Source organism: Thamnophis elegans, chromosome 2, assembly GCF_009769535.1.
Source record: "Thamnophis elegans isolate rThaEle1 chromosome 2, rThaEle1.pri, whole genome shotgun sequence".
NCBI classification, from domain to species: Eukaryota; Metazoa; Chordata; class Lepidosauria; order Squamata; family Colubridae; genus Thamnophis; species Thamnophis elegans.
In genome coordinates, this window is record NC_045542.1 from 97,700,869 (window position 1) to 97,766,366 (window position 65,498).

The window sequence follows — 65,498 nt, forward strand, 5'->3', positions numbered from 1 at the left end:
CTCTCTGTGGGCACGCGCACCGTGGCCAGCTGGTCTTCTGGTTTACAGTGCTCTGGCACACATGTGCGTTCCAATTCGGGCACTAGGTGCCGAAAAGGTTTGCCCTCACTGGCTTATGGGACTGAAGCTGCTTTATGGCTTAATGGTATCTATTGATATTTCAATGAATTTGTGTTAAAAAGTAGTCTAAACTACTCTCACTGTGTCTTGTGATAGCAAATTTTATAAATTATTGTATGTTGTTCCTATCTTCAATTTCCCGCAAATCAGCTTCAATGGAAGTGCCTAGGTTCTAGTTTTATAAGAGAAGGAGAACAAAAAAAATCACTTTCTCTGTACCATGCACAATTATATTCCTTACTTTCTTTCTATCAGGTTCTAAGCCCTAAATGTTATCATCTTTCAGAAAAGGTATTTCTGTCCTTTGACTATTTTCTCTACATGTTTTCTACTGTTAGCAGGTTTTTTTTTAAAATCATGTGCAGAATAGAGTTCCGGTTCAAGTACGACTGCACAATAGAGATGGATATAATATTGGCAGTTCAATTTTAAGACCTCTAGCTTATTCATCTAGGATGAAAACAATATACCTGCTGAAGGGGCTTGTTCAGCACTTCCAATGGATGTCCCATTTTAGTTACTGATTGCTTATACTTTAATTTTGAAAAAAAAATCACTGAAGTTATATTATTGTTTGTAAGAAGCAACATTAGCCACTTCCCTTAGACATTACAGTTATGCTCTTCTCAAAGCCTTGAAAGGTCACCAATGTGGACACTTGGCCCATTGAAAACTACCTTGTTCTCAGAAAAGCACTGGACAACTGCTTCCCCTCTTGACCTATGAACTACGTGGAAGCAGAAAAACAGCTACCGTCAAGAATTGGCTTTATTCATGGAGATGGGTAGCCGCATCACTGGCAGCAACCCAGGATTGCACACACAGCGACAGTGGGAGGTATATATATCCATGCCACAGTCAAAATATACAGAGCGGGGGGGGGCAGGAAAGGAAAGATGCTCCTTTTGTTTAGGATACATAGACACAACTTCTGCACCTTTAAAATCAGGAAGTCTCTTTTACATGACCAGGACAGAAATATTTTTTTTTAAAAGTTCCAATGATAATGGAACGGAGTTGGCATGATTCACGTGCAAGCAAATGTACAGTGGGCCTAGTGCAAGGTCCCAGTCAAGGACATGGAATGCTCTGTTTAAAAACAGAGAAGATACAACATGCTGCTTACAGACAGATGAAGTCTGGCCTTACTGCACTGAGAGGGAGACAGGCAGCAAGGCTGGGCTTTGAAATGTACACATGTACACAAACCACTGCGGTCAGGGTTTGTCTTCAGTATTCTTTCTCTTTAACGCTAAAGACCACAATACATAAAACACTGATCCTGATGAGGTCTCTTGGAGCAGAATTGGAGGAAGAACTCATGACAGGATGGGGTATGGGGGGTTCTCTCCATTACCATCTGCATCAAGGCCTTCTTTTGGAGAGATGGATGTGGATAGGGAAGAAGAAATTATTGTTATTGTGCTGCTGGTGGAAGTGTCGGGAACAGCTGTGGCCATTATGCTTCTGGCTCATATTCCTGATATTCCTCCTGGAAAGAAAGGGAAAACATTAATTGTATTAGATGACAGAAGGGCATAAGGCAAAATAACCCAGCTCTAGATCAGATAGCAGAAAAGCTTGCCCTACAGATCCACTCTTCTATTTTTTACTTGCAGTCTTTATCCTATCAACTATAATTGTTTACTAAACAAAACTGCCTACTTACAAAAGCCTCTGCATTTAAACATGGCGGGTAAAGTGACCGGTTATTTGTATTTCTCAAAAGTAATTTTTATTGAAAAAATTAATTACAATAGAATAAGCCAATACAAACTAAAAGAGAAAAAAGAGAGATGGAAGGAGAGATTCAAGAGAAGGAAAAGGAAAATGTAAGAAAAAAAGATTAAAAATATATTTAAAGAAATTACTTTTTTCTTTAATCTCTACCACAAGTATAAACAAACATAATAATTTTTCATTTGTTTGTTGGAACACTGACATCTCATAAGGTTAGAAATAAATATCTATTTTTCCCAACCCGTCTTTATCTATATGCTAACGCATAAATTGTCTTGCTTATCATTTGTGTTTCCATTTCAGTTTCTTCTCTGTTTTATAATCCATGCTTTTTGGGGTGGGGTTTGTTTTTTATTTTTCAGTATTTCTAGTTCTAATACTTCTACATCAGGCAAATTTTCCCAACCTCTTTATCCTATACATATCTCAGCACTGGTTTCTCTTTTACCTCTGCCATTCCTTTATTAACATCTTTGAGACACCGTCTGTCCCTAGAAGCAGATACCTTTGCTGACATTGTAGGTGCTAATATCTGACCCCACTCTTCAAAAATCTGGATTATTTCAAATGTCATTTCATAAATTCCGGTACTAACCAACATTAAAAGCAAACCTTCACTTTTTCCCCCCTCTTCCTTTTATGCCTGGAAACTCTAGTGTCTCAATTTCTGGAATTGTAGCGTCTCAAATTTCTATTACAACTCAGGAAAGACAAAACAATTTTCTCCACAATTATTTATATAATGATTCCCAAAACCTTATTATAAAAGTCTTAATATTCCAATTTTCTCTCATCCCTTAATTTGTTTATAACTTTCTTGGCTTAAAGTTTTATTTAGCTTTTTGCCTTTTATAGCAATTCCTAATGTTCTTGAAAATGGTGAGCTGAAAATCATATTGTTGAAGCTGGTTGGCTTTGCTCTTCCCTGTGGAATTTGCACAAGAGCAGTTTATGATCTGTTCCATGCATTTAGGTATCAATATGTTTAAACAATGTGTTACCAATAAAGACATTATTGGATTGCCAGAAATTGGTAAATCAATCTCCTTAATTTCTATTTTCTAACTCCAGCCACATTTTCCTTACTGATTCAAATTTTGGCATTTCAGTCTCCCGTCAAACAAGCACATCTTGTTTACATGTTCAATCGATTTCAAATTCAACTTGACCATAAAACTCATCAGTCTTCTCTTTTTCTGCCTCAATCGTTGGAACATAAACTTGGAGAATCATCACATTGAAGAGTTGTTCATAAAGTCTACTTTATATTATTTGATCATTTACTCATTATACCTCAATACTGTCTCTGCTATATCCTTCATAATTATGAAAGCAATACCTTTTTTTCATGTCCCAAATAGTAAACATGATGTACTGATTGAAAGTTCCCAATTCCACTCTGTTTCAGTTTTGTGATATCTAAGATGTCACTGTTAATTAATTTCATCTTTCATTGTTCAACTTTTCCATGTTTATGTTTCATATATGCCATGTTCCCACTGTAATTCTGTCTTTATAGCTTTGGGTTCCTCTCACCCCTCTCTTTATGGCTGTATCAGCAACTAAATGCCTGGAAATCTTTAATCCACATCAAAAACATTGTTAGTACTCCAAAAAGAGCTTCATCCCTTCTTCAGTAATGAGTTGAGTACATCTAATCAGTCTGGTATATCATCAGTCATTTTATCTTGTCAACACATGTGATTTTCTTGGTAAAACACAGGAGTGGTTTACCAGTGCCTTCTCTTGCACTTTATGAAATTATTATTATTACTGCTTCCAGTAACTTCCTATATTGCTTCTGCCCGACATAGGTGCCCGCTTGCTTTAGCTTTAGGATGATCTTCATACTCTATTTGGATGATATGCTCTTAGCATACACACCCAGCATTCCTGATTCAAATCTCCCAGGAAGTCCCACTGCCATGATGAAGTAGACAGCAGGACTCAGGGAGTGGGGACATAGAATGCTAAACTCCTTTATTCCCCAGAATTTCTCATTCCCATTTTGTAATCAGTTTGCCCTAATTCTGCTTCACTCACCTGCGGTGGCTCTTCATAATTCTCACTCTCGGGTTCTAACAGTGGCTCTATCAGTGGCTCCTCCACTGCTTCCTGACCAACCTCTTCAGGCTACAAATGAAAAATGACAGCCAATATTACTTATTTCTGCCAGAGCATTTCCAATACGTCCTCTGAAGGTTTCTATAAAAAATAAACTTATCAAGTCTAAATAATTGGCAAATTATTTAGGAACAAGCATCATGTGGATTTCAGAAAGGTATTTTTCATTGCTACATTGGGGCAAAAACATAATCTTTAAAACCATAAGAGTAAATACCCAGGCAAAGTTATAATCAGTCTTTTTGAAACTCTTGCTTCTCACAGTACCCACTCCTGGATTGCCTCTTTTCCCATAAGCTACACTCTCATGAAAATTTCATAGACAACATATATTTTACAGGAATGTTTTAAAAATACTTAGCCACTAAAAGACTAGGTAATGAGGAATAATGACACCGGGAAAGTAATGGCTGTATTTGCACAACATACCAAATATGGTTAACAATGGTTTGCTGGAAATGTTTAGATTCCTACATGAATTATACATTAACATCCCTGGTTGGACTTACAGTATCTAATTCACAAGTTAGCCGATCACACAGCTTAACAAGTTATGCAAACCCAGCCATTGTTTGATAGATGTACTCTGTAGTTCTATATGTTATTGTATGATGGAAGATCATTTAGAGCAGAGTTAATAGTAATCAGCAGGTATTCCACTTATCTTATGAATTGGCATTGTTAGCCAGTCACATCCTTCTTTTCACTGGGATGTTCAAGGAAGATATAAGATTGCATGAATCTGGAATGAATGAATGAATGCTTTGCATTTGTTTTTGCTAAAAAAAAAAGTTATAGAACTGATATCTTTATTATGCAATTAAGCTTTATTAATTTCCTGAACCATGGGCAGGAAGGGTAATAAAAGAAAAAAACAACTGAGCCCTGCTGAAAAAAAATTAGCATGGATTCTACACAGGTAAATTGTGCTTCATTGATGTTTTAGAGTTTTGTTTAAAGTGCCAGTGGGTACATGGAAGTAATCCTATCAACACTATAGTTCCTCATCAAAGGGTGCATTTAATGGGATTGGGGTGAGTGTAGGAATAAATGATCATTTTTTTTCAACTGGAGTCCTTCAAGGATCTGAATTAAAATCAATGCTGATTTAACTTGTTCCTAAATTATCTTTATTTAGTAGTAGAGCAGGGAACAGACTAAATTTTCAGATACGTGGTGGATAAAAACAAAAAATGACTTGAAAACAGTTCCTGAAGGATCTTTTTAAACTATGCGAGCGGTTAACCAAGTAGTAAATACTGTTAGATATAAAGTGATGTACATGGACAAGCCATTGCAAATTTCACATAACCTATGTGAACTAAACAAAAAAACAAAACAGTATGGGCTCTAGTTCAAGGAAGATGTGCAGGAGCTGTGAAAAGGGCAAATTCTATGGTAGGGATCAGTGGGAAATGAACTGAAAATATATTTCAACATTTTAATAATCTTATATGGTTCAGTCACATATTGAATATTATAGACCATTCTAGTTGCACTTTTAAAACACAGAGAGAAAGCTTAAAAAACACTGAAGATGTCAACCACAATGATCAGGGGACTCAAATGCTCTCTTTGTGATGAAAGGCTAGAATATTTAGGATTATTTAGAGAAATAGCAGTGACAAAACACATGACCAAAGTATATAAAATCATGCTTGGCATATGGGCCAGAGGTCCCCCCCCCCCCCGCTTTCAAACATTAGTTCTATGGGTTCGTCTATACTGCATATGAATTCCCAACAATTTGTTGTGAGGGGAAGTTTTCCACTCTCTCTTATAGAGAGACAAGCTGCTCCAGCTCGTTAGGAGTGTTTTCCAATTAACATGGTAAAAGACTTCTATGCAGAGATTCCCATTGCACAGAAGGAATTCATTAGAAATAAACAATCTGCTGAGCTCCAGTTGGATTATTGCAGGGTCACCCTCTCTGGCTACTGTGCTTCATGCCTTCAAGGCCATTTCTCTTATATTGTAGCAGCCAACGAGATAGCTCTTGTTGTGTACATGTGCAATTCAGATCAAGAAAATATTGGTCTTGTGAATGATCAAGTGCAGTTCTTCTATGAAGCCAGTATTCCCATTTGTAAGCTCTTTGCATATGTAAAGCACCAGTTATAGGAGAAAAAGTCAATTGTTTTTGACTTTTCCAGACAATCCCTGGTTTTATTGAATGGCACAATTTTTTGTTTGTTTACAAATCTATAAAAAGCTGCATTAATTTCTGTGTTACCTCAAGTGTTCATAGATGATCTGGAAAGCTACAGCCCTCACCTTGCCACTGTCTGTTCAATAAGGTAACTTAAAAACAGCTGCTGCACCTCCCACGCACTGTTTTCAGCCTCTCTTGCCCTCTCCACGTCATCCTCCTTTGCCTGCCAGCTTCTCTATCCCTCACGGCTAAGCAATTGTTATCCTGAAAGTAACCCTCATTGCTTCCTGTGAAAGCAGAAATAACAGTCTCATTCCAGAGCTGTGGTAACAGGTAGGCTTGTGGGTCCACAATTTTTTTAATGACATTGTTTCTTCCCATCTCAAAGATGGAAGGAAAGCATCAACATGACTGTTGGGAAGAGCCCTGTGATTGGCAGACTGGCATCACTCTTCATAGGCTCCTTCCCCTCTTGCTGAGTAGAGCAGCGTGCCTCTTCCTGCCTGAATGCACTGGCCTCATTTCATCTTCAGCTGTTGCTATTTTAAGCTAAGCTGGAAGCAAATGGTTCACTGGCAGCTCAGCTGCAAGATTTGAGAGTTTTTTCTCAGATTGGCAGTCCTGCAGCAGCCAGACAATTTCTGTAATACGGTTTGGTTTTCTCAGCCTCAAGATGCACGAAGTTGTGCTTCTGAGCACATGCCAGCCCAAATGTATGCATTCATCAAATAAGTTATAAAAATGAAGCATAAAAAACCCCATCATCAGCATGTGATGCTGAGATAAGCTAATATCACCACCTTTAACAATATGCACAAATGATGGGATACAGATTTTCACACATATTGTGTTAATATGTTACTGCACAACTGATATATGCAAAAACACTTGTTCTTGTACACATGCATTCCCATTGCTGCATACCATGGTTATAGGTCCTCATCCAAAGCATGAGATACCCTGTCATGAAAAATTATTGGAATGCCATTGCATTTTTTTCCTGCTCATCCTAACAGGTCCTCATCCCAAAATAAGAATGCAGCCTAAAATCATAACCTAGCAAACCTTCAATTTTGGGGAATTAAATTAACAAAAGATCTTACATCAATATCAAATATCACTCAGATCTATTGGAGATCAGCTATGCTTTTTTTCTATGGTAGTTTTGAAATTTATCTGCCCTAGATTGATTCTTAACAGCTCTTATAGCCACCCGAAGGGTACAGGATACCTACTTTCACATCAGTGGGAAAGTCTTCTTTCTTGACCAGTCCTGTGGCAGCTGCAATATTGCCAGCTCCTGAGAAGACAGCTCCACCCAGCTGTGATGCCTGCTCCTTTGTCTTCTCAGCAACTACGAAAACCAAAAGACAGAAAGAAAAAAGCTCTAAGTCTTACGAGACCATACAATTAGCTCATTATACTGGATGCACAATGTGTGGCCTTTCACAACTTGGCTAAAGAAAGATGTTGACTTGTAATATAATTTGGCAGTACTGTAGAAATGTACAATTACAAAACAATGATACAGTCTATTCATCATAGATGGATAGAAGCAGAAGCATATGTATAAAACCATGGAAGAAAAGCTATCAGTATTAAGTCCTTCCTGCAGCACATATGTCTTTTCTGGACTATGCTGTTTCAGCGTACACTCTGCCTCGTTTTAAGCAAGCCATTTATTTTGCTCTCCAGTTCAAGTCCACTTGGCCTGTTAGCAGGAAGGCAGGATGTTTCAAGTGAAAACTTTGCCCCAAGTGAGTGAAACTTGGGGTGGTGGCGTAGTTTTGGGTTAGGTTCAAAAGGTTTGGATGGGTTTGTTGGTTTTTTTTGCATTTTTGGAATTATAAATGTGCTATAAAATGAGTATCTGAAGATTTGGTGTAATTTAAAGCAGCTATTCCATCTCTTAAAATTCCTGAAATTTCCCCTCAAAAATGTGTCCTAATTCTGCCCAGTTTGAAATTAATCCTTTGACAAGAGATATTAAGCCTGGGGTGTCTGCCAAGCTGAATCAAGTTGCACACTCACTGTATCTTAGCCAGTCTTTTTAGCCAGTTCTGCCAACAGGTGAGAAGTAGATGGAACACTTTGTCCAGCTTTAGTTATGGGAAAGATTTTAACAATATACTATTTTATTGGCTTGTCATTTTTTTAATACAACTGCCCACTCAGGATTAAGGTTGAGGGAGAAGAGAAATAGCAATAAACATTACCTGAGGTCACACCTTGCACCACACCTTCCCGAGTTTTATTTCCTAAAGAGACAGAAAGGATGAACAGTTAAAATTAGACAAGTGTATGCCATTTCACTGGAAATAATGATAAGCAATTCATTTTATTTACTATCTTCAGGGGATAGTTTTCCTTTAAAAAAAGTATAAGATATCACATCTATCCAGTTCCCGGAAGGGTAGCCGTATTAGTTTCTTACAGAGAAACACAAATCTTGTAGCATTTACAGGCAAATATATTAAATCCAGTTTGTATTTCATCCATTCTATGCACATTAGCATGCCTATTCAAGTTGCCTTCGCAAGGAAACTTGGAAAGGAATTTGGTATCCCAGTCCTTCAGGCAGAGACCCATTTCAGAGGGAAGAGATTTCAGATTAAATATGCCTGGCCAACCCCACACATTTTATAAATTGGATAACTAGTATCTGTCAATCTCTGGTCTAAATTCTATTTCTTGTTATAACATTTTCTTTAACCATACTCTTATTTTAGTCCAATATTTCCTTGCTTCTGCACATGTCCACTATAATGATAGTACGAACCTATTGCTTGTTGACATTTCCAACATTTCGCTCACTTGTCTTTAAAGATCTTTGCTAATTTTCCCGGTGTCATGTGCCATCTGTAAAACATTTTGTATAAGTTTTCTTTGTAAGCTCTTGACATGGTTAATTTATAATTCCTTTCCCATAGTTTTTGCAACTTTTCTAGTTCAATTGTGTAGCCAAAATTCTTTGCCCAAGTTAACATTGTATCTTTAACCACTTCTTCTAGAATAGTTCTTAATAGGTAGCTATATAGTTTCTTGATTATTCTTTCTTCCATTCTCATAAGTATCTTATCCAACTCCGAACTTCCTAAGTTAAAATACTCATACTCCCTTTCATCTTTTTCATATCTTGATTGTATTTGCAATTTTGAAAACCATCCTATATCAATCCCTTGTTTTTCTAATTCTTGTTTTTGTTTTAGTTCCCCCCTTTCTGTTAAGATATCTTTATATCTAATAATATTTTTCATACTACTAATATTTGGATGTGTCAATGCTTCCATTATTGAAAGCCACATTGGTATTCTAAATAATGTTTCCCTTTCACTCTTTCCCATATTGTTAATAATCCAGTCTTTACATAATGTCTTTGAAAATAGCCATGTTCCCTACTTTTTTCATACCACAAAAAAGTATGCCAACCCAGTTGCAGATCATGACCCTCCAATATCAATAATCTTGTATTTCTCAGCAAAATCCATTCTTTCATCCAAGCTAGTCCCGCTGCTTGATAGTACAATTCCCAGTTTGGTAATCCAAATCCACTTCGAATCCTTGCATCTTGAAACATTTTTATATTAATTCTTGATTTTCTCCCCTGCCATATATATTTCCCCACTATTTTATTCATACTTTCAAAGAATTTTTTCTCTAATGTTATCGGTATTGTTTGGAACATGTATAGCAATCTTGGAAATATATTCATTTTTACTACTGCTATTCTTCCCATCAATGATAATTGTAGGTTTTTCCATCTTTCCAGATCTATTTCTATTTGTTTTTCTCACCTTATAATAGTTGTCCTCCTTTAGTATTACACACCCTTGATGTCAATTGAATACCCAAATATTTCACTTTTCTCACCACCTGTATGTCCAGTTTCCCCATCAACTCTTTTCTGTTTTTCTGTTATATTTTCCACCAGAATTTTTGTTTTATCTTTATTAATCTTCAAGCCTTATATTTCTCCATATTCTTCTATTATTTTAACTAGTTTTGGCCCTGTTTCTATTGGATTCTCCATAATAAACACCAAATCATCCGCAAACGCTTGTAATTTATATTCTTCTTTCTTGACCCTCATACCTTTTACCTCTTTATTTTGTGGTATTCCTCTATTCAAAATCTCTACTGTCAGTATAAATAAAAATGGCGATAGTGGACATCCTTGTCTAGTTCCCTTCGTAATTGCTATCTTTTCTGTCATATCATCATTTAACACTACCTTTGCCAATTGGTTATTATATATTGTTTTAATCATATTTATAAATCCCTCACCAAATCCCTTCAGCCCTCAGGCTGCCATTCAGGGAGGAGCCAATCCATCGCCACACCCGCTCAGCCATGCTTACACGCCACCAACGCTGCCACGTTGATGTTGATGTTGATGTTGATATTGTTGCCTCCTCAGAAGTAAGTGGGTGAGGTCATCTGAGGTGCATGCACCATTCCTGATCACCTGGTTCCACCATCGATACCCTGATAAACCTATAGAGGATACCACTAATAGTGCTTTTTGTCTTCCAGAGTCCTCTCCAGTGGTAGGGGGGTGGCATGTTAGCCCTCAGGCTGCCATTTAGGGGGGAGCCAGTCCATCGCCACACCCATTCAGCCATGCTTACATGCCACCAACGCTGCCACGTTGATGTTGACTCTCTGATGTTGGCGGAGCCTGTAGCTGCATGTAGCTCTGCAGAGTAACTCTTCTACTTGGGTGCAACTGCCTACTCTGACGTAACTCTTCTGCTCAGATGCAGCTAACCAGAAAGGAGGCTATGATGACACTGAGTGGGGTGTGTGGCTGAGGGTATGAGTCATGGTGATTGGTGATAGTAGGTGGGTGTCATCTGGGTGGAGTTGTGGGTGGAGCTGGGTGGGGTAATGGTATATATATATATGGGTGATGGTGTTAACTTGGTTAGAACTGACTTGGATTTGATTACCTTTGTATTCTGTGCTGGTTATCACGTAATATTAGATAGAGATAAAGTTTTTCACCAAACAAACTGACCCTCTGTCTGTATTCAATGTGAACGCCGGAACGTGACAGAATATCAGTTCTCTACCATCAATACTTCACTTCGCATAGTTCCTGTTTGGTCTGAATGATGTCTGAAGGAGCCGAGGCAGCAGCAGTGGTCCTACCTGAGGCCACTCCTTTGGTTGTTCCAACACAGGAGGAGGAAATAGAGGTAGATGTTTCACTAAGTTAGATCTGAAGGAGGCTTATTACGGTGTCAGGATCCGAGAAGGGGATGAGTGGAAGACAGCCTTTAACTGTCCCCTGGGGAGCTATCAATATCAAGTGATGCCATTCAGGTTACAGGGGGCACCGGCGGTGTTCATGCAGTTAATAAATGAGGTACTGCATGAACATCTCTATAAAGATGTACTTGTTTACCTGGACAATATTTTAATTTACACGAAGACCATGGATCAGCACATAAGATTGGTAAGGCACGTTCTGACCACATTGTTAAAAGCCCAGTTGTATGTCAAAGTATCTAAATGTGAGTTTCACCAGACCTGTTTGGACTACTTAGGCTATAGAGTTTCCCAGGTGGGAGTAGAAATGGATCCGGAAAAGGTACAGGCGGTAATGGACTGGCAGGCTCCAAGAACTCAGAACAATTACAGAGCTTCTTGGGGTTTGTCAACTTCTACCAAAAGTTCATACCATCATTTACCAAGGTGGCTTTACCCCTTACTGATTTATTAAAAACAAGACACCTTACACGCCTGATCGCCCGGTTCCACTGATAAACCTATAGAGGATGCCACTAATAGTGCTTTTTGTCTTCCAGAGTCCTCTCCAGTGGTAGGGGGTGGCATGTCAGCCCTCGGGCTGCCATTCAATATATATATATTGGTGTAAACTTGGTTAGAACTGACTTGGATTTGCTTATCTTTGTATCATTGTCATATAGTGCTGGTTATCACGTAATATTAGATAAAGGTAAAGTTTTTCACCAAACAAACTGACTCTCTGTTTGTATTCCATGTGAATGCCAGAACGTGACAATCCCATCATTTGAAGTTGCATTATCATAAATTGCCAGTTTAGCAATAGCAATAGCAGTTAGACTTATATACCGCTTCATAGGGCTTTCAGCCCTCTCTAAGCGGTTTACAGAGTCAGCATATTGCCCCCAACAACAATCCGGGTCCTCATTTTACCCACCTCGGAAGGATGGAAGGCTGAGTCAACCCTGAACCGGTGGGATTTGAACAGCCGAACTGCCGAACTGCAGTCAGCTGTAGTAGCCTGCAGTGCTGCATTTAACCACTGTGCCACCTCGGCTCTGTTTGCATTATCAAAAGGCCTTTTGAGCATCCAGAAACAACAACGCCATTTGCTTTTCTGGGTGGGCTTCATAGTACTCTACTGTATTCAATACAATTCGCATATTGTCTCTGATCTGTGTCTTGGGGAGAAATTCATTTTGACCTATGTGCATAAATTTATTTAAAAGTCTCTCCATTCTTTCTGCCATTATTGATGCAAAAATTTTATAATCCGCATTTAATAGTGAAATAGGTCTATAGTTCTTTACATGTTGTGAATCTAACTCTTCTTTTAGTATAAGCGTTACATATGCCTCCATCCATGTTTCTGGCATCTTTGCTTCCCTTAGTAAGTGGTTGAATAGTTCCAACATTACATTGCTTAATACTTCTTGTAACGTTTTGATACAGTTCTGCCGGTAAGCTATCTGGTCCTGGTGTTTTCCCCTTTTTTTGCCTTTTGATGCCTTCTGTTACCTCCATCATTGTAATTCTTTCTTCTAGTGCCTTCTTAATTTTTTCTGGGATTTTGGTTATTGAAAGTTGGTCTTAAACAGGGTAATTTGTGTAGATAGACATTACAGCTAACTCAGAGACAAGATAAAATACAACTGAACTGACAGGAAATCAGAACTCCAAGTAGGAACACTATTGACTTATTAAATAAGATGCTAGAATAGTGATCTAGACAGACTACCAGAAAAGGAAGACCTAGCTTGTGTCACTAGTTCAATATATTCAGTACATTGTGCAAACTCAAAAAATTAATTCCATATTAAGCAATCTAGTCTAGCAATTAAGATATAGATTAGAAGCAAGGAAATCTGAGTTTTAATCTTGCCTTAGGCATGAAAGCCAGATAGGTAATTTTGGTCCACTCCCACCCTCTGAGCTTGGTTGTTTTCTTGCAGATGTTTGATTATCCAAACTAGATAACACCATCAGGGCGCTGACGATATTAGCTAGTTTGGTAACGAAACTTCTTCAAGAAAACAACCAAGCTCAGAGAACACCAAGGACTCCTCATTTCAACCTTGAGCTACAAATATTCTCCTCTGTCATCATTCCTACGCACTCAGCCTTAGAAAGAAGGCAATGACAAAGCACTTCTGAATATGCCACCTAGGAAACTGCATGAACTTCCCATGCAGGCAGCAGTTGTCAAATCTGACTCAAAGCTATCATTATATATGGCCATGATTTACTACAGTTGTGCACAGAAGATATTCAACAATGAACCTCTTTAGTGTGTATCAGTTTCTGTGGTCTTGAAATTGTCAAGTATTATATAACAAAGACATCCTAATGACTTTATTTGGGTTAGCTATTCCTAGAACCTCATGGATGAAATTAAGAATATTCCAGACATCTTTGTGTCTGTACCCATGTATCACAAATGTGCATAAACATGAATCATTTTGGGCTGGAATCCCTGTTGTCTGTCTTCAGATAATATGCCTCTTAATTACTGAATGCCACCTAGAAATATTGTCTCTGAGGGATGGCATCTAAATATTTAAAAATGAAGAAATGCATTGCATTTTTCTTACTCATAGATTGTAATATTTTATCTCTGGATCACTATTTCATCCCCCATAGCTAGAACAGCCAGTAGCACTATGAGTGCTTATGCAAGCACGCTAAACCCTGTGGCATTATTAGGAATCAATGACAAAATCTTCCTAACCATAAATTAATTTCCAAAACTCAAGGCACGGACTATGGACATAACACAGCCATTCTGCTTTTGAGCTAAAAGCAAAGCACAGATATCCCGAGTAACTAACTTTCCACCACCCTTCTTTAGTTCTCCATTCTTGAGACATGAGGCCCTTCTATAGTTACTTTAGGACTCTTTGAAAAATCAGCAAAAGCCAAGAACGTTTCTCTAATATTCCAAAGAGAATATCATTTGAAGTTTGTGTGCTTTGCCTTTCCAATAATATAGCACACATCCTTCATGATTTTTGAAATGCTGAACAGGGATTCTGCTTTTCTATTCTCAAACAAGATTTGTCCATTTCAAATCTATTAAGGAAGGGATACTGTGCTCTGGCATTAAATCAGTGTTAGTGTTGAATAATAGCAAAACACAGATTCTGTTATTTTTCTGGAAGGTTTAGCTGCAAATTACCCATGATGCTGAGGAGAGGAGAGAAGCAATGCCCTGTTAATATGCCTTTCATAGCATACAGCTTTTTCTATAGTATTAAAAGCTTCCATAGAATGCTTGTCAAGAGTCTTCCAAAGTTGTGTGGCATAAAAATTGTCACTTGCACCATCCAAGTATCCAAAAGAGTTAAATGGAACTTATTTTATGTCACAGTTCCAAGATGAGTCAGAGGTTCCTCACTGTGAGATGTTAACAAATGCCAGGTGAAAGATAAAAATGGCAAAATATGTGATTCTATCAGGACTGACAATCTCAGTCAGAATCTGTATTGAGGGTTGGTATCTTATACTGAAGGTGAGTCATGAGTAATAACAATGACAATAACAATTTGTCCCGTGTCCCCGGGCGTTTTTAAAAAGTCCCGATTTTCTGGCTACATGTTGAAAGCCCAGTGGATTTGTTTAAAAAATCCTAACCGGGGCAAGACAAAAGACACCATGTCTAATACCTCTCTCTGTCTCAGTACTTTCATTGAAGATATTATTAAAACGTTAAAGCAAGAAAACGGACCCCCCCGCGCCCCTTTTACCTCATTTTATAAGAAAAAATGACCTAGTAACCCTAGAGCTCCAGGAAATACTTGGCTAGAGAAGTCACGAGTGTTCCTTCCTGGATTTTCCGGAGGGGAGGGGCACGGAGGTTGGAGGTCGGCTTGTGTGCGAAAAATGGTGGCAAAGTTTCTTTGAAAAATATTTCCCTGACTAATTTCACCATTTTAATTTGGTCAGTTCTTTGTATTAACATCTACATCATTCTGGATTGACTTGGAGTGCAAGCCTGCTGGTAAGTGAGCTGGGTTTTTTTCTTTTATTTTTTAAATGTATTTTAAAATAATATTTTATTTATAGTGCATAGGATTTTTTAAAATAGTTTTATTCTGTGTGGATTCTTTTTTTAAATTGTCTTAGACTATTTAAAAAAAGATTCTATCCAAAATAAATTGAAGTGAAACCATTTTTAAAAATTCTATGCACAATACTTTGAAATATATTGTGCATAGAATTTTTAAAAATAGTTTTGCTTCAATTTATTCTGTGTTGAATAGTTTGAAATGTTTTACTTCAATTTATTCTGTGTGGATTCTTTTTTTAAATTGTCTTAGACTATTTAAAAAAAGATTCTATCCAAAATACAAAATACCAGCTGCAGTTATTCACTTAAGAACTGTGGTAAGAAAGGTGGTATAATGGGCTTAGTGACCAAAGTTACAGTGGCATTGAAAAAAGTGACTGCTGACAATTTTTCACACTTAGCGACCATTTTCACACTTAGCGACTGTTGCAGCATCCTCATGGTCACGCAGTCAAAATTTTGATGTTTGGCAACAGATTCGTATTTATGATAGTTTCAGTGTCCTGGGGTCATGTAATCACCTTTTGACAAAGTCAAATGGGGAAACCAGATTCACTTATGTTACTAACTTATCAGCTGCAGTTATTCACTTAAGAACTGTGGCAAGAAAGGTGGTATAGTGATCAAAGTTACAATGGCATTGAAAAAAGTGACTGACAATTTTTCACACTTAGCGACCATTTTCACACTTAGCGACCATTGCAGCATCCTCATGGTTACGTGATCAAAAGTTTGATGTTTGGCAACAGTTACAATTTATATTTGTAAATTGTAGTTATGTTGAAATAAAAAAAATATTACAATACTATTTTTGCATTGTATGAACATTTTTGTTGCTCCGTATAAAATTTTTAATCAAGCCCCCCCCCCCCCGGGTCAAAGGTGTCCCTCTTTACCAATCTGAAAATCTGGTCACCTTAGTCATGAGGGTGTGCAGAATTGAGGTAGGAACCAAACAATGGGCAACATTGGGCTAGCTGATGAGAGCTGATAAAGAGTCGAACTCTGTGGCTTAGTGGTTAACACATCTGCCTAAGATGCAATACAGCACAGGTTCGAATCCCAGTAAGGGTATGGCTAGCTGATGAGAGCTAAATAGCTTGAAATAGATCTATACTAGTCTCCTTTTATTTATTTATCAGCACAAATACACAAATGTAACAAAGGCAACAGTAAAAATATTGGGTTTCTGTCTGGATGGTCTCTTGTGACGAGCCGATGGACAGAGAATGGAAGTAGTGATCTTCCTCCCATATTTGGGCATACCGGGGGTTGTAACTCTAAATATATATATATATATTTATCAGCACAAATACAACATCTATACTAGTCTCCCTTTATTTATTTATCAGCACAAATACAACATATATATGTTGTATTTGTGCTGATAAATAAATAAAGGGAGACTAGTATAGATCTATTTCAAGCTATTTAGCTCTCATCAGCTAGCCATACCCTTACTGGGATTCGAACCTGGGCTATATTACATATTAGGCAGATGTGTTAACCACTAAGCCACAAGGTTCTCCTACTGTTATCAGCTGAGCCAGGGAAATAGGTATGTAATTAGTGTCACAACCCCTGGTATGCCCAAATATGGGAGGAAGCTTACTGCTTCCATTCTCTGTCTATCGGCTCGTCACAAGAGACCATCCAGACAGAAACCCAATATTTTTTACTGTTGCCTTTGTTACATTTGTGTTATATTTGTGCTGATAAATAAATAAAGGGACACTAGTATAGATCTATTTCAAGCTATTTAACTCTCATCAGCTAGCCATACCCTTACTGGGATTCGAACCTGAGCTGTATTACATATTAGGCAGATGTGTTAACCATTAAGCCACTTGAAATAGATCTATACTAGTCTCCCTTTATTTATTTATCAGCACAAATACAACACAAATGTAACAAAGGCAACAGTAAAAAATATTGGGTTTCTGTCTGGATGGTCTCTTGTGATGAGCTGATAGACAGAGAATGGAAGCAGTAAGCTTCCTCCCATATTTGGGCATACCAGGGGTTGTGACACAAATACACACACACACACACACATGTTGTATTTGTGCTGATAAATAAATAAAGGGAGACTAGTATAGATCTATTTCAAGCTATTTAGCTCTCATCAGCTAGCCATACCCTTACTGGGATTTGAACCTGGGTTTCTGCCTGGATGGTCTCTTGTGACGAGCCGAAGGACAGAGAGTGGAAGTAGTGATCTTCCTCCCATATTTGGGCATACTGGGGGTTGTAAAATCTAATAGATACCTTTCACCCTGGCTTGGCTGATAACGGATCAGATCCTGTGGCCTAATGGCTAAGACGTCTGCCTAATATGTAATATAGCCCAGGTTCAAATCCCAGTAAGGGTATGGCTAGCTGATGAGAGCTAAATAGCTCATACATACATACATACATACACATATACATATATACATACATATATATACATACATATATATACATACATATATATACATATATACATACATATATATATATATACATACATATCTATTAGATTTTTTACAACCCCTGGTAAGCCCCAATTATGGGAGGAAGCTAACTGCTTCCATCATCTGTCCTTCGGCTCGTCACAAGAGTCCATCACGACAGAAACCCAATATTTTTACTGTTGCCTTTGTTATATTTGTTTTTTTTTTATTTATTTGTGCTGATAAATAAATAAAGGGAGACTAGTATAGATCTATTTCAAGCTATTTAGCTCTCATCAGCTAGCCATACCCTTACTGGGATTTGAACCTGGGCTATATTGCACACTAGGCATACTAGGCAGAGATCTCTGCCTAGTATGCCTAGTGTGCAATATAGCCCAGGTTCAAATCCCAGTAAGGGTATGGCTAGCTGATGAGAGCTAAATAGCTTGAAATAGATCTATACTAGTCTCCCTTTATTTATTTATCAGCACAAATTTAAAAAAAATACATACATATATATATATATATATATATATATACATATATATACATATATACATACATACATACATACATACATACATATATATATACATACACACACACACACACACACACACACATATACATACATACCCACACAATGAGGAAAGCTGTGGAAAGATGCTCCTACTTTAAAACCATATGAAACATCTCATTCATGTATTAAGAGTTTTAATCATTAACTGCTATGAGGGGCAACCATTTTGTGCACAACTTCTTGATGTTCAATCATCTACTAATCTACAGTAGCATTTAAACATAGATCTTTTTAACGTTTACATTTTATTGTGTTTTATTCATCTAGATGAAATATTTATATTGCTTATGTATGACATGACATACCCTAAATTAATAAATAATTTCATAGGGACTAATAATAATATACACACACCAAACTGAGGCCCTGTTCCAAAGGTGTGTTTGAGATACTTCAATTGTGCAAATATTATCTCTGCGGTCCCTAATTCCACACTGTAACAGTTTGAACTTCAAGACTGAAGTGGGTGGGGGACAATAGGCTTTGTACAGGAGTCCCCATTTTAATGTTCTTTGCTAAAATACCCTGTTTGGACAATTCTGAGGCTGCAACTAGCTAGAATAAGCTTATCTAGCTAGTTTTAGGAGCAGATCTTACAAGGAGTGGACTTTAGACCACCCATAAATGCTCCAGACAGTTCTTCTTTCGATATTAAATTTATGTATTTTAAATAGTTATAATACTTTCAATCATTCTTTTTAGATTTTTTTTTATAATGATTGTTCTTATCTGTGATTTTGTTCAATGCTCATACACTATTCAGAGTCACTTTTAGTGAGATTGGCAGCTATTTAAATGTGTAAAATAAATGAACTCACATCAACACTTTTGAGAGGACACTAAGTTCACATACTTCTTTTTCTATTCATTTTTTGGAAATTGCTTGTTAACTGCTTTTCAACAATTGGGAACTTTTGGATCAACAAGGTGGACAGCCCTGGGTGAGTTTCCTAAATCCTTAGTGAAATAATGTTTTAAGTACAACTTTAAGAATGAAATAATAATAATTTGGAATAATCAGCCAAAGATTAAAACTTTGATTTTAGAATGTTGCAAATGGACTAGGGTCCCAGATAAATTTGACATACATTTTTAAAATTAATTATCAAGAATTCTCCCCATAGGAAAGTGCTTTTATTTTATTTTTTAAATGTTAAGGTAAGACTTTAAAACTTAAACACCAGAGGGAACTGGAGGAACTAAATATTGTAATTAAAGAAGAACACTCAAATTCAACTTACAATTATAGAATGAAGCAAGATAAATATATTTTTGGATATTGGAATAATATTGAAAATAGTCAATGATATTTTTAAACAACGAATCCATAAATTAAAGAGTGGTTGCTTATATGGACAGATTGTTGAAAAGATGTTATGAAAGAGGAACAAGTTTTATCTGACAAGATTGAAACTGATTTGAAACAATAACAGGCTATGAGAATGACACAGGAAAACATGTTGCATTGAACATACAAATAAACCAGCTGATGTCTTCAAGATTAGAACAGAGATACAGCTAACAAACCAAGAGAATGGCACGGATATTTTTTCTAGTATATTGGTTTTACAAAAGAAGCTTGTTAAAGTTTTGAATTTTTAGAAAAGACCAACAAATAATGAAAAGAACTCAACTTCTAGGATATTATTTGAACTAAATAATGTCTAAATCAAGATTATTAGAAGTAAAAGGAAGGAATATAAAGTTGATTTATTTGATCAAGCAAATAATATGTTGTTTTCTCTATAACTCCCCCAATGGACAACAGGACAGAACTGACTAGGTTTTATGGATACAAATAAAAGATGGGATGGGAAGAAAAAAATGTTTGTTGTATTTTAACAGGTGATGAGTTACTAAAATTGATTATATTTGTGATACAGGTCAGAAGTCATTTATATATTTCTTTTTTTTCTATTTCTCTAATTTTCTTTTTTTTACTATACCTTCTATTTTTTTCTTTTTCAGTTTGCATTGGTTTCTGCCATTGTATTTGCAATCTTTAACAAAATTATTATTTTTAAAAAGGAATAAAGATAGGCGCTGCTATCTCAACAGTATAATAAACGGCATAATGCTGCCTGTTGAAAATCAATACTGACTTTCAACAGACAGCAAAATGTCTTGAGCTGCTGTGGGTTTCCACTAGCCTTCTTCAAAGCAGTTGATGTTTTCTTCCAATATGATCATATTTCACTGGTCAGTGAGCCATCCAAAAATTGAAGCTCTCCTCCATCAGTTTTCTTGCCGCATGTGGCAGCAAACTGTGATATACACAAAATCACCCATAGTTCTTTCCCTCTTGCCAAGCTCCCTTGAATTTACATGGACTACAAGAAATGTGTGCCAGTTTTATGAAGTCATTTTTATTTTGCTGGCAGCACAGCTTTCCAATTGGCCCTTGAAAATTCAGTTAACACCAAAAGGATAGGGGTGTTAATTACATGCATAGTCTGTGATGATCAAAACCATTCCAGGAAGCCGTATTTTTGGCAGACTAAACAACTAAGAATTCACTCAACACACCCTATGGGGGAAAGCCTGGATGCAGGGATGCTCCAAAGTATCACTGACTTAAGCAGTTTTTTCCATCTCTTGTTTTAAAGGGAGGGGGAGATTAGATTCTAGAGATTTTATCTACTAGCAGTGCTTCCATTCAATGATATAATTAGTGAAAAAAATGTCTTTTGGAAGCTTTCTTTTCTTTTTGCTTTGGAAACTTGCCAGTGATCCCCCGGAGAAGCAGAAACTATTTTTGGCACAGAACAAACATGCAAGTGCTCAGAGGCCAAGCAATCGGCATGGAATTCATACACCTTCTCTGCGTGCCAAAAGAGGTGAGCTGGGAAAAGGTAAACAACCTCCATTCCAAAGAGATTCTCCTGGGGCCTGTCTCATTTATGCAGATTTTACTCCTCAAGATCAGTAGATATTTTTCCTGTTGCATAGCTGAGCAAAATGCTATGCTCAGAATAAAGTGCCATAGCGTTCTGACACTTGATTCTGAAAAGAAGAAAAGTGGTCCTCTTTGGACCTTCACCTCTGAACACGTTAGCACAGGGCTAACTTTGCTAAGTTGCTCCACATCCAGGCAACCTCTGAGTAAAGATGTAACTCACCTACATTCAAAGGGGCCTGTCTTCCAATATAATTGGCAATTCCATCCCCATGGTATAAAGGTATGAATTGAAGATGCTTTCTTGGGAACTACAGTATGAAGTATGAACTTTGAAGTATACAACAAATACCTGATTCAGAAAAAGAACTTTTCTCACAAAGAAAGACATTACATTCTCCTTTGATCCTATTCATTATAAGCTCTCCCTCAGTCTGCAAAGACATGTTTAAATAAAATATAAGTTATTCCTCAATAAGCACTTAATGAGAAATTTAAAAGCCTGCTGATACATGGACCACGGAATTCAACTGCCTAACATTTGTGGTTATGTAGATATTAAAATTGTATAGGCACTGCTAGATGAAATTATAGAATCACAGAGTTGTAAGTGACCTAAGAGATCATCAAGTCCAACCACCTGCAACTGCAGGATTCACGACTACACGGTGCCTGATAGATAACTATCCAGCCTCTGTTTGAAATCCTGGAAGTCAGAACTGAATAAGAAAACATTCTCGAACACTTTACACTGTGTGATAAACTACAATTCCTACCACCCCCAGCCAACCTATTTTTGGCTAAGCAGGCCAAGGGATGGTTAAGTTACAATTTAACACATCCATAATCAGTGGGGAAAGCAATAGTATCCAGTGTTTAAAATGTTCCTTGTAACCTCTACCCAGGTATAAAATAATATATCAGTTAAAACACATGATGCTAGGACAATTATTCCCAAACCCAGACTTAGAGGGTTCCCACAACCCGGCTTGGATGAAATCTCTCAGGCTAAAAATATCCCACCCTAATAATGGATTTGCCAAAGAGGAAAGTGAGGATGCAGAATATATAAGCAAGCATCAATCATCAATGGACACTGTGAGGGCTAGAGAGGGGATCTACTGTAAGAGAATATGGAGATTTTCAAGCCTGGCTTGGTACAAATTCTGAACGGTTTCTTTTTTGCTCAAAAATTGGCAACTATCTTATATAGCCCGTTTTGTTTCTTGGAATACAATATAGATATAGTTCCTAATGGTCTTCAGCCTTGTCTCTATGGGAGCCCAACAAAACCTCTTGGCCAGAGGTTTTGTTTTGGAATGCAATGGTCATTATTAGTATGTTGGTAACACTCAGCGGTTGTTGCTTATTATGCTTGATCATTGGCTAAGTTTGATAAATGTTCAATGAGCACAAACAATCTGAGATAAATCCAAAGCAAGATCCAAGGGGCACCATTAATTTATAAGAAACAGATTGGGGAATGACATTGCAGCTGATCTGGATAAGGTTACATTCTTCTGGAAAGAATACACATTTACAGCCTTGGGCTACTCCTTTAACTTCAGCTGACTTTGAAGTCAACTTATGTATAACCTTAAAGGTATCCAGCAATTGCAACTGATGCTCAACGCAGCAGCTAAGCTGCTAAGAATACAGTGCAAGGCATGGGGAATGGAGATTGTATAATGCAGGCACTAAACAATATCCATTGTTTGCCAGTTGCTGGCCAGCACAATTTAAGCTTTAAAGCCCTAAATGTCTTAGCAGTTGACTGAAGAATCATCTTTTTAATTATGAATCTGTTTGGGTATTAAGATCTGTGGGAGAGGTTCTTCTGAAGAGATCCCCATTGTCAGAGACATGTATTTCTGGCATGGAGAGAGGGTTTCCTCCTGCAGGTTTACCAGGTTAGGAAAATCACTCAGTCAGACTTGCAGCTAAACCCCACTATCTCATCATTAAAAAAAAAACAACTATAAACAGGCATTCTATTTGATAAATGATTGAATATGACAAATTATATTTAAACTATGGATATTTTATTCATCTCCCCCACCCCCAATTATGCTAGTTGCCTTAAGTATTCCCAGAGAAAGATAAAGAAGAATATTTGTAGCTCAGGGTTGAAATGAGGGGTTCTTGGTGCTCTCTGATCTTGGTTGTTTTCTTGCAGACGTTTCATTACCCAAACTAGGTAACATCATCAGTGCTAATAAGGAAGCCCCAGTCCCTGGTTGTACTGATGACATTACCTAGTTTGGATAATGAAATATCTCCAGGTGAAACTCAAAAAATTAGAATATCATGCAAAAGTTCATTTATTTCAGTAATGCAACTTAAAAGGTGAAACTAATACAGTATATGAGATAGACTCATTACATGCAAAGCAAGATAGTTCAAGCTGTGATTTGTCATAATTGTGATGATTATGGCTTACAGCTCATGAAAACTCCAAATCCACAATCTCAGAAAATTAGAATATTACATGCAATCAATAAAACAAGGATTGTACATAGAATAATATCGGACCTCTGAAAAGTATAAGCATGCATATGTACTCATTACTTGGTTTGGGCCCCTTTTGCAGCAATTACTGCCTCAGTGTGGCGTGGCATGGAAGCTATCAGCCTGTGGCACTGCTGAGGTGTTATGGAAGACCAGGATGCTTCAATAGCGGTCTTCAGCTCTTCTGCATTGTTCGGTCTCATGTCTCTCATCTTTCTCTTGGCAATGCCCCATAGATTCTCTATGGAGTTCAGGTCAGGCGGGTTTGCTGGCCAATCAAGCACAGTAATCCCACAGTCATTGAACCAGGTTTTGGTGCTTTTGGCAGTGTGGGCAGGTGCCACATCCTGCTGGAAAATGAAGTCAGCATCCTCATAAAGCTCATCTGCGGAAGGAAGCATGAAGTGCTCCAAAATCTCCTGGTAGATGGCTGCATTGACCTTGGACTTAATGAAGCACAGTAGATCAACACTAGCAGATGACATGGCTCCCCAAATCAACACAGACTGTGGAAACTTCACACTGGACTTCAAGCATCTTGCAGTGTGTGCCTCTCCATTCTTCCTCCATACTCTGGGTCCTTGGTTTCCAAATGAGATGCAAAAGTTGTTCTCATCAGAAAAGAGGACTTTGGACCACTGAGCAACAGACCAGATCTGTTTTTCTTTAGCCCAGGTAAGACACTTCTGACATTGTTGTTCAGGAACGGCTTGACAAGAGGAATACGACTTTTGAAGCCCATGTTCAGAATCCGTCTGTGTGTGGCGGCTCTTGATGCACTGACTCCAGCCTCAGTCCACTCCTTGTGAAAGTCGCCAACACTTTTTTAAATATTTTTTTTATTTTTGAATAAACAAACAAACAAGACACAACAAACATCATAAAAATATCTTCCATTACAAATTGTCAATTGGTTACAAAGAACTTTCGTGCATCCCTTCCACTGTCATCACCTATGATTCATATCAAGTTATATATTTTACATCAGATATATTTATATATATTACTATCATCATACCTCATCCTTCATATGACTATAGTTGTTTTAACGTCCCTTTATAACAAATATTTCAAAGTTTAAAACAAAACCACATAATGGCATTCCATTATCTATTTTCAATATCATCCAACAACATTATATCTTTATAACACATTCAAAATAAAGATTAATTATGTTTGATAACAAAATTTTTGCACTTCTTTTCTTAATCACTGTTTACAATTTATATCCAATTTCCCTTTTATCATGTCAATACAAATATTACATTATTATCATTATCAGTCATTTATTTAACAATAGTTTGACTAAGTTTATTTTACTTTTCCCCCTTTTTTCACCATTTAAAATTTATACCAAATTTCCTCTTATCAAACCAACACATATGTATACATTGTTATCATTATCAATTATTTATCTAACTTTATCCATTATCACTTCATTTTTAGCATAATGCTCTAATTTTAACTAAGTTTAACTAGTGTTTTTTTATTAGTTTTCATATCTCAACCAGTGTCTTTGCAGTAATAGTAGTCCTATTTCTTTTGCCATTTGTAGAATTAGTCTTCTGGTTATTTCCTTAATCAAATTTGTGTGGACTTCTCTTCACAACTTGTTGCTTGTTACATATCTTATAAAATCTCGAGATCCTCCATCAGTTTCTTTAGTCAATTTATCTTTGGTTATCAGTAGTGCATTTGTCAAAGTTTCTCTCCTTAAGTCCATCAATTCTTCTCTTTTTTCTTCTTCTATACCTTGAAATCTGGAGTAGAGCGCCTTTCGATCTATCTTCCCTTTCCGTGTTCCACTCTTTCCATCTCCAACCACACCCAGTTCACTGTCAATATCCACAATTATCTTGCCTCTTTGTTCATTTTTCCCTTGGGTTTTTAGAACTCTAACCTCCACTTTTTCCATTTGCTGGATATCTTCCATTTTTCCATCAGGTTTTACCACATTACAACTTATATTTTCAATATTTTCCAATCTCTTCTTAACTCTCTCTGTTGTTTCTAATAATTTTTGAATTTCAAACATAATCTGTTGTAATGTTATAATTTCTTTTTGGTGTCGTGCCATCTTTCCAGTTAGTAAACACTGCCACTCTAGTTTAAAAACAAGGTTTTGTTTTCACTTCTTTCCAGCTACCAAAGAGCATCCAAAGAGCACCTGTGTAAACAACCCATGCTCTTCTCCTTATCCCTTCTATAAACAAGCTGAAGCCTTTGAAGTGCAAGGTCAAAATGATCAAAGAGAAAAAATAAAAAGGAATGTTTCCAGGACTCACCTTCAACCTCCAAGTGGCAGTGTAACTTCTTTTCCCTCTGAGGTTACTACCCTCTTTAAATTCCTTTTATATCTTTATATCTATGTTTCAGGCTTAGAAGAAACAAAATTCTTAAATGAAACAAAATAGAAAGAAAAAATCCATCCCAACCAGTATTATAGAAATAAAGAACAAGATTTAATCCATATGTAAAAAAAGAAATAGAAGAACTGATACTTTCACTTTAAAAAGTAGAAAATGTTTACAAAGTTTCCAAGTGTCCCCAACACTTTTGAATGGCCTTTTCCTGACAATCCTCTCCAGACTGTGGTCATCCCTGCTGCTTGTGCACTTTTTTCTTCCACACTTTTCCCTTCACATAACTTTCTATTAATGTGCTTTGATACAGTGCTTTGGGAACATCCAACTTCTTTTGCAATTAACCTTTTGAGGCTTTCCTTCCTTATGGAGGGTGTCAATGATGGTTTTCTGCACAACTGTCAGGTCAGCAATCTTTCCCATGATTGTGATTCCTACTGAACCAGACTGAGAGACCATTTAAAGGCTCAGGAACCCTTTGCAGGTGTTATGGCTTAATTAGCTGATTAGAGTGGGACACTTTGAGCCTAGAATATTGCACCTTTTCACAATATTCTAATTTTCTGAGATTGTGGATTTGGGGTTTTCATGAGCTGTAAGCCATAATCATCACAATTATGACAAATCACGGCTTGAACTATCTAGTTTTGCATGTAATGAGTCTATCTCATATATTAGTTTCACCTTTTAAGTTGCATTACTGAAATAAATGAACTTTTGCAAGATATTCTAATTTTTTGAGTTTCACCTGTACATAAAAACTACCAAGCTCAGAAAGCATTAAGGATCCCTTATTCCCAGAGAAGAAAGGCAACATACAAATCAAATATCCATAAATCCTCCAATTGGCTCAGAATAGCACAACCACAGGGTTTCAGTGGAATTGCCAAATACTGCAGAGCTTGGCTCCCCCAGCTTTTTGGAAATGTGAGGAAAATGGGACTACAGCAGCAGCCAGGGTTTGCTGGCCTATCTACATAATGAATACTGCCTTCCACTCCCTAGCTCCTGCTATTGTAGGACACACCGTGTTCATGCTTTTGGATTTTTGTTGTTAGCAATAGCACTTCTATATTGCTTCACGGTGCTTTACAGCCCTCTCTAAACAGTTCATAGAGTCAGCATATTGCTCTCAAACAACAATCTAGGTCCTCATTTTACCCACCTTGGAAGGATGGAAGGCTGAGTTAATATTGAGCCTGGTGAGATTCGATCTGCCAAACTGCTGGCAGTCGGTGATCAGCAAAAGCAGCCTGCAGTGCTGCACTCTAACCACTGGGGCACCGCGGCTCAGTGTTTGTTGCCTGTTGTTGTTATATGGCACACATCTAAACTAGGTGTAAGACTGCAGATGCCCATTACTTCTTATTTTCTAAGAAAACCAATAAACATCCCTAGAAATCAAGGTGATCCAAGGGATTAGTACTTTACTGCATAGAATGTCAGCTTCCCCATTCTATTAATTTAAACTTTTTTTTATAAATGGTAGAGATATGAAGGTCTAATGAGGTCAAGACTGTTATCTATATCCTATGATGGAGCTCTGAAAACAAAGCTGGTGAACTATTTAGCAGACTAAGCCAATAGAAATCCATTCCCATATCCTTTTGTTTGAGATTACAGCAGGAACAAGCTGCTATTCCATCGTGTTTGTCCCTGTTCTCCATAGCAGAGCTATGTGCGATTGCGAAAATTATCTGACTATTCAGTACAGAAAAACCTCTGTGTTTTGTTTTTCTGTTCTGTCTACTTGGCACAAGAGGAGAAATTTGTTAGACATCTCATCTCCTAATACTGATGCTTCCCTACCTGTTCATCTGCCAGCTGTTCTTTGAACTCACAGATAAGTTCAGAAGGGTAATGTAATTATTATAACTGAGTGCTTTAAGAGATCCCACTTGCTTTCTTGGAGCATTCCAGTTAAGGAAATAGCACTATCATGATCAATAAACTACAGTACAGTTATTAAGCATGCAGAAAGCAGAAGTACTTATATTAAAATCCCAGAGTGATACGTTGCAGGCCCAGTGGCCTTCAGTGTTTTTCTTTAATTAGTGATCTGGAAAAAGATATAAAGATTCTTGCCAATAAAATATGCCAAAACTACAAAACAGCCATAGTGATAATTAATGAAAACGGCCCAAGACTTCCAGCATTGTGGATTGCTGGCTCTGCTGGACCTGTTCCAAGAAACATGTTGATGCAGCCAATTGCAAGGTCAAACATCCAGGAAAAAAATGTAAAGCAGATCTAAGCGATGGGAAACTGTCCTCAAAAGCAATAGAGTGCAGTTTTTGTTTCCCTATTTTTCATGGCATCCACCAGCCTCCCGGTTAAATCTTGGACTCACCATGTTTGTTACCCATCCAGTCAAGCACACTTTCACAGTCTACATGGATTAATTAAACCCCAAGTCTATTTAAGCAACCTTTTCTTCATACAGTCAGCAAAATAAAGGTGTGGCAAAATGTTTTGTCTCTACTATTCTGCTTGCATGCAGAAGTTAATTACAATAATTAATTACTGGCAAGCAGGATAGATTTTCTGCTGTAAACCAACAAAAGATTCTCTTGTTAATCAGAGTCTTTAAACAACTTAATTCCACCCTTTAACCCATTTTCCATGTCTCACTATGCCACGTGCTGGAGGACAAACATCTGCAGTATATTATCTCCACGTGCAACTCAGAACCCGGCATTCTCTTATACAGCTTTCCTGTACTGTAGAAAGAACACCTACAGTGAGGAATGTTCAAATAGTACAAGGCATTAGAAAAAGCAGAGAGCAAGCATACCTTTGCTCTCTAGCCAAGGTCTAGGGCAACTCACTACAGCCAACTCACCACAGCTAACTTGCTGTGGCCAACTTACCGTGATCAACTTCCCACGGCCAACTCACCATGGCCAACTCGCAGTGGGACAAGAGTTACACTAACATCAATGAAATTGTGGGAAAGAATCATTAAAGAAAAAATGCAAAATGAAATGTGAATGACAAAAATTAAAATATTTTTTACATTATTTTAAATAATTAAATTGAATTGTTCAGTTATCCGGCAGCGAGTTGTCTCCTGGCAAGCCTGCAGTAGCAAATTGTCCCATTCCACTCTAACCACACACCACTGTCATAGAAGACCTCCAAAGGGTGATGGAGAAAATACTAATTGCACAACAGAGGCAGCCTGATCTTATGCATCTGTAATTAGAAGCCCCACTGTATTCAATGGGAATTATTCCTATAGCTAATCCTAAACATGCAACCACAACTGAGATCACAACTTCCATCAGTAAGTGAGGTGATTGTCAATTGAGTTGCGCCTGATTTCACATTTTTTTGCTGCAGTTGTTAAATGAATTGCTTGGTTATTAAGTGAATCTGACTTTCCCTGTTGATTTTGCTTCTTGGAAGTCTGCTGGGAAAGTCACAAATAGTGATTATGTGACCCGGGAACACTGCAACCATCATGCCAATTGCCAAGTGTCTGAATTTTAATCATATAACAATGTGGATATTGCAAAAGTGGTAAGTGCAAATTCTGCCCATAAATACCTTTTTCAGTTGTAAGATGGAATGGTTACTAAATGAGTTGTAAGTTAAGAACTATCTGTATAAATGGTCACAAGATTATAGCAATAGTTCCTTCTGGGACAAATACCTAAGAAAGGCTTAGGCTCACCTATAGCTGAAAAGAAACAGAACAATGACTTGATGGGAATACCGATATAAGTTCCTTGAGTATAGAAAGGTAGCATTTAAAGAAAAATGAATGCTAAATTATTACATGAAGGGACATTTGTTTATTCTATAAAGAGGGGCATTCTAAAAAAAATATTTACAGTTGCAAGTGGCATAATCACATTTACAGATGTAAGTGGCACAGTCCAGCATCTCATCAATCTACTTACATGAATATGAAATCCTTAAACCAATGCCCTGCAGTCACCCAGATACAAAATATATTTTTCACAGTTGAGTCTATACAGGTGAATCCCATTCCACATGTGAAAACAGCTTCTGCATGCAAAGACAGAAACATTTTTCTGCCTCTCCCCTGCTAACCTTATTTCTCTCTACCATCCCTTGCCTTAGCCATATTGGGAGGAAAGTTCCATCAGTCTGATCATTTCCTCTCTTCCTCTTGGAACTCCACATGGTCTCTGCAATTCTCTGCTGCTTGTAAATGGAACTGGGAATGGTAGAAGAGAAATGTTTTGGATCAAGTCCTGTAAGTATGATGTCCTGTATCAGAATACTGTAGGATCTGTTGTCCAAAAAATTAGCAAGTCATGAGTTGCTATATCATTCCACTAGATAATTACTTTCCATAACCTGCTAAAGAAGCTAGGACTTCTCAGTTCCTTTATAAATACTATTTAAAAGACTTGAAGAAAGACATCAATATCTAATCTTTTTTTTAGAAGAAATATTTCTTCTTTCACAAAACAACAGATAAATAAATTGGCTGCAACATATGTTGAATTACAGTATCAATTATCCAATCCATGAATAATCTGAATATTCTAATTTCCTTTTAAAACGGGTAAGGTGGAGTGGAAAGTATAGCAATTTTATCAAGAATACAAAAATGAATTTATTATTATGTGACTTTCCAACTACACACATTCATCTTAATTGGATCATTTTTCTAGTCAATGAATCTCCATTTTGTTCTTATTTGGACTGTAACTTTAAAAATGAAAATATGGCATTCTAAAATCTTTAGCAGTTTTCTTTGGCTGGATTCATAAGCCATAGTTTGTTTTAACATGAGTGTTGGATGAGCCTAAGTGGCTATTTTTTTTTTCTTCCATTAAATCGTATCCAATTCTCAGACTGCCCTGGACAAGTCCCTGCAATTTTATTGGCAAGGTTTTCAAAGTGCTTTGCCAATGCCTCCTTCCTAGGGCTGAAAGTGACTAGCTCAAGGTCACCCATATGGCTTTGTGCCTCAGGAGGGACTAGAACTCCCGGTCTCCTGACTTCTAGCCTGATGTCTTTACTTGCTAAAAAGTAAAAAGAATGTTAAGGGATGGCAGAGGTGGGTGAGGGCAAAAAGGCAATAGCAATTAGATCTTTTTTTAAGGCATTGTTAACAAGTCCAAGGGGGGGAGAGAAAGAAACAAGAAGTAATTATTCCAGAACAGGGATATGTGGTTTATTTTCTATTTTTTAATTTTTGTATGACAATAACTTTTGGTTTACCTTATGCTAAGATTATCTGATCACTTAGATTTGGTACCAGGCATTATCAATGTCCGGCAAGAAATACAAAAACCACAGTAATGTTGTTTTCCTGTTTTGCCCTGAGTGAGGAACTTTATCTATCTATCTATCTATCTATCTATCTATCTATCTATCTATCTATCTATCTATCTATCTATCTGACTTATAAGGCTCCCTAATTCAGTGGTATAGAGCACAAATGCAAACAATAAACAACAACAACAAAAAACCCAAGCTCCAATCAATATAGCACCCTGTCACACAGAAAAGAAAGAAATAGAATAGGTACTGTCTGGATACACTTTGTTGGCATCTCCTCAGAAATGGGTTGGAGGAAGGAATGAACCAAAGCCCATAGAGCTACACATGCCACCACATATGCAAACATTGCATATGTGGTGGCATGTGTAAACCCAGTTAGGCTTTAAAAATGTGGTGGCATGTGTAAACCGAGTTAGGCTTTAAAAACTCCAATAGTTGGGTCCAAAATAATGCAAGCTAAGGTGTTTAAAAAAAACCACATTATACTTAAAGTCACAAGTGCAAAGGCACAGCAGAAGAGAAACTCTTACGGGGAAATGGGAAGTACTTAATATCTGGTTCTTCCAGTAGGGAGAATAAGATGAAGAATGAGAAAGAGCCAGGAGGCAGGACAAATATGGAATTGTTGCTATACTACATTCATAAGACAGACTACATTCATAAGACAGACTAAACTAAGGTGCAATTTGGCCCTCTGTTTTGTTTTTTTTCCACTTCTTTTGAGGTCAGATGGGCCACAGAGATGACTCTGAAGAAAATATGTGGAAACCATTAGCAAAATATGAACATAACCTAAGAAACCAGAAAGCATGAGAAGGAAACTCAAGACTGTGTATCTTGACAGATTTCCATAGACAAAAGTCAAGATGCACTGGTTGGTTCACCATGTTGTGTGAATCCTGAAGGGAGGCTCATTCTAAAATTAATCCTCTCTTCAGACCTCTCTTTCTTCTATTTCAATTTTTCATTTTCATTACACATGGATATGTAAAGAAATGAAACATGGGCAGCAAGAAGAGGCCACTTGTCATGACTCATGGTTCAATATGGATGTAACTTATTTTTTTAAAAAAATAAAATAAAATAGAAGTCAAATTTCCTTTGATCAGAGCTCAAGATCTGGTTACTTTATCCAGACATATCCAGTTAGTTGTCTTGGCAACTGTACAGAAATGGGTGGGCACTGCATTCTTTCAAGGTGCCTTTTGGACTTCACAACCAGTGCTTGGTTTGGGCTTTTTGGTGGTCTCTCCTTCCAGCACTATTCAGGACAACAGATCCTCCTGTTTGACTGAGACTATGAAAACTAAAACCTAGTGAGTGTTGATGAGCAAGTCATATAAAACAGCCAGAATATGGATAAAAAAGGGTGCAAATCTGCAAATATGGTTGCTTGCTTAATTGTATTGCCTGATATTTGCTAGTGAAGATGAAGCTAAGTTGGAATAGCATTAAATGGGGCTTAGCCTGTTGCTAAGAAATGTTCCTTGTGTGTGGCTCTTCTCAACAAGACACACCATGATATTTCTAATCATTTTTTGGTGTCTCCTTTATCCTTAACCCTTTTTAAATACAGGGTGCAGATTAATGTATCTTTTCTATAGTAGAACAGGAATTTATAAAAATCCCACAGATTGAAAATTTGTTTGTTTGTTTGTTTGTTTGTTTGTTTGTTTATTTAGCTTGTATGCCACCCACTCTCTGAAGACTCAGGGCGGCTTACAAATAAGAAGGGAAGGGGGGATATAAAAAAATAAAATAAAAAACAATTAAAAATTCAACAACATTCATAACTTAGGATGGGGCTGGATAATTCAACAGCCCCAGGACTGCCGGAACAGCCAGGTCTTGGTCGCTTTGCGGAAGGCCAGAAGGGTAGTGAGGGTCCAGATCTCAACGGGGAGATTGTTCCACAGGGCCAGAGCAGCTACAGAGAAGGCCCTCCCCCGGGGGTCACCAGCCGACATTGGCCGGCAGATGGAATCCGGAGGAGGCCTAGTCTGTGCGATCTAATAGGTCGCTGGGAGGTAATTGGCAGGAGGCGGTCTCTCAGGTAGCCAGGTCCGATACCATGTAGGGCTTTAAAAGTAACGACTAGCACCTTGAAGTGTGTCCGGAGACCAATGGGAAGCCAGTGCAGCTCGCGGAGGATAGGTGTAACATGGGTGAACCTAGGTGCACCCACAATCGCTCACGCGGCTGCATTCTGGACTAGCTGAAGTCTTCGAACACTCTTCAGGGACAGCCCCATGTAGAGCACGTTACAGCAATCCAGTCTTGAGATCACACTCAAGAAGATATGAGGAAGATAAATTGGGCAAGATACAGGGAACTGCTATGTATGCCTAGCACACTGAACCCCCAAATACCCCCCGTTTTTCACCCAAGCATATTGCTGGAATTCATCCCAGTTGGTTAATTCAGTAGATCATGTAAAGCCACAGAATTAGTTTCACAACATGCTTAGTTAATTCCCAGAAAGCATGTTTTGTGGACAAAGCAAAAGAATGATGGCTTAGCTAAAGAAGAAAAAAATAAGGTTCATACAGACCTAGTTTCAAGATAACTACAATCACAAATTCTCCAATCACAAGATCTGGAAGCCTTGTTGGCAGGAAATATGGGAATTGTAGTCTAATTTATTTATAGACCACCAGGATGGAAAAAGATTACAGGACAACACCATTAGGTATTCTCATTTTTATTGTATGTGTAAATAATATACAAGACATTTGTTCTCTCTGTGTGTGTGTAATTTGGTGGTACAGCTGATTATGTACCATCAAATCATAGTAAACTCATAGATAGATCTTCTCTAGAATAAGTATCCCAATTTGATTATCATTCTCAAACAGTTCGTATTTAAGGTTTGGTGCTTGCAATTCAAGAGATATTATACAGTTTCAAAGACTAAAAGCCATTGCTAGTCTATAGTTCTGCAGTTTAACCAGCATTTCTCTTAAATTGTGCCTAGCAATCCCCATGATGGCAGATCACAGTTGGAGATTTTTTTTATGATTTGCTTTGGCAAAAGGTAGAGATTCTGGGGGAAGAGACCTGGATTCATATATAGCTCAAATCAACTTTATTGTCTGCCTTTGATGTTTGGATTGAGAGCTGATCAACTTAAGGCTCAGATTGGCTGAGGAAGATAAATTAAGAAAAGAGTTGAATGGAATGTGTCCAGGCTAACAGATAGTAGGGTCTACATCGTATTGCTTTTTCTTTCTTGTTTATCACAATTGTTTTTTCCCCTAAGAGTTGATTTACAGCATTAGGTTCATTCACATCTCCCTCTCTTTCCTTATTTTTTTCTGTAAATATATCTAAGAAATATCTGTTATAAATTACTATTTCAAATCCCTTCTCTTTGATCTTGGTTCAGGTCAGTGGTGTGTTTCAAAAATTTTTCGAACCTATCCTCCTTTGTGGGAATGGCTTGCCAGCTATGTGACCTGGTGGGAGTGGCTTGCCGGCCATGTGTTCTCTCTCTCTCTCTCTCTCTCTCTCTCTTTCCTTCCTTTTGTCTTTCTGTCCCTTTTTCCTTTTTTTCTTTCATCTCTCTCTCACTTTTTCTTTCTTTTTTCTTTTTTTATTTCTTCCTTTCTTCCTCTCTCTGTGTGAGTCTGTCTGTGTATGAGTCTGTGTGTGTGTGTGAGAGAGAGAGAGAGAGAGTGTGGTGGGTTTCAAAAAAAATTGGAACCTCTTCTGTAGGTGTGGCCTGCTTTCCGGATCCACTGGTGGAACATCTTCTAACCAGTTCGGTAGATTTGACGAACCGGTTCTACCGAACTGGTGCGAACTGGTAGGAACCCACCTCTGGTTCAGGTAGTCCTTGACTTACAGTCACAACAACCCAAAATGTCCATCAATAAGCAAGACAATTGTTAAACGAGTTTTGCCCCAATTTATGACCCTTCTTGCCACAGTTGTTAAGTGAATCACTGAAGATGTTAAGTTAGTTAACACTATTGTTGAGTGACTCTGCCTTTGCCATTGACTTTGCTTGTCAGAATTCACAAAAGGTGATCACATGATCCTAGGACACTGCAACTGTCATAAATACGTACCAGTTGCCAAATGTCCAAATTTTGATCACGTGACTGTTTACTGTTTATTAAACTTGTATGCCGCCCTATTCCCAAGGGGACTCAGGGCGGCTAACAAACCAAAATAGGGAGGGGGGACAATACAAAGCAAACAAACAAGACAAACAAAATACAAAAAACAGATTTAAAAATTCATCAACAGCCACAAAAAATTCGAGTGGGGCTGGGAACTCATCAGCCCCAGGCCTGCCGGAACAGCCAGGTCTTGACGGCTTTGCGGAAAGCCTGAAGGGTGGTGAGGGTCCGAATCTCCACGGGGAGATCGTTCCAGAGGGCTGGAGCAGCCACAGAGAAGGCCCTCCCCCGGGTAGTAGCCAGATGGCATTGGCTGGTAGACGGAACCCGGAGGAGGCCAACCCTGTGTGATCTAATGGGTCTTTGGGAGGCAATTGGCAGCAGGCAGTCTCTCAAGTACCCAGGTCCAATACCATGAAGGGCTTTATAAGTGACAACTAGCACCTTGAAGCGTATCCGGAGACCAATCGGTAACCAGTGCAGCTCGCAGAGGATAGATGTGACGTGGGTGTACCGGGGTGCACCCACAATCGCTCGCGCGGCTGCATTCTGGACAAGCTGAAGTCTCTGAATGCTCTTCAAGGGCTGCCCCATGTAGAGGCTGCTCCATCTATGACCATGAAGATGCTGCAATTATTGTGTGAAAAATGATCATATCACTTTGTTCAGTGCTGTTGTAACTGGAAATGGAACCAAATAAATGGTTGTAAGTCGAGAACTACCTATACTTTATGGTGTTGCTGAAGATTTTTGTTGCCTTGTTTTTTGAAAATGGCATCACAATTATAATTAGTTACAACTGCACTCATTCAGTGTTTATTTTATTTATATTGAGTTTACAGTTTTACAAGGAAGAAGAGCAATTGTACGGGAAGATTGTGAGTCAGCACTAGGATGATGAATGACAAAATGGAATGATGATGAGAAGTTGATAGATGATTCTCTGGAATGAAGAATTTGGGAGTGGGTTTCATCGTTTCAAAAAAGAGTGTAATATTAGTGGAGGCATGATTTATTCATGTGTTGGTAGAATGGTTCACTGATGAATTTATAAAACTGCATGAAATTGAACATTAAGATAAATTCATAATCTGTCACATCCCTGCTTTTTCCCAAGGGACTATACCCTTGGAGTTTGTGGTAGGAAAAAGGCTTTGAGAGATACCAATGGTCTCCCCACCCCCACCCCTGGCAGAATGAAAACATTCCATCTCATGTGTGGAGTAGCAGAAAGACTCCAGAACACTCCACCTCATGAGTTGGGATTGCATCTGTACAGAAAGGAAATCACATCTCAAGAACTGAAGCGGTTTCAAATCATGAAGTAAAAGGTCGAGAGGCTTTTATAATGTTTGGGTTCACACAACATACTAAACCAAAATTAAATAAACCAGTGCATTCAACCAGTGTTCTCTTAATTGGATTTGAAATCTGATCTATCACAGAAGAAAAGAGACATGATAATTGCTTGAAAATCAAAGATAATCTCATAGATAAAGGTGAGCCCTAGAAGATGAAATCTTTTGGATACTGAAGGCAATCAGAAAGGTTGAATACAGAAAAGCACAGAAAGGAATCCTACCATTGGATTTTCTCTCTCTCTTTTGTTTCTTATCTAGAATCATTGCATAGACAGAAATAATTATTGAGGAAGGGAAGCCATTGTCACTTTGGAGGAATCAACTAGAATAATGATAAAACCCTAACCAATGGAAGCCTGCCTGCCTCCTCCTTCTCTTTTAATCTTTCCTCTCTCTCTGCTTGGCAGATTTGTTTCCCTGCAAGGGGGGGGGCATGGTGAAAGGGGCAGCTCTGCAGCTTTGCCTGCAGCAACCTTACCAACATACAGCATGCCTTCCTTGGTCTTCTCGGCTGCCACTGTTACCCCTTCCTTGGTCTTCTCTGCTGCAGCCACAACCCCTTCCTTTGCCTTGGACAAGCCCTTCATAAACGCATCCATCCCGGCACTGAGCTCTGCATGGAGACAAGACAAGGGGGGAAGATGGCTTCAGCTGCTCCCAGCAAGGATAAGATTATTGGGGGTGGGGATGAGTCAGGTTTTAACGAGATGGGGAGTAGCTCGGACTACACTTCACAGTACAGTAGTCACAAAAATACCTCCTTCATATTCTCCAGCAGTATCTCGTTGCAAGCAGTGCCTTCCTGCCAGCTAAGTGTGCTGGAACAGGCAGGAGACCTTCTCTCTTAGGTCTCCAAAGGAGGAACGGAAGGGAGGGTGGGGATGTCTGGGCGCCTCCATAGCCATCGTTGGAGTCCAGGTTGGGTCCCTCAGGGAAGGGTAACCTTCGGCCCCCAATTCAACAAGTCTGGGCACAGTTATTACTGCTGCAACAGCTGGTCCCCCTCGCTCTGATCTGCCATCCCAGCCCGGGCCTACCCTCGCTTGACTCAGGGGTTGCAGCCGCGGAGGCGGAAAGCAACACCTTTCGAGCCCGGTTTTCCTCAAAAGCATCGCTCACGGTCGCGGGGAGAGAGAGAGAGAGAGCGCGCGCGCGCGCCAGGATGCTTTTTCCACCCACGAAGAAGACGAAGGGTGAAAACGAGGGTGACTTCGCGTCCTTGAAACCAGAGGAGGAAATGGGGAGGGACGACGTGGTGGTGGTGATGGTGGGGAGAGTCAAAGGAGTGGCCGTAGATTTTTTTGGGTGGGCAGAATACCCGCGAATGCGAGCCATCTCCCTTTCTCCATTCTGCTCCTTTCCTTTCCAAAGGAAACGCTTGCCTGAGGAGAGATTGCAACCCTTGCGCAGACCTGAGGGCTTCACCTTCAGGGCAGCGTTATGACCGACCTGCTGTTCTCCCCCCACCCCCATCCTTTTCCCCGTTCGAGCGGACGCCCAGGATCTTTGTGGGGGGGGGAGCGTGCCGAGGCGCCACTCACCTGCGATCGGCGATTGCGCTGGACTCGGGTGCGTGTCTGTCGGAAGGTTCAGATCATTCCGGGCCGGAGCGGGTTGGGCGGGCGGGGCTGTTGGCGGGCAGGCGGCGCGGTGCAGCGGGGGAGTCAGGGCAGCTTTGCCATGGAGCGGCTGGGGGAGGAGGCGGAGGAGAGGAGGCGGAGAGGAGCGAGCCGACGAAAGACGGTGCCTCCGTTGCTACCGCTGCTGAATATTGCAATGAGCCGCCGTCTCCCTATACCCGCCGGCGAGGGGATTTCATCATAGCACGCAGATCTGGGCTCCCCGCCCCTCGGCCCTGCCCAGATGCAGCAGCAAGACCCCCCGGCTTAGCTTACGGTCCAGTGACTTGGCCCCCGGGTACCTGAAAGAACGCAATACACCTTCCTGCCCCTTAGCGGAGAAGGAGCTCGAGCAATGAGGCAAGAGCTGGGTGGGGCACCATGAAGAGTTTAGCGGGAGTGGGGGGCTCCTAGCTCAATCTGCATAAATAGAGGGAGGCAGGGAGACCCTGAGCTCAGAAGACAGCCCCGGGTGCAAAACCACAGGCCTGATCTTTAGAGCAGACCTCCTACCTTTCTGATTGCCAAAATATGCATTGATTTAGCTCAGGAGGAGGTTTTAGCAGATGGCCCTGCCAAGCCAGCCTTTTTCTCGGCTCTGAAGCCAAGTTGATTCTAGCCTGGCTAAGAAGCCATAGGCTGGTCTGGACTGAAAAGCTGCCCTGTCACTTGGAAGAAGGTGAGAGTAAACAGTTGGTTGACAGAGACAGGTGACATAGTTAAGCCTACATAGGCTTTAGGAGGTGGCTGACCTTCAGGATTGAAGCATCTGATTCGCCTATGGGAACAAGCAAATCGTGTCAGCAGCTGGATTGTTGGTCTCATATAAAGAAGATCTTTCATAATGCAACCAGAAAAGTCATGTTGATTTTCATAGGATTTACTAAGTAAAAATATGCATAGTTGTGTGTGTGTATGTGTGTGTGTATGTATGTATATGTATATGCTTATGCACTGGAGACAAATTCCTTATGTGTGCAATCACACTTGGCCAATAAAGAATTCAATGCTATGTTATGCTATGCTATGCTATGCTATGCTATGCTATGCTATGCTATGCTATGCTATATATAATCCTCCCCCTAAATCCAATAATTTAAACCTACCATACCATGCAAGCACGAGAAAAAGACTAAATGCAGTAAATAAATAAACTTTGATTTCACTGTAAATAAGGTTTGCACATAACCTTAGCCGAGGTGGCGCATGAGCCGAGGTGGCGCAGTGGTTAAATGCAGCACTGCAGGCTACTTCAGCTGACTGCAGTTCTGCAGTTCGGCTGTTCTAATCCCACCGGCTCAAGGTTGACTCAGCCTTCCATCCTTCCGAGGTGGGTAAAATGAGGACCCGGATTGTTGTTGGGGGCAATATGCTGACTCTGTAAACCGCTTAGAGAGGGCTGAAAGCCCTATGAAGCGGTATATAAGTCGAACTGCTATTGCTATAACACATAGCAGCCACTGGATTCATTTCATAGTGCCTTCAGATCTAGAGTTGATGAGAGTTACCTTACATTATGCATACATATATGTATATTCACATAAAAATATAAGGCCAGAAACCTATGATTAGTATTTTTAAGGCAATTTATATGATTATAACTTTATGTACTTGCATGTGGTTTTCATGGCTGGAGCTGGTTGCCATTTCCTTCTCCAGTGCATCACGTTTTGTCAGAGCTCTCTGGTATGACCTGTCCATCTTGAAGAAACTATGACAGGAAGTTTGCAACAATGTACAAGAAGTAGCAACTGAAACTATCCCAAAGAAAAAGAAATGCAAGAAAGCAAAATGGCTGTCTGAGGAAAAGAAGGGAAGAGAAAGGCAAGAGAGAAAGAGAAAGATACACCCAAATGAATGCAGAATTCCAGAAAATAGCTAGAAGAGATAAGAAAGCCTTCTTAAATGAACAGAAGAAAACAATAGGATAGGAAGGACCAGAGATCTCTTCAAGAAAATTGGAGAGATGAAGGGAATGTTTCATGCAAAGATGGGCATGATAAAGGACCAAAATGGCAGGGACCTAACAGAGGCAGAAGCGTGGCACGACAAAACCGCGCTAGTCAAAATCGCGGTGATAAAATCGCGGCGCTAAAGCCGCGACGTCATCACCGCGCGTCATCACCGCCGCGACAACAGCGCGGCAACAGAAGGGTGCTTTAAAACGGTGCCGCGGCAGAAAGCCGACTTCAATTAAGGTAAGGGTTAGGATTAGGTTTAGGGGTTTGTTTTAGGGTTAGGTTTAGGGTTTGTTTTAGGGTTAGGGTTAGGTTTAGCGTTAGGTTTAGGGTTAGGTTTAGCGTTAGGTTTAGCGTTAGGTTTAGCGTTAAGTTTAGGGTTAGGTTTAGGGTACTGAGTGCTTGGGAATGCGCGAATTTGCCCTCCGCGATTATGTCATCGCGGTAGGGTTGCGTTTTTCCTTAGCGCTTAGAATGGTGAGAATTAGTCTTCGCGCTTATGTCTCCACGGATAAGGGCTTCGCGGATTTGTGGTGGAACCAGGCAGAAGATATTAAGAAGTGATGAAATTAGACAGAAGAACTATACAAGAACAAGCTTAATGTCCCTGATAACCACAATGGGGTGGTCACTGACCTTGAGCCAGACATCCTGGAATGTGAAGTCAAATGGGCCTTAGGAAGTCTGAGCAACAACAAAGCTAGTGGAGCTGACAATATTCCAGCTGAACTATTCAAAATCTTAAAAGATGATGCAGTACAAGTGCTACACTCAATTTGCCAGTAAATTTGGAAAACTCAACACTGGCCACAGGATTGGAAAAGGTCAGTTTACATTCCAATCTCAAAGAAGGGCAATGCCAAAGAATATTCAAACTACTGCATCATTGCACTCATATCACATGCTAGCAAAGTTATGCTCAAAATCCTACAAGCTAGGCTCCAGCAGTATGTGGACCAAAAACTACCAGAAGTATAGGCAGGATTTCAAAGGCAGAGGAACTAGAGATTAAATTGCTAACATATGCTGGATCATGGAGAAAGTTAGGGAGTTCCAGAAAAACATCTGCTTCATTGACTATGCTAAAGCCTTTGATTGTGTGGATCACAACAAATTGTGGCAAGTTCTTAAAGAGATGGGATTACCAGACCACCCTATTTGTCTTTTGAGAAACCTATATGTGGGTCAAGAAGCAACAGTGAGAACTGACACAGAACCACTGATTGGTTCAAAATTGAGAAAGGAGTTTGGCAAGGCTGTATACTGTTGCCCTGACTATTTAACTTACATGCAGAGCACATCCTGAGAAAGGTGGAGCTAAATGAATTACAAGTTGGAATTAAGATTGCCGAGAGAAATATCAACAACCTCAGATATGCAGATGATACCACTCTAATGGCAGAAAATAAAGAGGAACTAAAGAACCTCTTGATGCGGGTGAAGGAGGAAAGTGCAAAAGTTGGTTTGAAACTCAACATTAAGAAAACTAAGATCATAGCATCCAGCCCTTTCAATTCTTGGCAAATAGATTTTATTTTCCTGGGCTCCAAGATCACTGCAAACGGGGACTACAGCCAAGAATTTTTTTTTTATTTTTAAATTTTTTATTAAGGGTTGTAAAAAAGACAGGGTTTACAAAATACAAAAAAAGCAATAGAACTCATTACATGTTTACAACGCAAATGGCAAAAATTCATACATATATATACATAGTTCATCTCACCTTGCCTATCTACATATCTACCTAAGGTAAGTAAGTAAAGGAAGGGGAAAAGAAAAGAGGGAAGAAAAAAAATGGAAACAGTATGAAGCTAGATTACTAATTCTATGCAGGTATTCATAACGGATTTTTCCTATCAGATCGTCAAAGTTTTTTCAACACTGTAGTCTATTGATATTACTTGTAGGTGAATTCTCACCTCTAATATATATCTTATCTCATTTGTTACTTAGTCTTTGTACATCATAATCTCTTTTAAATTGTTCCCTAAGTCATTTTAAGTCAATAAAATATCTCATTTATATATATTAATTCTCATTGTCTTTCTTATCAAACCATTTGTACAGTTTCTCCCAGACTTTATAGAAGTCTGTGTTTTCTTTTTCATTAATCAGCATTGTTAGTCTATTCATTTCCGCTATTTCTAAAATTTTATTCATAACCATTGTACTAGTGGGGGCATTTTCTTTCTTCCAGCACTGCGCATATGAGATTCTTGCCGCCGTCAGGATATGAACGAGTAAATATTGATTAGTTTTAATTATTTTTGGATCTATTATCCCTAATAGAAACATTTCCGGATTGAGGTTTAATTTAGTTGACATAATTTCGTTTAACCACCTTATTATTCGCTTCCAATATGTCTTAGCCACTGAACACGTCCACCACATGTGGTAGTATGTGCCCAGTGTTATTTTACATTTCCAGCATTTGGCCGATGATTTTGTGGAAATTTTTGCCAGTCTTGTCGGAGAGAGATGCCAGCAGTAAAACATTTTATATACATTTTCTTTGTAGGCCGTCAACATCGTCAATTTCAAGTTCCACTCCCATACCCTTTCCCAATCATCTAACTTAATTGTGTGGCCAATATTCTGGGCCCAGGTTACCATGACTTCTTTCACTCTTTCTGTTTCCATTTTTCGAGTTAGCAAACAATTATATATTTTCGAGATTAATTTCTCGTCTGGTCCTATTAGAATTTTATCCAATTCCTGGTCCCTGTCCTGGAAGCCAAATTGTGCTAGATCTGATTTATACTTATTTTGTATTTGAAAGTATGGCCACCAGTCAATATTTATTCCCATTTCAGCCAAGTTTTCCCTTGAGTTTAATCTATTTTGGTTATCTAACAATTGTTTATAAATGACATTTTTGTCGAAGTTTATCAGATTTGGGTATATCAGGGCTTCCGTCGGGGATATCCATTTGGGTAATTGGATATAGAATTTCCTTCTAATTTCAAGCCAATCATTTATCAGTGCCCCTCTTAGATGATGTCTTTAAAGTAGTTGTGGACTTTGTTTCCCTCACTCCATAAATAATTGTGCCACCCCCATTGCAAGTCGTAACCTTCTATAGTTAGAATTCTTTTATTGGTTAGTGTTACCCACTCCTTTATCCACATTGTTGTTGCTGCTTGATGGTATGTCTTCCATTCTGGTAGACCCATTCCACCTTGTGCTCTTTTATCTTTGAGATATTTATATTTAATTCTGGGCTTTTTGCCGTTCCACACAAAGTTTCGTACTGTTTTATCCAAGTCATTGTAAAATTTTCCAAGAAAAGCCAAGAAATTAAAAGACGATCCTGGGGAGGAAAGCTACGCCAAATCTAGACAGCATACTGAAAAGCAGAGATATCACGCTGCCAACAAAAGTGTGTATAGTCGACCGGGGGGGCGGAGCCTGTTGCCGAGGAGGGCTCAACCGAGCTCCTCTCAGAGATCTGGTCTGTATATCTAAATAAGATCATAGATATCACCCCTTTTTGGCTAAGAAAGGGGCAGGGAGTAGCTCTGTGTGCTAGGGTCTATTCGTAATCCACAGCCTTTCTCTTTTTTTTTGGCTGTGGACAGAGATTAGACCCAGCGTGAGCGGAGCTTTTATCTCCAGCCAGTTCTTCTCAGCTGCCTTTTTTGCAGCCCCAGACAGGCGAGCCCCCCCCCCAGGACAAAGCAAAGTTGTTTGAAGCTAGGATTAATACGGGCGGGTCCCACTCCTGTGAGATTTATGCTTTTATTACTATCTTAAATACCAGCACCATTTGTCTTAGAGCCTTCTTTGTTTAAACAGACTTCAAAATGGCGATTTCTCTCCGTTGGTGACTGATAGGGGATGTACTTAGCCGGTTTTACCTTCCTGCAGACCGCTCCTTAACAAAATAAATTTTTTTTTTTTGGAAACAGAGGGGAGCGAAAGCGCTGTTTATTTGTTTATTTATAATGGCACCCAGGTCAAAATCGAAGCGTCTCTCTGCAAATGTGCCTAAAGAATCTATACTGGAATCGCAGCCCTTGTCTCCTACGCCCTCTACTGGAGAATTTTTAACACAGGAATTTTTCTTTCAAATGTTTAATGATTTTAAACAAGACATTAAGGAATTTGTATTGGAGCTATATGATGATTTAAAGTCTAAAATTGACCAAATGAAGGCGAATACGTTTGCAGCCGTGTCTGCCCTGTCAGATTATTCTGCTGAAATAGAGAATAAATTGGAAAGCTTGGAGGAGGCTAATTTTAATTTGACTACTAATATTCAAATATTACAACAAAAAATTAGAGACACTCAAGAACAGCTCGTGATGATAAATTTTAATAAGAAGGCATTCGCAATAAGAGTCAGAGGATTCCGCGAAAAGGAGCGAGAGAATCTGAAACAGACCTTTGTTGAAGCCTTCAGCCATGCGGTGGGAAGCCCGGGACTTAACTTTGATTGGCAGATTCGGAAAATCTATCGCCAGAACTCGTTGGTAGCGGAACAGCGACAGCTCCCGAGGGACATAATTATATATTTTTCCACAAAAGAATCCAGAAACGCGATTATGCAAAAGTTTCATAATAACAGTCTGCGAGTTGATGACCAGGACTTGATTGTCTTCAAAGAAATACCTTTCCAGATGTTGAGAGCAAGAAGAGACTATGCATTTTTAACAAAAGAGCTTAGAAATCAACAGATTCAATATAGATGGGAGGCCCCAGCCGGCATTACGGTCACATTTGAGAATCAAAGACTTCGTCTTAACTCTGTTTCGGAGGCTCGAGATTTCTATTACAAGACTTTGAAGGCGGGACTTCCTGATTCACTTGGGAAAGAGGAGAGACAAGCTGAAGGAGAAGGCAAGCAACAGACCACATGGCTGCAAGATGGAGGGGGTAGCCTTTCCTCCCTCGGAGAAGCAGAAAAGCGGAGATCGAGGATTTAGACATTTTAAAATATTTGTCAAAGTTGTGGACTGAATGGGGGTTTGCGACCTCTCTCCGGTAGAAAAAGCGGAACTTATTGGTGGGGTGATACTGATTGTATATATGTAAAATGAATGCGGAATGACCTATGTTGTGTAAATTCTGTTAGAAGGGATTACTTTAAAACAGAAGGTAAACTGATTCTTGTTGAAAGTATTATTTGAATATGTGGAATGATCCATGCTATTTAATTTTTATTAGAAGGGAAAGCTTGGTGAAATTATTTTGAGTTAGATTTTAAATTAATGTCTGCATAAATTTGATAGTGGTAAATATCAGAGAAGCAAGGGATGAGGGTAAAATGCATGCGGAATGATTTACGTATATTGGTGGGGTGATATTGAATGTATATATGTAAAAGGATGCAAAATGATTTATGTTGTTTAAATTCTGTTAGAAGGGAAAGCTGGACGAGATTATTTTTTAAAACAGAAGGTTAACTGATTCTTGTTGAAAGTATTATTTGAATATGTGGAATGATCCATGCTATTTAATTCTTATTAGAAGGGAAAGTTTGGTGAAATTATTTTGAGCTAGATCTTAAACTAATGTCTGCATAAATTTGATAGTGGTAAATATCAGACAAGCAAGGGATGAGGGTAAAATGCATGCGGAATGATTTACGTGGTTTAAATCCTATTAGAAGGGAAAGCCGGTCGGGATCATCTTAAGATAGAATGTAAACTGATTTTTGTGTAAAGTAATACTTGATCCACGCTGCTTAAATTTTACTAAGAAGGGAAGGTTTGGTTAGATTATTTTGAATTACTGTTTGAAAATATGGTTAAGAAAGATTATTTACGCTGTTTAAATCCTATTAGAAGGGAAAGTTTGATTATTTTTCTGTAAAGTAATATTTGAATATGTGGAATGATCCACGCTGCTTAAATTTTACTGGTAGGGATTACTTTTGAGTTAGACTGTATATTGATGCCTATACAAATTTGTATAAATGTTTATCTGAATACAAGGTTAAGGAAGAGGAACGGGAGAGTCTACAGGAGGTTGGGGTAAATAACAAAGAAGCAAGAGACGAGAATAAAATATAGATAGAATGACTTACACTATTTAAGCATAGATAAAGATGGGGGGCTGAGCTTAACACAAAGAGTTCTTTTTCTTTTTTTTCCTTTTTCTTTTTTCTTTTTTCTTTTCTTTCTTTTTTCTTGTTTTTCTTTCCTTTAATATATTACTTTTATTTTTAATCCATACGAACACAAGATACTTTAGATAGAAGGCAGTGCCAGGTGTGGGCCCTGGGAAGTCGGGAGGATTAGGGATGGGGATTTATGGGGGGTGGGTGGGTGGGTGTTAACATAGTCTCAATAAGAACAAGAATGCACTTATATACGGTTGTTGTTTTTTTCCCTTTTTTTTCTCTTTTCTTTCTTTATATTTTTTTTCCTTGGTTTATTTTACTTTTTATCAGATTAAACAACACTTGAATAAAGGCATACACCAAGGAGGGAGGTAGAGGGAAAGAAGAGGGAGGAGTAAGGAAGGAGTAAGGGGAATGTAAGGAGGGCATGTTGGGAGTAAGGGGAGAAGGAAGGTTTGAGGGGAAAGGGAAGTAGGAGGGGAGTGTTAGAGGGAGGAAAGGAAAGTTGGAGGGGGTAGATGGGGTGTATGGAGGATGGAAGTGCCAGGTGGGGTTGTGAATGATGAGTTGTGTTTTCTTTTTTATTTTGTTTTATTTTTTTTTTTATCTTTCTTTTTTTTTCTTATAGCAAATACCCTGTATATAAGTGATTGTAAAATGGAATGTGAAAATGAATAAAATATATTTTTTTAAAAAAAAGTGTGTATAGTCAAGCTATGGTTTTCCCTGTTACAATGTATGTCTGTGAAGGCTGAACCATAAGGAAGGCTGAGCGCCAAAGAAGTGAGGTCTTTGAACTATGGTGCTGGAGAAGACTCCTGTGAGTCCCTTGGATTGCAAGGCGATCAAACCGGTCAGTCCTAGAGGAGATCAACCCTGACTGCTCTTTAGAAGGCCAGATCCTGAAGATGAAACTCAAATACTTTGGCCACCTAATGAGAAGAAAGAACTCACTGGAGAAGAGACTAATGCTGCGAACAATTGAGGACAAAAAGAAGGGAACAACAGAGAATGAGGTGGCTGGATGGAGTCACCAAAGCAGTAGGTGTAAGCTTAAACTCCAGAGGATGGTAGAGGACAGGGGGGGGTCGCAATGGGTCAGACACGACTTCGTGACTAACAACAACAAACTTTATGTAAAATTTAAAAGAATATAACTCCACTGAGTAGATGTAATATATTACATTGCAGGAGTACATTTGATAATAAATGAATTACACAATTCATGTATTTTGGAATTTGTTTTTCCGCCTGTGCTCTGCATTATGTATTTGTACCATATTGGATTGCAGATGACATGATTGACAGGAGAATGGGTTACTGTTCCATGGAGAAAAGTGTTGAAAACAAGTTAACGTTGAGTCTCCATCTGTAGGGAAAATTTTACATCTTGAATTACAAAAAGCAGACATTATTAAGAGGGGGCTTGCACTGCTTTTTCTCCTGAAGAAACTGAGATTAGATCATGGATCACCTGAATCAATACAAATGTCAGTGAATACAGATAAAAACATATAAGACTTTCAAATAAAGGACACAGGAATGAAACCTTAGGAATAAAAATTTAAATTCATGAAACATTTTGGAGCTTTGCATCCAATTGGGGCAATGTACAATGTATGTAAGAACTGCAAGTTCATGGAAAATGTACACAAATAAGTCTTGGTCCTAACAACTGCAATGTTATCATGCTGGCTTAGAATGGCCAAAACTGTTCTCTGCTTCCTCAGGCATCCATCTGGGTGATGGTTATTATGTAAGGATTTCTGAAACTAGATATATATATTGTGAGCTTTTTGAAAAACTTGTATATTGATTTCTGTTCCACTCTGGTGTGGTGAAGCCGGGCTAGGTGCACTGCATATCCTTAATGACAGCTCTGCTTCATCAGTCTGAATGTATGAATTTCAGAAGTTCAGAGATAATAATAATACCTCTTCTGAATCTCCAGATACCACTGTTTGTTACTTTTAAACAAAGCAGATATTTTGGAGAAATGAGTTGAGGGGGGGGGGGGGGTTTCTTGGTCTCCATTTTGACCCCCAAAAAGAAATTTCTGGACAGGCAGGAAAGAACTGCAGACAGTATTGGTAAGAGACCAACATGCTTGATTATTAGGGCAAGAATTTAAAATGAAAGCAACTTACTAAATATATCGGTAGATAGATACATCAAACATTAGTATTATAGTACTATTGTCCACCTGAGCAAAAGAAATGTGAGCCATCAATTTGTTTGATTCATCCATAAAAGTGTTCTGCAGATTGATTAGGTATATATCTATTTTGATTTATTCACAGCAAACATGTTAAAAATGGGCTATCTTTGAAGGAGTCATTTTCTTTTCTGGACATTTCTTTTTTTCTCTTTTTAGATCTCAAAGATCTGCTCTTTCTACTACCTTTGCTATCCAAATGTAATTTAAACTTGCATCTCAAGATGTTATAGCAGTGTTTCTCAATTTTGGCAACTGTAAGATGTGGGGGTTTAGGGATGCGGTAGCTCAGTGGCTAAGACGCTGAGCTTGTCGATCAGAAAGATCGGTGGTTCAAATCCCAAGTGCTGCGTAAAGGAGTGAGCTTCCATTACTTGTCCCAGCTTCTGCCAACCTAGCAGTTTGAAAACATATAAAAATGCAAGTAGAAAAATAGGGGCCACCTTTGGTGGGAAGGTAACAGCGTTTTGTGAACCTTTGGCATTTAGTTATGCCGGCCACATGACCACGGAGACGTCTTCAGACAGCGCTGACTCTTTGGCTTTGAAACCTAGATGAGTACCACCCCCTAGAGTCGGGAACAAGTAGTACATATGTGCGAAGGGAACCTTTACCTTTACCTAAGATGTGGGGACTTTAACTCCCAGAATTCCCCAGGCAGCATGAGAAACACTGTCCCATCATGCTGTTTGGACATCTTAGGTGCTCATATCTTCAGATGGATTCTTGTTTCACTCCTGCGACAACTTTGAGTTCCAAGCATTTACAATTTAAGGCTACTTCTCCACCTGTCTGTTTAATCTTTTCTTACTATCCTATTCTTTCTGTTTTGCTTTCGATTACATAATCCTATGTCCTTTCTTTTCTGTATATTAAGCTGACTGCTCCATCTCAAATATTTCCTGGGGTGTTTATTTGAGAAAGCTTGTATGAATCTGTTTCTGCATTTTCTGTCATTGGTTCGGTTTCAGCCCTAAATCTGCCACTCTGTATTCTCTCTGCATAAGTGGATTACCTAGGCTTGTCAGGGGTCACCTGTAATAATATTCCTGTGTTTCTTTAACTATAATTTGTTGAATAAGTTCAAGTGACTGGGTTGATGAGGTGTGATAGTGCAGTGGTTAGAATGCAGTATTTCAAGTTAATTCTGCTGACTGCCAGGAATTCAATCCTGACCAGCTCAAGGTTGACTCAGCCTTACATCCTTTCGTGATTGGTAAAATGAGGACCCAGATTGTTGGGGGAAGTACACTGACTCTGTAAACTGCTTAGAGAATGCTGTAAAGCACTATAAAGTGGTATATAAGTCTAAGCGCTATTGCTATTGATGCAAACCACTCTAAAAGTGTGTGTGTGTGTGTGTGTATGTATGTATGTATGTGTGTATACATATATATGTGTGTGTGTGTGTGTGTGTGTATACATAATTATGAAACACAATGCCAAATTCACACAACATGCCAAACAAAAGCATAGCATAGCAACACAGTGTATGAATCTAGTCATTGTAGTTAACAGCTAGTTCTCATAAAATCAGAAGAAATCAACCTAAAGTTACATTTATTGGTTATGAAAACAAAAGAAAGTGGAAACTTTTTAAAGATTATTTCTTGCTGTGTAAACAAATGACAATAATGTCTTATATTTTGTTAGCATGTTTATTCTGTATTAAATTTATCAGTGAAGAGTTTAGGGTGTTTGGGGGATTTGACAGCTTTTGAAAAAAAAATGCTTTTTCTCTATTTTTGAAAACAGGAATGCACTTTTTTCCTGGCAAAGAATAGGAATATATACATATATAAACAAAGATGCAGGACATGCAAGAAATGAATGAAGCTCACCCTTTCTGCCAGCTGAATTATTGCCTTTCATGCAGTTTATAAATAACTTCAAGCACTCTGCCCATATCAAAGAGGTGCCAAATCAAAACACTAAACATTGTTTTTTCTAATAAATATTTCTATTTGTTGTATTCTATTTAAATAGAATAATAATATATACATATAAATATTAAGAATTTCTGTTCAGAAACCTTAATATCAGATTAATTAGTTCATTGCTGGACTTTATTGATTGCCTAATTGAAAGCTCTACTTTACTTTCAAAAACTATTAACCATTTATTTGTGATATATTTATTTACATTTTTATGTAATCACTTGCCATCACTCTGCTAAACAAATAATTCTCTCAACACTGTCAAACTATTCACTAAGTCTGCATTACTATTAATCTTCTCATCGTTCCTATCACCCATCGTCTCCCACTTACGACTTTATGACTGTAACATTCTATTCAATTCTATTCTTATCCCATCTTTATTACTTTATAAGTACCGTAATATTAGTGATAAATTACTTTATAAATAATAAGTAATACTATTTTCCTCAGAAAAGGAAAGGTAAGTTGAACTGAGAGAGAGGGAGCAACTGATTCAAGGTCATCCAGTCGACTTTCATGCCTCAGCATTTAAGCCATTGTCTTCCCCATTACATCAACCTGGCTATACATATGTAGAAAATGACGTGACGTGTGGTGAGGTTCACCGCCAGTGAGGCAAGCGGGCAGGACCTCTATATTCTCCTGCCCCCACACCTCCAATCTAGGCAGGGTCCAAGCCGCTCCGGAAAAAAAAAACCTGCCAGCCTCTTGCCTTTGAAGGAGAAGAGGAGGAGGAGGAGGAGGAGGAGGAGGAGGGGGGGCACCTGCTTGGGAAGGGGGGGTAGGACAAGCTGCAGGCTTCATCTCTCCACCGCATAAGGATCGGAGGACTCGCCTCGGAGCCCGCACTCACTTGCTATAGCTGGGTGAGGGGGGCGGCGGGGGGGCTTTAAGCCAAGCGTCTGAACGCAAGAAATGAATAATCTCCCTGAGCAGCCTTGCACACCAGAAGCACTGAAGAGGGGCAGCAGCGGCTGGCGTTGGCAGAGCCCCCTGCCTCCGCCCACCCTCGCGCGGCAGGATTTTCCTTGTGGCATTTTGCCTCCCCCCCACCAGCTGGAATAGTGTGCGTGCACACGCCATCCACCCCCCTCACCCCAGCTGCCCCTGAGGAGAGGGGGGAAAGCCAAGCAGAGCCCTCCTTCCCATGCAAAGCCCCCTTAAAGCAGAGAACAAGCCCGCTCTATGGCAGACAGGCGCACTGGCACTTTAAAGTGCATGCCGTCGCCCCGCTGTATGGCCGGGGCGGCAGCATGCACTTTAAAGTGCCAGCGTGCCTCCCGGCCACAAACCAGGACATGTTTTGCTCTATGGCAGGCCGAGGCAGCATGGCTTTAAAAAATAAAAAAATAAAAAATAAAAATAAATGTGCCAGCCCGCGCGCCAGCAGAGGCGGGTAAAAAAAAACAACACCACACACACACAAACACACACACACACACACACTAAAAACAAATTACAATTACTTGAATTCCTCCCCCCTGCCCCCTCCCTCTGACCCACATACCTTTCAGCAGTGTCAGAGGATTTCAACTCTCATCTTGTCCGCCAGGATGAAAATGCAAAAATAAAAATGCAAGATTTGGTCTAGCCAGGGCCAGACAGGCTAGGATAGTTGCTGCTAGAGTCACCACGTGAATGACTCTGCTTAACTGTTTAAAAAAACCTCTAAACAAAGTGCCCTCTGCAGGAGGAGGCGAGAGAATCATGTGCCTCATTTGCATAAGGAATTTTTTGCCTTTTAACCCTTGCTTAACTCTGAGCAAGGGTTAAAAGGCGAAAAATTCCTTATGTAAAGGAGGCCCATAGTTCTCTCGCCTCCCCCTACAGTTAATACTAAACAGACTCAGAGTCACTGTGACTCTAGAGTCTGGCAACAACTACCTTAGCCTTTTAAATTATTTTAAAAATTCTTTTCTTTTCCTCATGAGACTGGTGAGGCCCCGCCTCCCCTGCCTCCCCTGACTGCACGTCCCTGGTATAAATTCACACTCTTCTGGTTTCCAGTCCAGGCACCTTCACCACTATGCCAAACTGGATGGATAGATGGATGGATAGTGGGGGTGGGGGGAGGGACACATTGTTCTCTATACATAGTTACATGGTTCCAGGTTTTACTCAAACACAGTACAAAATCTGTAGCTCCTTTTCTCAGCCCACCAAACATATTTGGGGGGAGTACAGATCTGCTATCTGCTGTATCTGCATTTCTGATGGGCACCAAATAGGGAAGGCATTGCAAAACCTGGGACAGAAACTATCATATTCATTCCAAAGAATGAAAAATAGATCACCAAATGCTGAGAAATAACAAGGAAAATCTGGAAGAAGAAAAGTGAGAGAACATCGCCAGTTCTCCAATAAAAACTACTGCCATCATCAGTGACTTACAGTTAGTAATTACTTATAGTAATTTTCTCTCACAGGTTTAAATAATAGGCATATTATTTCCTGTAATATGTACAGTATTACATAAGTACCAGAGGTGGGTTCCTACTGGTTCGGCCTGGTTTGGCCAAACCGATAGTGGTATCACAGCATGGGTCACTGGAACCGGCAGCGACCCAGGCTGCCCCGCCCCCTAAACCGGTTCTCCGGTCAGCACTGTCGGCGACGCCATCTTGTTTTTAAGTTCGGCGCATGCGGAGAACAATTTTAATTGAATTATGCATGGGCGTGCAGCACGCATCCAGCTAACTGGCAGTAACTGGCCAGAACCCATCTCTGATATGTACATATGTACAATATTATTGTAACTGTACCCCTGTAAGAGCTGCTTATCAGCATAAACAGGATGTGTAATAAAAAGACACCAATACAGATAGTCCTCAACTTAGAACAGTTGGTTTAGTGGCTGCTCGAAGTTACAATGGCACCGAAAAAAAGTGACTTATGACTGTTTTTCACACTTATGACCATTGCAGTTTCCCTATGGTCACCTAACCAAAATTCAGCTGCTTGGCAACTGACTCATATTTATGACGGTTGCAGTGCCCAGAGTCATGTGATTTCCTTTTGTGACCCTCTGACAAGCAAAGTCAATGGGGAAGCCAGATTCATTTAACAATCATGTACTAACTTTGCAGTGATTCACTTAACCAATGTGGCAAGAAAAGCTGTAAAATGGGGAAAAGTTCATTTAACAATTGTCTTGCTTAGCAACAGCAATTTTGGGCTCAACTATGGTCATAAATCGAGGATTACCAGTATTGGGACCACAGCCTACCACAAAACTAGATGCTAAACGTATCCCTGAATTTCTTCAGGTACATAATGCTAATGTTTAATAATATCAGCCACATTCTCATCTTTCAGTAGGATACTATTACCAGGAAATACTTACTGCATTAAATGCACATAGGATAAAGTTCCCTCTCTATTTACAGGGTGAAGAAAAGCAGGAAATAAAACACCTAGCATAAACCTGACATCAGAAAACTTGAGAAAGTCGAACGATTTTGTCTGCAGGATATGGTAATCCTATAGTGATCATTCTTGAATAGGGAGCTATAAATGGAAACTCCAGCATAAAATCACAGAAGTACATCTTATTAATTGGAATTCTATTTAATTGGAATTCTATCTATTTATGGCCTAAATGTGGTGGAATATAACCTGGATTTCCAGGAGGGAGGGGCTGCATTCCAGAGGACCAAGAGATCAAGATAGCTTCTTCCAGTGGTGGGTTGCCAAATGTTTTACTATTGGTTCGGGCACCCTCATGCGCAGAAGAGTCCGGACTGGTGGGCGAAGCCTCCCACCGCCCCTACTACCAGTTCGCCCAATCCGGGCCAAACTGGCAGCAACACACCTCTGGCTTCTTCCTGGGAGTTATTGGAGTATAATTTTAATGATGCAAGTACTTGCTTTAGTTAGCTGTCTACTGAAGAGGAACAATAAAGAAAACTACTTAGAAGTAACTCTGCAACATGTTTTTCTTGGTTTTTGGAGCCTGACGCTAAATGAAAGAATGGGTAAATTCGTTTACCAGTGAAAACATGTTTGTGTGTTATCCCAGTCTTCTGGTTTAAGAATTATAGGTGCTGGCGTTCAACACATCTCAAGGACACCAAGCTAGGGAAGATTGATCAAGACCATTTTTCAATAGTCACTTGAAATACTGACATAATATTAAGAGCTTTTTAAAATCTGATTTAGCTGCTTATCAAGTTTACCAATACACTCATGGATATGTGCAAACTTAAATAGATTTTATGTACATGATGAAGTGGACTGTGGGCTACAAGGATTTATACCGCAATAAGTTAATTTAAGGTGCCATGAGATTCTTTATTGCTACACTTTGGAAATTGTAACGCTATTTTCAGTCAGACTGCTTTGAGACAGCTACAGGCATACAGCTGAATGCTAGTATCTGTGGTTGCTTCCACACCATCCAAAAAGGAGGACATTCATTCCTGATGGCTACCTGTTCAATCACTTGTCTAAGCAAGCAAGCAAACAGCATTAATAGTCCCCCCACCCACCCTATTAGGCCATTGCCTTGAGAAGCAATACCTGAAACAAATGACAGCTATCAGAACTGTTTGGGCCAAGTGGCCAGCCCTGTAAAAGCTCAATGAAGCTAGCTGGCCAAATAAAACAGGGATCAGTACCTTGTATCAGTCAGGGGGTTCTCTAGGCAGAATGAGGACAGGAGGATTATTCTCTTGGCCTGAACAGGAAAATGTCCCAAGCTTTTTCTAGGTACAGCATCCAGTTATTTTTCCCTCTACTTGATGTGGGATGGGCCCAGACCAAATAAGCAGACGAGGACAGGCTGATAGATGACAACTGGCATCATGATGCTTAAGAGCTTCCTAAAACCTTGATGGAATCTCATGTAATTTGACTTGGGAAAATGGCCTGTTCTTCAAATGCTAGCCTCTTTTTAAAAAAAATAAACCCACATCCATTTTCTACTCTACAATTGCTGTCCTTCAGCATTCCTCTTGTTTTCAGTTTCACAGTGACCCTCCCTCCCTCCCAGATCTCTGCTTCATTTTTTTGTTCTAATTTTGTCATAGAGAAATGGACTCAGGTCCTTTAACATTCAAGGCATTCTAATGACCTTGTTTTGCCATGCATGTCATGCTCCACCCAATAAAGGGAGTTAACAGGTTCTACAAATGAAATACACTCAACTCTCTTGTCTTTCGAAGAAGAGCCTGTCTGGTTTGGGGATTTAAAGAGATTCCCCAAGTACTTTCTTGGTAAAAAGAATTGGAAAAAATATTGTGTAAAATATGGCAGCAGCAAAGATGGTAGGTAATATTGAATTTTGTCATTTTTTACTGAGCTTTCTCTCCTTTTTTCTCGTTGCAATCTGCAGAGATAGTATTCACCAAAATGGGGTCTTAATTATTCAATTCCATGCTCAACTTCTTGAGGACTCATTTTGGTTGGGGAAGAAATATAGCAAGGCTGATTCATCTATTGGAAGTGAGGTTCTGCTTTGTATCATGCAGGACTTAAATTCAATTGAATACAATGGGATACAATATACTTTCAAGCAAATACACACAGTGAATCCTTAGAACCTGACATGTATTCCAAACCATGATCTTACACTGCTTAAGTAAATTGGAAGACCTACATCATATGGCCTAAACTGCATGGAAAACTTTTCTATGACTTAACTAGCAACGTTCCTGTATTCCTAACTATAATGGGGGATTTTCTGTATCTTTAAAAATAACAAAAGAAATTCTGCATGTTGGGGAAATCTCATTTCTTGTTACTGTAGTTGTGATAGTAGGTCTACTAAAGGTGCTGAATCTATGCTAGGAGAACATATAAACTGTGTCTACCATGCTATACTGATTCTACAACACTAAATGAGGGAACAGGAAAATAAAATTTCTGCTTATGAAAACAATTTTCAAGCTGTTGCTTGAAGAAAACACAAGCAGGCCCAAGATAACTTTCCTAAACTAGCTAATATGAAAATGAGGCCATCAGCTCATTGGGCAGTAAGTCTTCCTTCATAGATCTATTTACTCTCCTTAGCTCTTAAGTATAAGTATAATCTTTATTGTCATTGTACTTAAATACAACAAAATTGGTTTTTAAGCAAAATCTGCAAAATCTATATGTCACCTTTCTTCTCTGTTTGATTTAGGGATTGTTGTGTAAAATGAAGATGACACTAAAGTCTGGGGCCTCAAACTGTTTGTTTTCCTGTTACTTTGACTAAAGATTTGGAAAAAAGTTAGACATTTTGGGAGCTTGTAATTTTGCTAATACAGTTTAAGTCAATAATTGTTTATTCACTCTGTTTCCAATCCTTTGAGATGGTGGCTCTCACACTTTTCCAGGAAATATTTCATGCAGTAGGAACTATGTCTGTTTGGGATCATAAATACATGAAATAGACTAGTTTTTCCTTGGAGCTAGAACAGGTCTTGGGGGGAAAAAATCTTAGTATGCCTGGGAATATGAAACTTTCTAAACTTTGAAAAATAATTTGCTTCTCCAGTTCTGGAGAAAAAGCACGTAGATAAGTTTTATTTCTTAAAGCTGTATTTCCAGATAAAAACTTTCTAGTTTTGGATTTGCGCTTGAGAAAGAACATAGGCCTGAAATGTATGGGCTTCTCAATTTCTGAAAAAAAAACCTGTTGGCTTTTATTTAATCTGTAATGCCTTATTGTTACAGGGGTTATCATCCTTAGCTTGTGTTATTGTTTAGTAAAGATTTCAGGAAAACAATTGGGAGAAATGACTATCCTGTCAATTGCCATAGCATTGCCCATTTGTTCAAACATTAGGCAAGCACACATGAAGAACATCAGAAGCACAAGACTAAGAGAGAGGAGACAGTTGTGGAGCACATCACCAAGCATCCCCTGCAGAACAGGTATTAGCAATAAAATGGGGTATACCATTTTATTTTGTTACATCCAATGTCCAGTCCAATGTCCAGTTCTTGGGCCTCAATATTCTTTTTTCTTACTTGCTATTCCTTTTATGAACTATAAGTATCCTGAACACATACATTTAAATGTTGCTAAAGGAAGCATTTAATTATACTAGAACAGATATATTGTATATATTTTCAAGAAATGTTTGGTGGTTTGTTCTCAAAAAGCAGTTACGAAACTTCTGTACATCTGTGGGTTTTATAGATACCACATAAGAAAATGCTCTCAGCTTACAGGTGTATTAAACTGTCCTAGATCTTTTTTCTCTTATGAGCAGGAATCACATTCTCCAAACAAAGTATTTGTTCATTATCAAACACTTAAGATCAGTGGTGGGTTGCAAATATTTTTACTACCACTTGGGCATGCTACTTGCACGCACAATGCAGGTGGGTGGGTGGGGCGTCCCGCTGCCGTTACTACCGGTTCGGCCGAACTGGGCCGAACCGGGAGCAACCCACCCAGTGGTGGGTTTCAAATTTTTTTAGAACCTCTTCTGTAGCTGTGGCCTGCTTTGTGGGAGTGGCTTGCTGGCCATTTGACTGGGTGGGAGTGACTTGCTGGCCATATGACCGGGTGGGAGTGGCTTGCTGGCCATGTGACCAGGTGGGAGTGGCTTGGCAGTCATGTGACAGGGTGGGCGTGGCCAACTTGTAAAATATGGTGAAACTCACTTAACAACGCTCTTGCTTAGCAACCAAAATGTTGCCTCAGAAACTCTGGCATTTGAAGCACGCAAGTCTTAAAGTGGTCAAGTTACAAGACCCTTGCACCCCTAACCCTTTAGAAAAAAAAAACCCCAAGGGTGTTCTTGACAAAACTTGACAGCTTTAAGACTTGTGGACTTCAACTCTCAGAATTCCTCCTCTCGCTCTTCATCTTGATGATGTGCAGACGGGCGGGGGGGTGGGAGCTGGAACCGGTTCTAAACGGCACTGTAGATTTGTGGAACCTCTTCTATAGAAGAGGTTAGAACTGACAGGAACCTACCCCTGAACCCACCATTGCATAAGATACTCTAACTTCCATTTTTATATTTCTTTACTGTACAAAAAAAAAGGAGAAAGAGAAAAGCCTGATGTTTTTTTTCAGGTATTCTAAACTGAAAATTTAGTATGTATTGGTTATAAAATATCAATTATGATTACACTTAGACTGAGCTGAGCATGGAACACTTATCGATTCCCCAAAACAAGCATTAAGAAGCATGAGGATAATTTGGCTTGGCTTTCAAAGAGCACTTCCCTGACTTTGTTCTGGTTAGTAACTTCACTGTACCTTCCTTTAATTCATAGGTGGGCCTTGTGGTTCTTCAAAAATGACAAGAGCAAAACTTGGCAAAATAACTTGCGGCTTGTTACCAAGTTTGATACTGTGGAAGATTTCTGGGCGTGAGTGTATACTTAGCTTATTCTGTGAATGTTAATATTTCAATCATTCAATCCTGAAGAAGTAATATGATGGTAGGTTATGTCATTTGGCATGTGGATCAAACAGAAATATGTCCACATTGGTCAGAGGGGAACAAATAGAACAAATAGATTCTGGAGAACTTCTGTAAAAATTATTAATACTGCAAATGCCACCTTGCTATAGTCCCCCACCCCCACCCCACTGGCAACAAATAGAGGGACTTGTTATAATATAGTTTACTGAAATAGAGAAAGGCCTCCCTTATTCTAATGCCTTAAGGTATCTGTAGCTCTCTAAGTAACTCAGTGAATACAAAGGTATTCCTAAGCAAATCAGTAATGGAAAGCAGCTCTTTCCTAAATGGCATTTAGATCAATACAGGTAGTCCTTGACTTATGACCACAATGGACCCCAAAGTTTTTGTTGCTAAGTGAGATATTTGTCAAATGAATGTTGCCCCATTTCACAACCTTTCTAGCCTCAGTTGTTACATGAATCACTGTAGTTGATAAGTTAGTCACCCGGTTGTTAAGTGAATCTGGCTTCCACATTGACTTTGCTTCTCAAAAGGTCACAAAAGGGGGATCACATGGTCTTGGGACACTGCAATGGTCATCAATATGAACCAGTTGCCAAGCATCTGAATTTTGATCACATGATCATGGGGATGCTGGAAAGATCGTGTGAAAAACTGTCATAAGTCACTTTTTTCAGTGCCGGTGTAACTTTGAATGGTCACTAAACGAACTGTTGTAAGCCAAGGACCACCTGTATTAGTTTCCTGTTAAAGAATTCTTGAGGTACATCTGCATTTGAGATGCAGACTGGATCCTTATTTTCGGGAGAGTAACTACCTGAGCCTACAGTATTGTAGCAAAAACTGTCCTATACCGTATCTCTCAAGTGAACTGCAGACTACAAAATTTGGTGTCAGTTCTGTGGGCAATTCCAAAAGCAGCCTTCTTGTAAATTGCTCCGTACTCTGCAATACAGAAACTCAGTGAAGCAACTAGAAGACTTCTAGCTAATAAATAGCAGTGTGTTATTGCTGTTGTTTAATGACATTCATCCAGTTTCCTATCCCAAGCTACTAATTGTCCTGGAAGAATAAAAATATCCTACCTCCCCTACTTCACACAAAAGGCAAAAATAGATTGTCTTTTCCATCCATGTTTTCAGAACATCTAGCATGCATTTGCTGCTGTTTGAAAGAAAGAAAGAAAGAAAGAGATAGATAGATAGATAGATAGATAGATAGATAGATAGATAGATAGATAGATAGATAGATAGAAAGAGATCTGAACAGTTACTATAAAAAAGAAATCACTGGGAAGTTACTTCTCTTCTAATGCATTTAAAATAACTGCTAAAAGTACAGCTGATTGTAATCTCACAATCAGGTGCTTTCCCCAGTCGCTATAGGTGTATTTTCATGTAATTTTAATGGAGGAGAAAGGGAAGATATGTTCTCTAATGGCTACGTGCAAAGAGGCACTAGGAACAGGGTGTTGAAGGTTGGTAGTGATGATGAAAAGGAGGGATAGTCCTGGAGTAGCAAACCACCACCACTTTGCATACAAGAGAAAGAAAAACTGGGAGCCTCCACGTGGAAAGGGAAAAAAGGAACAAGTCTTGCTATCTACTGTGGAAGAAACCGGGCAGATGAATCCATTTTTTGTCCATTTCACCATGGCTTCTTTTGTCTGGGAAGAATCTGCAGACTCCAAATACTGTAGCCTGCATTAATCCTGTCTGAATATTAAAATGGAATCAGAAGGATAGTGTATATTTGTATATATGCCCACCCTCCCAATTCAGGGCAATTGCTGTGATGGAGTATCTGTGAAGCCACTGAGCCAATTCTCCCCTTTAAGGACCTGTAAAAACAATGTTTAGTCACCTAAAACACCTACAGAATGAGCCAATGAGAAAACTGTTCACCCATAACGTCATTGTTGGGGGGGGGGACTCCCTCCCTCCTTTCCTTCTCATTGGTTCATTCTATACAGAAAATTCTAGGCACTGAATACTTTATCTTAATTTAACTATTCCTTAAATAATTATGAAGGTAAAATGAATAGCACTGACATTAATGCTTGGAAAATGAATTGTATAGTAGTATTTATTGTCATTGTATAAAATAAATACAATGAAATTAGTTATCTCCTTGCTAAAAATGCCATTTGAAATATATAAAATATAGTTAGGCCAAATGGGTACTCTAGGAAGTTAAGATTGCTTTTCTGTGATGTGAACCTGGATTTAGTGAAAAAAATTGGAGTTTTGGAGATACCTATGCAATTGATTTCTTATTGAAATAATATCCATCAATTATATTGCATAACATCTCTCTCCTGTTCTTGAAATTGCAGACTATATAGCCATATCCAACTAGCTAGCAAGCTGACATCTGGCTGTGATTACTCTCTTTTCAAAGTAAGTTTTCTCCAGAACTTGTTAAGTCCTGACAACATGACCCCAAACCTATTGAATTGTGACATGAGGGTCTCTTATATGAAGGTAAATAGAGAGACAATATTTTGGATCCCTTTATTATAAAGTTTAACTCTCTCAGCTTGTGCATTGTCCTAATACAGGACTTTTATCTGCAATAATTATGCTGGCTGGGAAGTCAGCATATTTGGAAGTTGTCCATATTAGGGAATAATGATTTAATTTTATGCTTTGCTTGCTGGCATAAAACCAGTGCTTCCCATCTGAATGTATCTATAGCTTAATAAATAGTGAGAATGTGTATGACTCATATGTATGATTCATACAAGGTGGTATTAGTTCCATTAGGTAGGCCAGACCAAGAAATCAACAGCAAGAATCCTAAAATTACTTTTATTGAGACTGGCTATAAATCTGACTGTGTTGTCCTTCCTCCTCCTAGTTCAGTGAGTTAGGATGATGCCTATCTGAATCTCTTCCAAATGCTATCTGGACATTCTGGACTTAAAACATGTTTTATCTTTTGTTGCTTTGGCAACAGAATCTCAATTTTCTTCATCTAGATTACCTTCCTTATTCTGTACATGGCAAGCAATTATCATCTTTGACATTTTTCTACCAGGATGGTATCGAACCCATGTGGGAAGATAACTGGAACAAGCATGGTGGTCGTTGGCTTATCACTTTGGCTAAGCAGCAGCGGCGTACAGAACTTGACCGTTTCTGGTTAGAGACTGTAAGTAAGCAGAATTCAACTTCTATTTCCCCCTCTGCTCCATTAATTTCGCAAACCGGGTGGTTCTTTGGATTGTGGCCATATTTCTGTAATGGATCCAAAAGCTCATAATACAATACAATACAATAGCAGAGATGGAAGAGACCTTAGGGGTCTTCTAGTCCAACCCCCTCCCTAGGCAGGAAACCCTATACCATTCCAGACAAATGTCTATCCAACATCTTCTTAAAGACTTCCAGTGTTGGGGCATTCACAACTTCTGGAGGCAAGCTGTTCCACTGATTAATTGTTCTGTCAGGAAATTTCTCCTCAGCTCTAAGTTGCTTCTCTCCTTGATTAGTTTCCACCCATGGCTTCTTGTTCTACACTCAGGTGCCTTGGAGAATAGTTTGACTCCCTCTTCTTTGTGGCAACCCCTGAGATTTTGGAACACTGCTATCATGTCTCCCCTAGTCCTTCTTTTCATTAAACTAGACATAACCAGTTCCTGCAACCGTTCTTCATATGTTTTAGCCTCCAGTCTCCTAATCATCTTTGTTGCTCTTCTCTGCACTCTTTCTAGAGTCTCCACATCTTTTTTACATCGTGGTAACCAAAACTGAATGCAGTATTCCAAGTGTGGCCTTACCAAGGCATTTTAAAGTGGTAAACACTTCACGTGATCTTGATTCTATCTCTCTGTTTATGCAGCCCAGAACTGTGTTGGCTTTTTTGTCAGCTGCTGCACACTGCTGGCTCATCTCTGTGTCCCTTTAGTAGATAAGGCTACTAATGTAATTGTTCTGTTTCAGTAATTCCTTCCACAAACGAGGCCACGCTAGGTTATTCTGAGGTGGGCACTATGCCTTCAGACTAATTTAAAAGGTGTTTGAAAGCCATCAGTTTAGAAATCTGGTGTGCTTTCCTTCCCCCTCTTTTCCAGCAGCTACCTGGACAGAAGAAAATCCAGACCTTCAGTAGGCAACTTAAGAGAACAAACTACATAGAGGAAGCTCTATTTTTTTGTTAATGTTGTGTGGGTCACTTGGATTCTTGCAGTCCAAGAATGTAGACCTGGTTTTGATTTAAATATTTTTCTTTTTTTTATAATTTTTTTAAATTAACAAACATATAAAACACACACACACACAAAAAACTTAGATGTACACATTTACACAATACAATATGAACAGGGGCTTCCTGTTGTTTCTAATAGCAATTATCAATCGATACCGCTCATATTACTTCCCCTTCTACTGTATTTCATTTGGATTTCACCATTCTTAACCCTCTTATTTAACTCATAACTATTATTTTTTTAGTTTTGTTATATTCCTTAATTGATTCTCGTTTCTTTCCTCCATCCATCTATACCATTTATCCCATATCTGGTAGAATTCTGATTCTTCTTTCCCCTGGATTTCTTTAGTTAGTTTGTCCATTTCAGCACAATCCATAACCTTTCTTATTATTTCATCTTCACTTGGAGTTAGTTTTTCCATTTCTAGGAAAAGGCAATCCTTGTCGCCGTAATTATATGTAATATTAAATACTGGATTTCTTTTTTGTATTTTGCAGACATTATTCCTAATAATTATAATTAATAATTTGTTATTAAGTTTACAGTGTGCAGAAAAGATTAATTCTTATTTGTCTCTCAAGATTCTACTCTTTTCCCCCCAGTATCAATACTATCTTTGGGACAGGAAAAGCCTGATACATCAGACAAATGCTGACATCTGGTTCCCTGTATATTCATGTGGATTTTCTTCCTGCCCCCTTTTTGTAGTTGCTGTGCCTGATTGGAGAGATGTTCTGTGACTACAGTGATGATGTCTGTGGGGCAGTCATCAATATTCGTGCCAAAGGGGACAAAATTGCCATTTGGACCCGAGAGGCAGAGAACCGGGATGGAGTAATTCATATTGGGTGAGTGTCACCTTCAGAGGGCCCTCCCAGACTGAGGTATGGTGAGTACTTATCTGAGAGATGGCCTTTTCAGTGGCAATGTCCCATGGGCTTTAGAAAGCCTGATGCCATGCTTCCTGCCCTTTTGGCACCTAGAAAAGACAGATTAATTTCCTATGCACATCCTCACTCTCTTTCTCTCTCTCAATTTATATGGCAGCTCATCTCAAATTTATAACTCTGTGCAGCTAATGTTTTTTTAAAAATCATAAATCACACAACTGTAAAAAAACAACAAACATATAATCAGCTGACATTAAAAAAAAACAAGCAAGCAAACAATGAACCAACATCATGCATTAGAGTGTGGCCATGATGTTCACTTGTTGCTTTTACTTTTTCTTCACATTTTAATGTATCTTATAGATTTCACTTTGTATTTTGTATTTTACAAAATGTCTTAATGTATCCTTTTATTGTTTTTCTTTTTTCACTGCAATTGTTTTATTGTAAACGGCGCTAGATTTCTTAAATGGGATTTCTTTAAAAGGAACCATAAGAAATGTGGGAAGTAAAAACTAATGGGGATTGATATCTTTAATAGCCCTCACACAAAATTGCTTTCTTCTGGCTTTCAGGCGTGTGTATAAGGAACACCTGGGCCTCTCTTCAAAAGTGGTCATTGGTTATCAGGCTCATGCAGACACAGCTACCAAGAGTGGCTCCCTTATGAAGAACAGATTTATCGTGTGACCTCACTGGGCTTAAACTCAACCCTTGGCAGGATGGCTAAAGATGAGCTACATGAAGATTTAGCATCTCTCTGCTCTTCCCATTAAAATGTTGTAACCAAGCATTCTGGATTTTTGACTGGACTGGCATTATATGGAAAATATTTATACTTGGGGCAAAATTGTTTCTGTTAACCTCAATTTTAAGGTGCATTTACAGCGTCACTTAAAGCAGGATGTGCTTTGTGTAACTTTCTGGTTCTATAATCAGAAAAGACTTAGACAATGAGGTTAAAAGGATTGTGAGAACTACTTGGTATCAAGGTAGCAGAATAGTTTGCCAAGAAATAGAACTTGCCTCTTTGCTTCTAATCTGATTCCTAAAACTAGGCTCCCTTCAAGATTTACATGGCCTCAAGTTGAGGTGCTACATAAAAAAATACTTTATTTTCAATAAAAAAAATATGATGTTTTGCTATTTCCAAAATTTTGTGGAAAAGTGGTTCAATCATGCAGTTTTTTTCCTGTTGAAAATCTATGTACTGGGCTTAAAGGAACTCAGCCTTATAGAA

The 65,498-nt window shown here is 38.9% G+C and overlaps 2 protein-coding genes across 2 annotated transcripts; one reads left to right on the top strand and one right to left on the bottom strand.

Moving 5' to 3' along the window:
* Positions 1-1,579: 1,579 nt before the first annotated feature.
* On the bottom strand, positions 1,580-38,588 carry SNCB (synuclein beta). The gene is made up of 6 exons (XM_032239070.1): positions 38,529-38,588; positions 37,466-37,600; positions 8,353-8,394; positions 7,372-7,490; positions 3,904-3,993; positions 1,580-1,612 (listed from the first exon to the last, which is right to left on the bottom strand). Exons 2-6 carry the CDS (start codon positions 37,584-37,586, stop codon positions 1,580-1,582), a joined length of 405 nt encoding a protein of 134 aa, XP_032094961.1. The 5' UTR covers positions 37,587-37,600; positions 38,529-38,588.
* Positions 38,589-56,029: 17,441 nt separating this feature from the next.
* EIF4E1B (eukaryotic translation initiation factor 4E family member 1B) lies at positions 56,030-64,948 on the top strand. Its single transcript, XM_032211751.1, has 7 exons — positions 56,030-56,047; positions 57,553-57,641; positions 59,001-59,096; positions 61,491-61,554; positions 62,195-62,308; positions 64,077-64,216; positions 64,834-64,948. Exons 1-7 carry the CDS (start codon positions 56,030-56,032, stop codon positions 64,946-64,948), a joined length of 636 nt encoding a protein of 211 aa, XP_032067642.1.
* Positions 64,949-65,498: the final 550 nt, after the last annotated feature.

Bases quoted from the DNA above. Each gene is read 5' to 3' on its own strand.
- SNCB (XM_032239070.1), bottom strand. From the start codon at position 37,586: ATGGATGCGTTTATGAAGGGCTTGTCCAAGGCAAAGGAAGGGGTTGTG. The intron at 7,491-8,352 runs GTAATGTTTATT...TGGTTTTCGTAG, and splicing joins GGTGCAAGGTGTGACCTCAG to TTGCTGAGAAGACAAAGGAG. The intron at 3,994-7,371 runs GTAGGTATCCTG...TTTCATTTGTAG, and splicing joins ACTTTCCCACTGATGTGAAA to CCTGAAGAGGTTGGTCAGGA.
- EIF4E1B (XM_032211751.1), top strand. The intron at 62,309-64,076 runs GTAAGTAAGCAG...CCCTTTTTGTAG, and splicing joins ACCGTTTCTGGTTAGAGACT to TTGCTGTGCCTGATTGGAGA. The intron at 64,217-64,833 runs GTGAGTGTCACC...TCTGGCTTTCAG, and splicing joins GATGGAGTAATTCATATTGG to GCGTGTGTATAAGGAACACC.